Below are 72,089 nucleotides of genomic sequence, written 5' to 3' on the forward strand. Positions count from 1 at the left end.
CCAATCAAATCAATCAATCAAATCAATCAACTAATCAATCAAATCAATCAACCAATTACTAATCAAGTCAATCAATCAATTACCAATCCAAGCAATGAACCAATCAATCAAATCAATCAACTAATCAATCAAATCAATCAATGAATTACTAATCAAATCAATCAATCAACTAATACAATCAATCAACTAATCAATCAAGTCAATCAATCAATTAATCCAATCAATAAACTAATCAATCAAGTCAATCAATCAATTACTAATCAAGTCAATCAATCAATTACTAATCCAATCAATGAACCAATCAATCAAATCAATCAACTAATCAATCAAATCAATCAATGAATTACTAATCAAATCAATCAATCAATCATTAATCAAATCAATCAATCAATTAATCCAATCAATAAACTAATCAATCAAGTCAATCAATCAATCACTAATCAAATCAATCAATCAATTAATCCAATCAATAAACTAATCAATCAAATCAATCAACCAATTACTAATCAAGTCAATCAATCAATTACTAATCCAATCAATGAACCAATCAATCAAATCAATCAACCAATTACTAATCAAGTCAATCAATCAATTACTAATCCAATCAATGAACCAATCAATCAAATCAATCAACTAATCAATCAAATCAATCAATGAATTACTAATCAAATCAATCAATCAATCATTAATCAAATCAATCAATCAATCAATCAAATCAGTCAACTAATCAATCAAATCAATCAATGAATTACTAATCAAATCAATCAATCAATCATTAATCAAATCAATCAATCAATCAATCAATCAATCAATCAAATCAATCAATCAATTAATTACTAATTATTCTGTGAATTTTGTTTTACCAAATTATTGATTAGTGGCAATCTTACCACATCCGATGAGGAAGAATAAAGGAAAGTAGTCAACTCCAGAGCAATTCAAGAATAAAATACCTGTACCAGCAGCACTACCCAATTGCTTAATAAGCAATTAATTACCTTAATTTTACAGAATAATGTCAATGCTGGAATTCCAACACAACTCTAATCAAAACAAGTTATTGACAAAAACTCTAATGTGCAATTATCAATTACATCAATTCATCAGTCTGTTGCCAAGTTCCTGCGAAATGGTCACAACATGAAAAATTCTATGTAGACACAATGTATCAATTATATCCTGTAAGGGAAAGTAGATTTGTGAATAATAACAGCACTGGCCTTGATTTGGACTGGGTTGCCGTCACTGGTGTCAGTTGATGTCAGCCCCTCCTCTTTCTCTCTCTCTCTCTCTGTCTCCTCCTTCTCGTCTCTCATATGACAGAAAGACAAAAGCACAAAGAAGAGTTTAGTGTATATATATTTTTTTCCACATTCACGCTAAGAAATAAGCAAACAGCTTAACTCAGGAATATTATAAATAGCTCAATAACATTTTATTTTATTCATTTATTTTATTATTATTATTATTAATCCGTCAATATATCTGTCATTCACCAACTCAACCGATTATCAACAAAACAGTTTTACAGTCAAGCAACAGTTAATTCAAGAGAACATTTCATTTGTGTGCAAGATACCCCCTCCCTTTTTTTTTCTGCTCTCCCAGTAGTCCAGTGGAGGTGGGGGAGAGGCACATCTGTCGTGCGTAATTCTAAACTCAGAAAATCCTACGCGTGCGCAGTTCAGTCACCAATGTGATTTCAGAGTGGAAGGAGCGGACAGACCCGCCATTGCTCCGTTCTCCGCTCCCACAGACAACAAGACCTAAGACTTTAACAGAGCTCACAAACTGAACACATAAAACATACAACATCCTACTTCGAAGTTTGTTATCACTTATCTGCAGATTTATAGTAATGATGTTATCAAATACAAAACATCTCTATACACTCTTAAAAAGTCCTCCCTGTAGGCTCATGATTAGTTAGTAAACGTTCTCTTTTTATAGAGACTCATAAGATTTTTAAACTTATTGTCCTTCCAGGGGGCTCATAGTTTATATAGTTTAAGAATTACAAACGTTCTCGCAAACAGAGACTCATAAGATATTTAACCTTAACTTCGTTGTAGGGGCTTTAACTTTTTACTCTAGGGGCTTAACTTTTGAAAACAAAAAATACCTAACACATTTATTTACAAGAGACTAAAAACCCCTGGTCCTTAGTCTTAGTCGACACACATCTGGAACTCATCAAGCACGCAGCCACACTCACTCTGTTTCACACACACACACGCTGACAGAGAAATGTGCTTTTCCTCCTCTCAGACACACACACACCGGATCCGTACACTCAAAGCATGCCTATCGCCGTTCCTAAATTACTTTATATTCCATCCTAAATTTGTGCTACCTTGAGTTGCAGACATTAAATGAGAGGTTACTTTGGACATATAATCCGTCAACCATATTCCAAGAGGTAACATACAATTTAACATATCTCATACAAACTCACAGTTCCCAGAACCGACCCGAGAGTCAATGTAAAAACTCTCCTAGGATTTATGGCCATCATATTGATGCCTTGGTATCCAAGGGCTTGCTTAAATTAACGGCGCCCTAAAAGTATACTGTTAACTCATATCAAGCGTTATCCTCTAAGCCTTTCATTGGACACTCCTTGCACTTTTATTCAAGGCAAAATATCGGTGTCCCGTCGGTGTACCCTACAGACACACCCCACTGTTTGCGTTGTTCTCAACGCAAACTAATTCAGAAAATTTAGAACGGAATTCCTATCACACAGCAAAAAGGAGCAAAACGCACACACAAGTTCTTAGACGGTACATCCCCCCAGCGCACACACACACAGCCACACGAACCGACCAGCGCCCAAAGTTTGTGAGAAAGCTCACCTTATTTGCATGCCTCTTGAGCGGGAGTCACTTCGTAGCCCATGAATGGAACGCTGAGAGAAGATGTAAGACGCCCCAATCCTCGTCGCCATTATGTAGTGTCTAAAAGACACACCTTTGCTGGTCCATGCTTGTGATGATAAGGAATCCGCCGACACTGTACTTTGATTATAAAGGTTTATTATAACAAAGAGTTTACAGTGTCCAATTTACAGATACCTGCAGATATCTAGAGAACAGCCCGACCCAATCTGATTAGCTATTTCTCCCTCTCTATTCAAGACATGGCATTTATATCATACATGGCCAGAGCATGGCGTGATTCTAACATCCAATCCCTGGCCATTACATATCCTCTTTTCCAGGAATTTAGTAATGCTTTCCAGATGTTTCAGCAAAAAGAGCCACGTTTCCTCTAACACACTTTTGTAAACGTCAGCACAATCCTAGAGCCCAAGACACTACAGCTGCACCTGCGATAACATCTGCAAAATATGTGTATGCGTCTATGCTACCAATACAATTTGATTTGATTAGATGTATGATTAGGAGCACTACTTTCCATGGTTTCATTACACAACCATGCTGTTTTGAGACTTTCTACTTTTACAGTGTAGTGTCACACAGCAGCTGTCCCTAATCTTTGCTAAGACTCCACCATGGGGAAGAGACAAATAAAGCACTTACCATATCCTCAAAAGGTCAAATTCTAAAATATAAACATAAACCATAATAAGAATTTACGAATAAAATGTTTAGAAGTGGAGAAATTGTTGTTTTCTCTCATGCAAGTCATATGGGGTGAAAACTATTCAAGATTTAAAGAAGTATTATTAATTTAAAGTCAATTCAATTCTAGTAGAAAATGCTAGTGGATCATTCTAGTGAATAGGATCCTAAACCATTTTAGATAAACAGGAGTTTGGTATGTGAGTTTTGTGTGGGTGAGACATAAACACAGAAAGATATTGGGCTTATACCGTATGCTGGCGGCTCCCTTGTGTTGAAAAATATGTAGATCACAAATTTGCATACCTCATTCCTGGAAAATGTCAAAACAATGTTGTAGAAAAAAGCACTGTAAAGTTACACTCCCAGGCCTACCCACCCATGCAAAATAGCCCTTTTTCCAGTCTTACACTTTCACTTTTAGAAATCCAAAGACCCCTATAGGCCTACATGGATCCGAAAATTGTAAAAATGATGAGTAGACCTTTAGTATAATTGAGAACTATTCTGTTTGCTGCAGTGGAACGTATTCATAGCAGTGGTATTTCACCACATAGGCCTGTGTGTGAGACTGGACTCCTGTTCGCAGAGAAGACTGTGTGGGGCTGCTTCTCAGTGGGGTCAAACCACTAGTAACATGTGACAGAAAAAGGCAGACCACACGATGTGACAGACTGATGGGAAAGGAAATGAGTCTGTGATCACAAGCAGAGACACAGTCACATATCTACAGTGGGTTCCGGAATTATTGGATGCCTTGATAAAGATTAGCAAAAAAGACTGTATGAAAGAAATAATACACACCATTGTTGTGCGTGGCAAAACTATATTTTCATGCCATCTGACCATAGCACTGCCTGGAGTTTGCGAAAAGGCATTGGCACTTGGATTGGAACCGGTACTATGGTCATATGATATGAAAATAGAGCTCTTTGGCCACACACACCAGCGGTGGGTTTGGCCTTTGAAAGAACAATGCATATGTAGAAAATACCTCATCCCTACTGTAAAATATGGTTGTGGATCTTTGATGTTATGGGGCTATTTTGCTTCCACTGGTCCTGTGGCCTTACTAAGGTCAACGGCATCATGAACTTTACAGTACCAGGATATTTTTGCCAAAAAACCTGGTTGCCTCTGCCAGGAGGCTGAAACTTGGCCACCAGTGAATCTTCCAGCAAGACAATAACCCCAAGCACACATCAAAATCCACAAAGAAATGGTTAATTGACCACAAAATCAACATTTTGCAATGGTCATCTCAGTCTCTGGACTTGAACCCCATTGAAAACATGTGGTTTGAATTGAAGAGGGCCGTCCATAAGCGCAGACGAAGGATATCAAGGAACTGGAAAGATTATGTATATGGAGGAATGGTCTAAGATCCCTCCCAATGTGTTCTCCAATCTCATAAAACATTTTAGAAAAAGGCTCAGTGTCGTTATCCTTGCAAGGGGAGAGTGCTGGAGTGTTGAAAACAGGGGACGAAACTATCGTGACCCCCATCTTTTTTAGATTTTTTTGTACTACTTGTTAAACAAAATCTATTTTTCTTAACAATTGTATTAGTATAAAATGCTACATTTTGTATTTATTTCTGGAGCATACAATATAGCTCAGTATTTGTATTATTTATTTTATACAGTATTTCTTGCTTTTCTTTATCAAGGGATCCAATGATTCCGGACCCCACTGTGTATAAACAATGTATTCAGTTCACTATAGGAGGACAAATACATGATGTACATTGAGCTAATAACCTGAGTAGCCTACTGCCTAATGGAGCCCACCTGCCACATACAGTAAGCCTCTGTCTATTCAGAGGATATGCAATGACACATTTGCTCTATCTTAATCATGGCCTAAAATTTTTTTTTTTTTTGCAGTTAGGAAAAAATGAAGTGTCTCATTGATATACATTACTTCTGTCTAGATAATTACATTTGAATAATTTAGCAGACACTTATCTACAGGATACATCTACTTATTATCAGAATCGCTGTGTGTGTGCATGTGTGGTCGTGTATGTGTGTGTGTGTGTGTGTGTGTGTGTGTGTGTGTGTATGAGCTTTAGTGTGTGAGTGTGTGTGGGGGAGGTGTGTGTGTGTGTACATGAGTATCAGTGTGTATGTGTGGGTAGAGTCTATGAGTGTGTATATAGTCAGTGCAGGACGAGTCAGTGCAGATGGGTGTAGGTAGTCAGCTCTAGATTAGTAGTTCAACAGGTTTTTTGCTTAGAGGTAAAAGCTCTCTTGGAGCCTGTTGGTTCGCGACCTGATGCTCCGATACTGCTTGCCAGACAATAGCGGACAGAACAGTCCATAGCTGGGGTGGCTGTAGTTTTTGACGATTTTCCGGGCCTTCCTCAGAGATGCTTGAACACAGGATTCAGGTCAAATAAAGTGGCACTTCTCTGCTTGGTCAGACAGTTGCATTATTACTAACCTATCTGATACACTTCTCTAAATGTTGAAAAAGCAGAAGTAACACACACTCTAACAATGATTACCTGAATAGCTTGACTTCTCTGATGCCAAAAACAATGCAAGCACAGACACAGTTAGTACACAAAGTAACAAATGATTCCTGAGTGTTTGCAGAACCTGTCCTGGGGGTGATCATCTGTGTATCTCTGTCAGTTAGTCACACCCTCACCTTGTATTTACTTGACTTTATTTGTCTTCATAGATTCATCGGAAAGAGTGCAAGTTGACATTCAGCTTTAGCTCTGTGCCAGTTGTTTAATGTGTATTATGGGAGAAATAACTGTTGTGCTGATGTTATCATTTCAGGCTTCCTGTGTTGGTTATTCTCACAGTCTTTTGTTGAATAAGGGCCACAATGACATCCACTGATATGAACCAATTCAATAGCTATGCCTCAGGTTATTAGTAAAAGAATCCCTCTTTTTAGATGCCTTTTGTCCAAAATCCCAATGTATAGCTTAAAACAAATGGAACCTATCTTTTAATACAATTCATTGGTGTGTTTGGTATGCTACAGCTGGGCCAAAGCCTCTTTTCAGTATTGACTGTTCTGTTGTTTAAATATCCGTTTTAGGTGCCTCCCATGCCTGTATTTGTTATAGCTGTTAATTGTTTAGATTGCCAGTGGATAGCAGCTGTGTACATATAATAAATAGAGCAGGTGTTTGAGATAAAGCCACCTACTCCTTCGAAGCAGTGGTTGTTAGGCTACATTAGAAACAAAAGATCCATAGGTTTATTTTTCCTTTCACCATGTAGATTCTGTTGAAACATTTCTGAGGGCTAGATCTTGATTTGCATTTCGACTCAGAAAGTGATCTCCGGTGACATATTACTCTTCTTATTGCTTATCTCAAAATGCAGACGTGATTAAATGTAGTTTAGGTCTTGCTTTGACAACAACTCTACCATCCCATATTCATTACCCCCAGCACCATGATACCAGTGGCTACATATGTGAAAATGGCAAGTTTCAAACTCTGAGACACATTCCAAAGAAGATCCTACAATACATACACACATAATACAAGTGTTTACTGAGTGATAACTTGTTTAAAGGTAATATTTACCATGATTAATCTCAAACAGAGAGGGTGGATCTAGAGAGCATAAGACTGTCAAACTTCACAAACGGAACAGAAAACTTAAAGACACAATCTATAATTAGTTTTCCAGCCAAACACAGCTCCATCAGTTGGTTTTCATCAGATTGAGCTATGGATATAATGATTCCATGAGTTAAACATACAGTATTATGAGGCTAAACATTGTTGGTTTACAAAGATATTGTGAGGCATTCATAAGTTATATTATGATTAATTGTATCAAAAATTGAAATGAGAATGAGAACAGCTCTAAATATTTTGTTGATTCGTGAAAGTATTCAGACCCCTTCCCTTTTTTTTCAGATTTTGCCTTATTCTAAAAATGGATGAAATTATTTTTTCCCCTCATCTATCTACACACAATACCCCATAATGACAAAGCAAAAACAGGTTTTTAGAAATGTTTGCAAAAAACGGAAATATCATATTTACATAAGTATTCAGACCCTTTGATATGAGACTCGAAATTGAGCTCAGATGCATCCTGTTTCCATTGATCATCCTTGAGATGTTACTACAACTTGATTGTAGTCCACTTGTGGTAAATTCAATTGATTAGACATGATTTGGAAAGGCACACAACTGTCTATATAAGGTCCCACAATTGACAGTGCATGTCAGAGCAAAAACCAAGCCATGAGGTCGAAGGAATTGTCCGTAGAGCTCCGAGACAGGATTATGTCGAGGCACAGATCTGGGAAAGGGTACCGAAACATTTCTGCAGCATTGAAGGTCCCCAAGTGGCCTCCATCATTCTTAAATGGAAGAAGTTTGGAACCCCCAAGACTCTTCCTAGAGCTGGCCGCCCGACCAAACCTAGCAATCGGGGGAGACGGGCCTTTGTCAGGGAGGTGGCCAAGAACACGATGACCACTCTGACAGAGCTCCAGAGTTCCTCTGTGGAGATTGGAGAACCTTCCAGAAGGATAACCATCTCTGCAGCACTCCACCAAACAGCCCTTTACGTTACAGTGGCCAGACGGAAGCCACTCCTCAGTAAAAGGCACATGACAGCCTGCTTGAAGTTTGCCAAAAGGCACCTAAAGGACTCTCAGACCATGAGAAATAAGATTATCTGGTCTGATGAAAGCAAGATTGAACTCTTTGGACTGAATGCCAAGCTTCACGTCTGGAGGAAACCTGGCACCATCCCTACGGTGCTGGCAGCATCATGCTGTGGGGATGTTTTTCAGCGGCAGGGACTGGGAGACTATTCAGGATCAAGGGAAAGATGAACGGATCAACGTACGGAGAGATCCTTGATGAAAACCTGCGAAGGTTCACCTTCCAACAGGATAACGACCCTAAGCACACAGCCAAGACAACGCAGGAGTGGCTTCGGGACAAGTCTCTGAATGTCCTTGAGTGACCCAGCCATAGTCCGGACATCTCAAGAGAGACCTGAAAATAGCTGTGCAGCGATGCTCCCCATCCAACCTGACAGAGCTTGAGAGGACATGCAAAGAATGGGAGAAACTCCCCAAATACAGATGTGCCAAGCTTGTAGCATCATAGCCAAGAAGACTTGAGGCTGTAATTGCTGCCAAAGGTGCTTCAACAAAGCACTGAGTAAAAGGTCTGAATACTTATGCAAATATAATATTTTATTATGTATTTATTTTTCTGAAAACCTGTTTTAATCAGTTTTAGAATAAGGCTGTCATGTAACAAAATGTGGAAAAAGTAAAGGGGTCTTAATACTGTTATGTGGGCAGCTTGTCTCTCCCTTTTCTGTTTCCCTTCCTCCTTGTTTTGTCCCCTCTGTGTCTGTTGTATCTGTATGTGTGTTTGTCCCCTTTATGTGGGTGTGTCTGGAGTGGATCAGGGGGCGTGCTCAGGATCTGCCTCTCCTGTGCAGCTGCGGGTTGTTTCCAGTGATTCCTGCCTACGCAGCTGCATCCTATTCTCTAATCAACCTGCACTACTAATTCCGGGGCATGGCTCTCCACCGGCGCCAGATCGTTGTTCTTACCAGAGCGTTTCGGACATACCTCCCAACCTGCCTGCCTTCCTGCCTGTCGGCCTGCCTGCCTGCCTGCCTGCCTGCCTGCCTCAGCCTCTCCTTCCTCCGGAGCCGACTAGCCCACTCTGTTCCTTTACTTCAGTTGTTTTTGGACTAAGACAATTTTAACTTTTATTAAATATTTTTGTTTCTTCCACTCCCTTTGTCGTGTTTGTTTCTCTGAGTGCTGGGTTGAACCATAGCCTAACAGAACGATCTGGCCATGGACCCAACAGAGAGACAGCACGGGGCAAACGAAGACAGCTTCCAACAAGCTATCCAGGCTCAAGGAACGTTGCTAGGACAGCATGACCAACTGATTCGGACTCTTTTGGAAAATAATCATCAACTGCTGAACCAGGTGACTCAGTTAACTACACAAGTCTCTAAATTGCCTGTTATCAGTTCTCCATCTCTCTCTGACCCCCAGTTTGATGCACCCCAAGTTGGTTCCTCGGACATGATGCAGGCTTCGTTCCATCGGGAACCCCCTGTCACGTCGCCTGAACCGTTCAATGGAGAATTGGACAAGTGCCGGGATTTTTGCTTCAGTGTGACTTGATTTTTCGGCAGAGACCACTGTCATTTTCTACTGATTCCTCTAAGGTACATTATGTTCTGGGGCTGTTAAGAGGGAGAGCTCTGGTTTGGGCTGAGGCTGTGTGCTCAAATCAAACTTTGACTGGATTGACTTTCGCTGATTTTTCTGCTAAATTGAAGACTGTTTTTGACCATCCTGACCATGTGGGTAATTCCTCCAAGATACTTTTTAATTTGAGGCAGGGTTCTAACAGTGTGGCTGAGTACTCTATTGAGTTCTGGACTTTGGCAGCGGACTCCAAGTGGAACAATGTGGCACTTCAAGGAGCATTTCTAAACGGTTTGAATGAAGCCATTAAGGATGAACTGGCTGCTCGTGACGAGCCACATGATTTACATTCTCTCGTTTCCCTGTCCATTAAGCTAGACAACCGGTTGCGGGAGAGGCGTCGGGAGAGAGGCGGTCGGCCGCATCTAGGAGGACGAGTTCCCCAGCCTTCAACCACTCGAGTCTCGCCTCCCCGGAGCCGGCAGTTTCTTATTCCTGATTCCATCCCGAGCACAGAGGAGGAACCTATGCAAGTGGGTCGAGCTCGACTACCTCCAGCAGAACGGCAACGGCGCCTCCAGGCGGGTGAGTGCCTGTACTGTGGAGACGCCACACACATTCTGGCTACATGCCCTAAGCGGCCAAAAGACAAGGCTCGCTCGTAACGGTGGGTCTACTTGCGAGCCCAGAGTTAGATCCTGAACCCATCATTCCCCGATTACAAGTACCTGTAACCTTACGTGTCCAGAGTCATTCCCTGCCACTCTCAGCTCTCATAGACTCAGGTGCAGAAGACAACTTTATTAGCCACCAGTTCGTTACACAAGCTCGTATCCCCATGGAGCCACTACCTACCCCCATTCGGGTCACAGCCCTTGATGGGCGCCTCCTCGCGGAGATAACTCATCAAACCACCCCCGTTTCCCTAGTGATTTCTGGCAATCATTGTGAAAGCATTCAGCTAAGAGTTATGTCTGGCTCAGCTACCTCCCTAATCCTTGGCTTCCCCTGGTTGGCTCTTCACAACCCACAAATTGATTGGACACGTCACACCATTCTCAGTTGGAGCACTAACTGCCATTCAGAGTGCCTTAGGTCAGCGGTTCCCCCCACTAAGTGTAACCCAACTCATCCCTCAGCTCCTCTTGATCTGTCATCTGTCCCCAAAGAATACCATGACTTAGCGGAGGTTTTCAGTAAGGACAAGGCTCTGTCTCTACCACCACATAGGCCTTATGATTGCCCTATTGAACTGCTTCCTGGTGCTCCCTTGCCCTCTAGTCGCTTATACAATCTGTCCCGACCGGAAAGAGAGGCAATGGAGCAGTACATTGGTGATTCTCTGGTCTCGGGCATAATCCGTCCCTCGTCGTCTCCTTTGGGTGCAGGTTTCTTTTTCGTGGAAAAGAAGGACAAGTCGTTACGCCCCTGTATCGATTTCAGGGGTTTAAACAACATAACTGTTAAAGACAAGTATCCCCTTCCACTCATCAACTCTGCTTTTGAACCTCTGCATGGCGCCACAGTTTTCTCCAAGCTCGACCTCAGGAACGCTTATCACCTTGTCCGGATCCGTAAGGGAGATGAGTGGAAAACCGCTTTCAACACTCCACTGGGACATTTTGAGTATTTGGTCATGCCCTTTGGGCTCTCAAACGCCCCTGCTGTTTTCCAAGCCATGGTGAACGATGTTCTTAGGGATTTTTTGAACCGTTTTGTCTTTGTATACCTGGATGATATTCTTGTTTTTTCCAAGTCACCCGAGGAGCATGAGTCACACGTCCGTCAAGTCCTTCAACGGCTCTTGGAAAACAAGCTGTATGTCAAAGCAGAGAAGTGTGAGTTCCACAAACAGTCTACATCGTTCCTTGGTTTCATCATTGAGAGCGGGCAGGTGAAGGCGGACCCCGAGAAGATCCGGGCAGTGACGGAATGGCCCATACCCACCACCCGTAAGCAACTTCAACGATTTTTGGGCTTTGCTAACTTCTACCGTAGGTTCATTAAGGGTTTTAGTAAAGTGGTGGCACCCCTTACTAGACTCACATCCCCAAAAGTCCCTTTTCTGTGGTCCCCTGAGGCGGAGCAGGCGGTAGGGGTTTTGAAGGAACTGTTTTCCACCTCCCCTGTGTTGATACACCCCAATACCTCTCTGCAGTTTGTTGTGGAGGTGGACGCGTCGGACTCAGGTGTGGGAGCCGTCCTCTCCCAGCGCTCCCCCACTGACCAAAAGCTTCACCCCTGTGCTTTTTTCTCCAAAAAATTGTCACCCACAGAACGGAATTACGACGTTGGAAACCGAGAACTGCTGGCGGTCAAGCTAGCACTGGAAGAATGGCGGCACTGGCTGGATGGAGCTGAACTGCCATTTGTGGTCTGGACAGACCACAAGAACTTGGCTTACATCCAAGCCACTAAGAGACTCAACTCACGCCAAGCCAGATGGGCCCTGTTTTTAGTAGGTTTAACTTTATTCTTACATACAGACCGGGGTCAAGAAATGTTAAACCAGATGCTTTGTCCCGCCAGTTTGCTGACCCTTCGGAGACCAGCGAGCCTGAGGCAGTCCTGCCTTCCTCATGCGTCGTGGCGGCTGTTCAGTGGGAGATCGAGTCTCTTGTGAAGACTGCACTTGCCACGGACCCGGGACCGGGTGATGGACCTCCCAACCTACTCTTTGTTCCCGAGACGGTCCGGTCTCAGGTGTTGCAGTGGATTCACACCTCCCGTTTTGCTGGTCACCCTGGGATGAGACGCACGTTGACGCTGCTTAGGAGACATTTTTGGTGGCCTTCAATGGAAACTGACGTTCGGGCTTTTGTGGCAGCCTGTTCAACCTGTGCTCGGGGCAAAGCCTCCCATCAGTCCCCTTCGGGGCTGCTGCTACCCCTCCCAGTTCCCAGCCGTCCCTGGTCCCACATAGCCATGGATTTTGTCACCGGCCTACCCAAGTCTGAAGGTAATGATACTATACTTACCATTGTGGACAGATTCTCTAAATCTGTTCACTATATAGCATTACCAAAATTACCGTCTGCCAGTGAGACAGCGGACCTCCTAGTCCAACATGTATTCCGTCCCCATGGAATACCTGTGGACATCGTATCTGATAGAGGCCCACAGTTTACTTCCCGTGTTTGGAAGGTTTTCTGTTCTGCTTTGGGTGCTTCCGTTAGTCTGTCCTCAGGGTTTCATCCCCAGACCAACGGTCAAACAGAAAGAGCCAATCAAGACCTCGAAGCAACCCTTCGTTGTGTGGCTGCTCAACATCCATCATCCTGGGCCAAACATCTGCCTTGGATAGAGTACGCCCACAACTCCCTCACCACCTCTGCCACTGGTCTTTCACCCTTCGAAGTTACCATGGGTTATCAACCCCCTCTGTTTCCTGCTCAGGAGAAGGAATTGGCTGTTCCTTCGGTTCAGGAGAACCTCCGCCGCTGCCAGAGAGTGTGGCGCGACGCTCGGGAAGCGTTGCTTCGGACCACCGACAGGAACAAGATGACAGCGGATAGGAGCAGGACTCCCGCACCTGTGTTTCATCCTGGTCAAGAGGTTTGGCTGTCGTCTAAGAACGTACCTCTTCGTACCAAATCACGCAAGCTGTCTCCTCGGTACCTGGGTCCGTTTGTGGTGGAGTCCATCATTAACCCCGCTGCGGTTCGTTTGAAGTTGCCTTCAGCCATGAAGATACACCCTACTTTCCACGTCTCCCAACTGAAACCTGTGTCCTCCAGCCTTTTGTGTCCGCCGGCTGTTCCACCTCCACCTGTTCGTCTCATTGACGACCATCCGGCCTACACCGTCAGTAGGCTACTGGACTCTCGGAGGCGGGGTAGGGGTCTCCAATACCTAGTCGATTGGGAAGGTTATGGACCAGAGGAGAGGTCTTGGGTCCCTAAGCGTTTTGTGTTGGATCCTCAGTTGATCACGGACTTCCATCACGACAACCCTGACAGGCCTGGTGGGTCGCCAGGTGGCGACCATTGAGGGGGGGTACTGTTATGTGGGCAGCTTGTCTCTCCCTTTTCTGTTTCCCTTCCTCCTTGTTTTGTCCCCTCTGTGTCTGTTGTATCTGTATGTGTGTTTGTCCCCTTTATGTGGGTGTGTCTGGAGTGGATCAGGGGGCGTGCTCAGGATCTGCCTCTCCTGTGCAGCTGCGGGTTGTTTCCAGTGATTCCTGCCTACGCAGCTGCATCCTATTCTCTAATCAACCTGCACTACTAATTCCGGGGCATGGCTCTCCACCGGCGCCAGATCGTTGTTCTTACCAGAGCGTTTCGGACATACCTCCCAACCTGCCTGCCTTCCTGCCTGTCGGCCTGCCTGCCTGCCTGCCTGCCTGCCTGCCTCAGCCTCTCCTTCCTCCGGAGCCGACTAGCCCACTCTGTTCCTTTACTTCAGTTGTTTTTGGACTAAGACAATTTTAACTTTTATTAAATATTTTTGTTTCTTCCACTCCCTTTGTCGTGTTTGTTTCTCTGAGTGCTGGGTTGAACCATAGCCTAACAAATACTTTCCGAATGCACTGTATTACATGTAATTCTTTCAAATTGAACTGATTTAAAGGAATACTAAACTCAAAACTACTATATGGCAGTATGCTTACTGTGAATCCCACATTTTAACACTTTCGATTAATCTAGTTTGAACAAGTTTTTGGTTTTGTCACCTTGGCACGTGGTTGATGATATCAGTCAGAGATGGTTTCTTCTCTGCACCCCCATTTTGTGTTCTCTGCAGCCCCCCAACATCCTATCTGATTTCTGCTTAGAAACCGAGACCCTCACTATACATCTCTATAAACTTCTATCTTAAACTGGGCTGATGAGCGAATGCTCTTGCAGTGAATGTTTCAATGAAGATGCTATTGTTGAGCTTGTTGTTGTCTATTTCACAGCAAGTGTAAGATCGTTTGAAGCCTTAACATCTCTAACATCTCTCTGCCCTCTTATTGCATGCCAACCACCCCTCACTCACACTTTCCAATTCTGGTTAAGCCCTGCCAATCATTACCACATGGTACCAGGCAACACATAAAGCACTTTGGAATGGTATGGCTAATGCTTTTTTATTGATCCAATATTGTGTGCTCTCTGCTAAACCAAGACAGCAAGATAATAAATTCCATATAAGACACTATTTGTAAAATGTCAACCATATTGTGCATACAGTATTCCTGTAGTGACGCAGTCTTCTTTGACTTTGCAGACATGTTTATTATTTTCTCTTTTGACAGAGAACAGAGGGATGTTTTATCATGTGAGGTTAGCTACAGTTAAACCTAGTGTGATAAAGACACAGCAAAACCAAGATGAAGGTAAAAAAATACACTGTGACCTATTTACTCTTAAAGTCTGAGAAAGTCACATCCAGACCTGAAATAGAAAGGAGTGGGGGTAAAGAGGATTGAGAGCATGGTTTGTGGCGTGAAATGTTTCGCATAAGAGAAGCTGTACAGAGCTGGAGTAAGGTACCACATCTTTCCAGACAGACAGAGAAGTGATAACCACATACTATGGTAAGAAATAAGCTCATTTCCACAAAGCATGAAATCACGCATGCACACATGCATATGCATACGCACATCACACACTATACTATGGGGATGATGAAGGGGTTGATGGAATCCATGTGTGTTGACATGTTCATTTTCATACATGTATATTTGTAGTCTTAATTGAGCAACCACAAGAGTCTACCACACTCTCTCTCCATTTGTGGGTGTTGTTATGAGACTAACGTCAGGGGCTTATTCAAAGAACCTTGGAGATAGAACTGTGATGTACAGAAGATCAGAAGTCGTCTGTGTAGGCCTATATTCTGTAAAACACATTCCTATCAGCTATGCTTCTGATCACATGTAAATAAAATGACCACACCACGGTCATAGAAAGAGACCTGCAACTCTGATGATAGGTGCTGAATGCTGGATAACTTTCAAATATACAGCACCAGTCAAAGGTTTGGACACACCTACTCATTCCAGGGGTTTTCTTTATTTTTACTATTTTCTACATTGTAAAATAATAGTAAAGACATCAAAACTATGAAATAACACATATGGAATCATGTAGTAACCAAAAAAGTCTTAAACAAATAAAAATATATTTAATATTCGAGATTATTCAAAGTAGCCACCCTTTGCCTTGATGACAGCTTTGCACACTCTTGGCATTCTCTCAACCAGCTTCATGAGGTAGTCACCTGGAATGCATTTCAATTAACTGGTGTGCCTTGTTAAAAGTTAATATGTGGAATTTATTTCCTTCTTAATGTGTTTGAGCCAATCAGTTGTGTTGTGACAAGGTAGGGTTGGTATACAGAAGATAACCCTATCTGGTAAAAGACCAAGTACATATTATGGCAAGAACAGCTCAAATAAGCAAAGAGAAACGACAGTCCATCATGACTTTAAGACATGAAGGTCAGTCAATCAGGAAAATTTCAAGAACTTTGAAGTGCAGTTGCAAAAACCATCAAGCGCTATGAAGAACTCGCTCTCATGACTGCCATAGGAAGACCCAGAGTTACCTCTGCTGCAGAGGATAAGTTCATTAGAGTTACCAGCCTCAGAAATTGCAGCCCAAATAAATGCTTCACAGAGTTCAAGTAACAGACACATGTCAACATCAACTGTTCAGAGGAGACTGCGTGAATCAGGCCTTTATGGTCGAATTGCTGCAAAGAAACCACTACTAAAGGACACCAATAAGAAGAACAGACTTGCTTGGGTCAAGAAACAAGAGCAATGGACATTAAACCGGTGGAAATCTGTCCTTTGGTCTGATGAGTCCAAATTGGAGATTTTTGGTTCCAACCGCCGTGTCTTTGTGAGACGCAGAGTCGGTGAACGGATGATCTCCGCATGTGTGGTTCCTACCGTGAAGCATGGAGGAGGTGTGATGGTGTGTGGGTGCTTTGCTGTTGACAATGTTGGTGATTTATTTAGAATTGAAGGTACAGTTGTAGTGCCCTCCACTAATATTGGCACCTTTGGTAAATATGTGCAAAACTGGCTGTTAAAAAATTATTTGCTGTTAATCCTATTGGTCTTATATTCAACATTTTCACAAAAATCAAACCTTTAATTTAAGTAAAATGATTGAAAAAAATTAATGTGAAATGAATGAAATAATGTTTTTTCTCCTAAACATATTTGCCACAATTATTGGCACCCCTACAAATTCTTATGAGTAAAATCTAACTGAAGTAAATTCCCATTCATATTTTAAGTTTTTAAGTTCACCTGAGTGATTAGGAACACTTAAGTGGTAAGCCATGACTTCCTGTTTCACTGGGGTATAAATAGGATGTGACACACAGGCCAAGTTCCCATAGTCATTCAAAATCAACACAAAAATGGTTCACTGACCACAGAATCAAGGTTTTGCCATGGCCATCCCAGTCCCCTGACCTAAACCCCAACCTGTGGGATGAGATGAAGAGAGTCCACAAGCGTGGACCTCAGAATCTGAAGGATCTGGAGAGATTCTGTATGGAGGAGTGGTCTCAGATCCCTTGCCATGTGTTTACAAACCTCATTACGCATTATAGGAGAAGACTCAGAGCTGTTATCTTGGCAAAGGGAAGTTGCACAAATATTTGTTTTATGATAATAATTTATAATTTAATTATTTTCTTTTTACTTTAATTAAAGGTTAGATTTGTGTGAATATTTTGAATGAAAGACCAAGAGGATAAACAACAAAGACATTTTTTTCACAGCCAGTTTTGCTCATATTTACCAAGGGTGCCAATATTAGGGCACTGTAACCAGAATTGGCAACCACAGCATTCTGCATTGATACGCCATCCCATCTGGTTTGCGCTTAGTGGGACTATCATTTGTTTTTCAACAGGACAATGACTCAACACACCTCCAAGCTGTGTAAGGGATATTTGACCAAGAAGGAGACTGACGGAGTGCTGCATCAGATGACCTGGCCTCCACAATCACCCAACCTCAACCCAATTGAGATGGTTTAGGATGAGTTGGACCGCAGAGTGAAGGAAAAGCAGCCAACAAGTGCTCAGCATATGTGGGAACTCCTTCAAGACTGCTGGAAAAGCATTCCAGGTGAAGCTGGTTGAGAGAATGCCAATAGTGTGCAAAGCTGTCATCAAGGCAAAGGGTGGCTACTTATATATACATATATATATATATATATATATATATATATATATATATATATATATATATATATACTTAATATATTTTTATTTGTTTAACACTTTTTTGGTCACTACATGATTCCATATGTGTTATTTCATAGTGTTGATGTCTTCACTATTATTCTATAATGTAGAAAATAGTAAAAATAACAAAAAACCTTTGAATGAGTTGGTGTGTCCAAACTTTTGACTGGTAATGTATATCAAAACACTTAGGTGAACTGTTGGAATCATAGAAGTAGGATGATTTATATTAAGAACAGTGGTGTAAAGTACTTAGGTAAAAATACTACTACTTAAGTAGTTTTTTTTTTGTATCTGTACTTTACTTTACTATTTATATTTTTGACAACTTTTACTTCACTACATTCCCAAAGAAAATCATGTACTTTTTACTCCATACATTTTCCCTGACACCCAAAAGTACTCGTTACATTTTGAATGCTTAGCAACACAGGAAAATGGTCCAATTCACACACAAGAGAACATCCCAGGTCATCCCTACTGCCTCTGATCTGGTGGACTCAGTAAACATAAAATGCTTCATCTGTAAATTATGTCTGACTATCCGTAAATTAGAAAAACAAAAAGATTGTGCCATCTGGTTTGCTTAATATAAGGAATTTTAAATGATTTATACTTTGACTTTTGATACTTAAGCATATTTTAGCAATTTCATTTCCTTTTGATACCTAAGTATATTTAAAACCAAATACTTTTAGAGTTTTACTAAAGTAGTATTTTAGTGGGTGACTTTCACTTTTAATGATTCATTCTCTATTAAGGTATCTTTACTTTTAGTCAAGTACGACAGTTGTGTACCTTTTCCACCACTGATTAAGAAGCAAAGTGGAAAGCAGCATCATTCTTGTTTGACCTAACAGAACAGCATGCAAACTTATAGTGAATCTTACAGCGAGTAGGAATTGTGTTACTTGAGTGACGGGGCCAGGCTTGTTGTGTGTGGAAAGCAGCCGCAAGTGGAGAGAAAAATGGAGTAAATCAACAAAACAAAGCGAATGCTATACGCGTTTCAAAATATTGCATACGATATGGATCTCTTGTGATATGGATATTGCAAGAGATCTGAATTCAATTAATTGTGCAGCCCTATCTGTAATCCCTTTTTGGAGCCGGTGGAACCTGTGTGTGCTTGGACTGCCGAGGGCCTCCTAGTTTGGTACCCTCTGAGCCAGCTTGGGGTGTAATCGTATGTCCCCATAGTATGTTATACAGAGTTATCCAAGATGGCGTAGTAGTGCAGTTCTGTTTTTGTCGTGTGTCTGTAAATAGCCTGTAAATACCCTGTTTTTTTGTATTTTTCGTACATATTTCCCTATCAGACTTTTCATCCTTCTACAAAATATACTTTCCTGCAACCCGCCTCACTCAATGTGGAACGGATTCTATTATTGACTTACCTTTTATCTAGAATCTCCAGTTGAAACTAGCTAGCCAGCTAACTAGCTACTTGCTATTAGCCACAGTTAGCGGTATTTCACCCAGAACATTGGATTTTTTTTTCTGCGGGATTAATTTAATCACTGGACATTAATCACCGGATATTCGGCCAGTCTGCACAGCGCGTTATCGACCCAGAACATATCAGTTTTTCTGCCGGAATCACTGAATCACTGGACCTTTAACTCCGGATTCATCGCTACCAGCTAGCTGCAACAAAATGGACGCTGTGGTCTGGCTAATCATCCTGAGCTAGGCCCATCTCCCGGCTATCTACCTCTCTGTCAACCGGACGGGACCACCTAGTGTTGACACGGAGCCCCGCCGATCCTACACGACTGGTCTGCCGATGAAATCGTCTGATGTGGTTACGACGTTGACCACGAAGATTCCATCTGCTAGCCCCGGCCCGCTAGCACACGCTAGCCGTGGCCTCTTACTCGCTAGTGCTTTAGCAGCCTCCGAACTATCCTATTGCTGTTCACCGGACCTTATGATAACTCAGCTATACAGCTGATGTCTGCTGGACTGTTCCTTTTTACGGTACTACATCCTGTTTATGTTTAGCCTCAGCCCAAACATGGTTAGCTTATTGTTGTTTCGGTTATTTCTAATTGTACTATTTCACTGTAGATCCCCCAGCCCAGCTAAACCTGCCTTAGATAGCTCCTTTGTCCCACCCCCCATACACGCGGAGACCGACTCAATTGATGCCTCCAGTGATGCTATCTCTTTCATTGTTACCCAACGCTTAGGTTTACCTCCACTTTACTCATATCCTTCCATATCCTTGTCTGTACATAATGCCCTGAATCTTTTCTACAACACCCGGAAATCTGCCCCCTTTATTCTATGTACCCAACGCACTAGAAGACCAGTTCTTAAAGCCTTTAGCCGTATCCTTATTCTAGTCCTCCTCTGTTCCTCTGGTGATGTAGAGGCTAACCCAGGCCCTGCAGCCCTCAGTATCACTCCTACTCCCCAGGCGCTATCATTTGCTGACTTCTGTAATCGCAAAAGTCTTGGTTTCTTGCACGTAAATATCAGAAGTCTACTTCCTAAGTTTGAGTTATTCACTGCGTTAGCACACTCCGCCAACCCTGATGTTCGAGCAGTGTCTGAATCCTGGCTCAGGAAGGCCACCAAAAATTCTGAAATTTCCATCCCCAACTATAACATTTTCCGTCTAGATAGAACTGCCAAAGGGGGTGGAGTTGAAATCTACTGTAGAGATAGCCTGCAGAGCTCTATCATACTATCCAGGTCTGTGCCCAAACAGTTTGAGCTTCTACTTCTAAAAATCACCTTTCCAGAAATAAGTCTCTCACTGTTGCCGCTTGCTACAGACCCCCCTCAGCCCCCAGCTGTGCCCTGGACACCATATGTGAATTGATTGCCCCCCATTTATCCTCAGAGTTCGTACTGCTTGGTGACCTAAATTGGGATATGCTTAATACCCCGGCCATCCTACAATCCAAACTAGATGCCCTCAACCTCACGCAAATTATCAACGAACCTACCAGGTACAACCCTAAATCCGTAAACATGGGTACCCTCATAGATATCATCCTGACTAACATACCCTCTAAATACACCTCAGCTGTCTTCAACCAGGATCTTAGCGATCACTGCCTTATTGCCTGCGTCCGTAGACGGGTCCGCGGTCAAACGACCACCCCTCATCACTGTCAAACGCTCCCTAAAACACTTTAGCGAGCAGGCCTTCCTAATTGACCTGGCCCAGGTATCCTGGATGGATATAGATCTCATTCCGTCAGTAGAGGATGCCTGGTTGTTCCTTAAAAGTAATTTCCTCTCAATCTTAAATAAACATGCCCCATTCAAAAATACAGAACTAAGAACCGATATAGCCCCTGGTTCTCCTCAGACTTGACTGCCCTTGACCAGCACAAAAACATCCTGTGGCGTACTGCATTAGCATCAAATAGCCCCCGCGATATGCAACTTTTCAGGGAAGTTAGGAACCAATATACATAAGCAGTCAGGAAAGCAAAGGCTAACTTTTTCAAACAGAAATTTGCATCCTGTAGCACTAACTCCAAAAAGTTTTGGGACACTGTAAAGTCCATGGAGAATAAGAGCACTTCCTCCCAGTTGCCCACTGCACTGAGGCTAGGAAACACTATCACCACCGATAAATCTACAATAATCGAGAATTTCAACAAGCATTTTGCTACAGCTGGCCATGCTTTCCATCTGGCTACCACTACCCCGGCCACCAACTCTGCACCCTCCGCTGCAACTTGCCCATGCCCCCCCCCCGCTTCTCCTTCACACAAATTCAGACAGCTGATGTTTTGAAAGCGCTGCAAAATCTGGACCCCTACAAATCAGCTGGGCTAGACATCTGGACCCTTTCTTTCTAAAACTAGCCGCCGAAATTGTCGCAACCCCTATTACTAGTCTGTTCAACCTCTCTTTCATAACGTCTGAGATCCCCAGAGATTGGAAAGCTGCCGCGGTCATCCCCCTCTTCAAAGGGGGGTGACACTCTAGATCCAAACTGCTACAGACCTATATCCATCCTGCCCTGCCTTTCGAAAGTATTTGAAAGCCAAGTTAACAAACAGATCACCGACCATTTCGAATACCACCGTACCTTCTCCGCTATGCAATCCGGTTTCCGAGCTGGTCATGGGTGCACTTCAGCCACGCTCAAGGTCCTAAACGATATTATAACCGCGATTTATAATAGACAGTACTGTGCAGCCGTCTTCATCGACCTGGCCAAGGCTTTCGACTCTGTCAACCACCGCATTCTTATTGGCAGACTAAATAGCCTTGGTTTCTCAAATGACTGCCTCGCCTGGTTCACCAACTACTTCTCAGATAGAGTTCAGTGTGTGAAATCGGAGGGCCTGTTGTCTGGACCTATGGCAGTCTCTATGGGGGTGCCACAGGGTTCAATTCTTGGGCCGACACTTTTCTCCATGTATATCAATGATGTCGCTCTTGCTGCTGGTGACTCTCAGATCCACCTCTACGCAGACGACACCATTTTGTATACATCTGGCCCTTCATTGGACACTGTGTTAACAAACCTCCAAACGAGCTTCAATGCCATACAACACTCCTTCAGTAGCCTCCAACTGCTCTTAAACACTAGTAAAACTAAATGCATGCTTTTCAATCGAACGCTGCTGGCACCCGCCCACCCGACTAGAATCACTACTCTCGACGGGTCTGACCTAGAGTATGTGGACAACTACAAATACCTAGGTGTCTGGTTAGACTGTAAACTCTCCTTCCAGACTCACATAAAGAATCTCCAATCCAAAGTTAAATCTAGAATCGGCTTCCTATTTCGCAACAAAGCCTCCTTCACTCATGCTGCCAAACATGCCCTCGTAAAACTGACTATCCTACCGATCCTTGACTTCGGCGATGTCATTTACAAAATAGCCTCCAACACTCTACTCAGCAAATTGGATGTAGTCTATCACATTGCGATCCGTTTTGTCTCCAAAGCCCCATACACTACCCACCACTGTGACCTGTACGCTCTTGTTGGCTGGTCCTCACTACATGTTCGTCGTCAAACCCACTGGCTCCAGGCCATCTATAAGTCACTGCTAGGCAAATCCCCGCCTTATCTTAGCTCATTGGTCACCATAGCAGTACCCACCCCTAGTCTGCGCTCCAGCAGGTATATCTCACTGGTCATTTCCAAAGCCAACACCTCCTTTGGCCGCCATTCCTTCCAGTTCTCTGCTGCCAATGACTGGAACGAATTGCAAAAATCTCTGAAGCTGGAGACTCTTATCTCCCTCACTAACTTTAAGCATCAGTTGTCAGAGCACCTTACCGATCACTGCACCTGTACACAGCCCATCTGAAATTAGCCCACCCAACTACCTCATCCCTATATTGTTATTTATTTTGCTCTTTTGCACCCCAGTATCTCTATTTGCACATAATCTCTTGCACATCTAGCATTCCAGTGTTAATACTATTGTAATTATTTTGCACTATAGCTTATTTATTGCCTTACCTCCATAACTTGCTACATTTGCACACACTGTATATATATTTTCTGTTGTATTTTTGACTTTGTTTTTTTACCCATATGTAACTCTGTGTTGTTTTTATTGCACTGCTTTGCTTTATCTTGGCCAGGTCGCAGTTGTAAATGAGAACCTGTTCTCAACTGGCTTACCTGGTTAAATAAAGGTGAAAAAAAAAAAAAGGGAACGTACAGTTATGAATATAACTACTGTTCCCTGGAGGAGGGAACGAGGTATAACATATTTTGGCCCTGCACAGTCAGGGGGTTTGAACTCGCTGAAGAGCGGTACTGAATTGAGGAAATTAATTAGAGCCCCGGTATTATAACCAGGAAGGCGGGGCTTCCAAGCGCATGCTCGGCATCCATTGGCCGTGATTTCTTCAGGTGAATATGATTGGTCGTTGACTCCCCTGTAACGATCCCGGCTGTCTGAGTCGGGTCCTGTCTGGTGACTAGTGTTCCTGTTCGTAATCTCCAGTTTCCCGAGGGTTCGGGAACGCTCCGGGGAGCGCTCTTGTTTTCCGCACCTGCATCCCATCAGCAATCTGCACACCTGGCCCTGATCATCACCCTTCTTAGGCTCTGGCCCAACATCCAGTTCCTGCCGGATCGTTAGCCATGAACAGTATGTTTGTCAGCGTATCAGTCTCTGAGCCATTAGTGTTAGTTTTGTTGTTTTGCACCTTTTTGACTTGCTGTGTACTGACCTCCGTTTTGTTCTGTCTGCAGTCTCTCACCCGGAACCTTCACCCAACCTCTGCCTGATGGTCGGCGGCTGCCGAGCCAGTACCGGACCAACCACTGCACCCTCAACAACCCATCCACGCCACCCGCTCTGTTCCCTGGATTATTCAGCCTCACTCGGAATCTATTAATAAACACTCACCTTTGTCTCAACGTACCTTGTCCTGGTCTGCTTCTGGGTTCTGGCTAAGTAAACCGTGACAGAACGATCCGGCCAGTAATGAACCCAGCGGACCTGGACTCTGTTCGCCATGCTATTACCCAGCAGGAGAAGATGTTGGGCCATCATAGCATGGTACTACAGGAGATCGCGTTGTCAGTTCGGAACCTTTCTACCGGTCTGACGGAGGTCCAGAACCAACGCAAGTGTCCGGTGGAGGATCCACTACCGGTTTCACCCATCTCGCCTGCCGCTTCTGAAGCTGTGTCCATCCGTGAGCCCAAGGTTCCGACGCCGGATAAATATGAGGGGGAGCTGGGAAGATGCCGTTCCTTCCTTATGCAGTGTGGACTAGTGTTCGATCTACAGCCCTACTCTTATGCCACAGACAAGGCTAGGATAGCCTTTGTGATTGAGTTGCTGCGTGGTCGAGCGCTGGAGTGGGCTTCAGCCGTTTGGGAACGACAGGATCCCTGCATGGCTTCATACCAGGGGTTCACGGCCGAGATGAGGAAGCTCTTCGACCATTCCGTCCGAGGGAGGGACGCAGCTAGGCGCCTGTTTTCGCTTCGCCAAGGAACTCGCAGCGTGGCCGACTTCGTGATCGAGTTCAAGACGTTGGCTGTGGAGAGTGGGTGGAACGAGGAGTCTCTGCAAGCGGCCTTTTACCAGGGTCTGTCGGAGCAGCTCAAGGATGAGTTGATCTCCTATCCGGAGCCTAGTGACCTGGACAGCTTGGTAGCTTTGTCTATTCGGGTGGATAATCGAGTCCGAGAGCGAAGGAGGGAGAAGCAATGGGGTCCGTCCAATCGATCAGCTTCTCAGTTCCCAGTCGGGTCGGGTGGTGGACCAGAACACGTCGATCATTCTCCACCACAATGGATTAGTGGAGAGGTCCTCTATCCCGATTCTGAACCCATGCAAGTGGGGCGGCACGGGTTAACCAAGGAGGAGCGTCAACATAGACGTAAGACCAACTGCTGCCTCTACTGTGGTAGCTCGGGACATTACATCTCCACTTGTTCCCGGCGGTCGTCAAACTGCCCGGCTCGCTAAAGTTGGGAGGACTTTTAGCGAGCCAGTTTCAACCTCTCAGTACCTCTGTCAGACCCCGTTTCCCGGCTACCCTTGTGAACAGGAATCAGAGCTTAGCGCTTAACGCTTTTATCGATTCAGGTGCCGATGGAAGCTTTCTTGATGCCGAGTTGGTGGAACAGCTGGGGCTTTCCAAGGAGCAATTGCCGGTAGCCATTGAAGCGACCACTCTGAACGGCAGTAGTCTGGCACGTATCACGATGAGGACTGGACCGGTTAAGATGCGGTTGTCGGGGAATCATTCTGAGATGATTTCATTCTTCATTCTGCCGTCTTCCCATGTTCCTCTGGTCCTTGGATACCCCTGGCTGAAGGAACACAATCCCACGTTCGATTGGGTGACGGGCAAGGTAACGAGTTGGAGCCTTGATTGTCATGCTAACTGTCTCAAGACTGCCTGCCCCCATTCGGTTCCCAGTCAGGTGATTGAGGCTAAACCCCTAGATTTGTCCCTGGTTCCCGAGACATATCACGATTTGGGGGAAGTCTTCAGTAAGCAGAAGGCTCTGTCACTCCCTCCCCACCGACCATATGATTGTGCCATCAACCTGGTCCCTGGAGCTGTCTACCCCAAGGGAAGGTTATACAGTATCTCCCGACCTGAACGTGAGGCGTTGGAGACCTACATCAAGGAGTCCCTAGCTGCTGGTCTCGTTCGTCCCTCGTCATCACCCCTGGGGGCAGGATTCTTCTTTGTGGGTAAGAAGGATGGCTCTCTTCGACCGTGTATTGATTATCGGGGGTTGAATGACATCACGGTCAAGAACAAGTATCCCCTGCCCTTGATGAGTTCTGCCTTCGACTCCTTACAGGGTGCTACGGTGTTCACCAAGCTAGACCTACGCAATGCGTATCACCTGGTCCGGATCAGAGAGGGGGACGAGTGGTTGACGGGTTTCAATACACCGATGGGTCACTTCGAGTATCAGGTGATGCCGTTTGGACTGACCAATGCTCCAGCGGTATTCCAGAGTATGGTGAACGACGTCCTGAGAGATATGATCGGTCTCTTTGTGTTTGTTTACCTGGATGACATTCTGATTTTTCTCGAAGGAACCTTCCGACCACGTCCAGCATGTCCGGCAGGTTCTGCAGCGATTGTTGGAGAATCGCCTGTTCGTGAAGGCCGAGAAGTGCGAGTTTCACGCCCACACGACATCCTTTCTCGGGTACATCATCTCCAGGGGAGAGATTAGGATGGACCAGGAGAAGGTTAGAGCGGTTCTGGAATGGGCCCAGCCCGGTACGAGATTGCAGCTCCAGAGATTTTTTGGGGTTTGCGAATTTCTACCGCAGATTCATCCGGGGATTACAGCCGTGTGGCCGCTCCATTAACTGCCTTGACTTCCAGTATCAGGACCTTCAAGTGGAATCCGGAGGCGGATCGTGCGTTTCTGGATTTGAAGAGGCGATTCACCAACGCACCGATTCTCTCTCAACCGGACACGGCCCGTCAGTTCGTCGTTGAGGTGGACGCGTCTGATGTGGGAGTTGGCGCCATCCTGTCGCAGCGATGCTCCACGGACAGTAAACTCCATCCCTGCGCCTACTACTCTCGTCGCCTTTCGCCTGCGGAGAGGAATTACGATGTGGGTAACCGGGAGCTTCTCGCGGTGAAACTTGCCTTGGAGGAGTGGCGCCACTGGTTGGAGGGGGCGGAGCAACCGTTTATTGTCTGGACTGACCACAAGAATCTTGCTTACGTGCAATCGGCTAAACGTCTCAACTCCCGTCAGGCCAGGTGGGCGTTGTTTTTCGGACGATTCAAGTTTTTCCTGACGTTCCGACCTGGATCTAAGAACGGCAAGGCGGACGCCTTGTCCCGGATGTTCTCCAAGACGGAGGAGAGTGGGTCCAAGACCGAGACAATTCTCCCCCGGAACTGCGTCGTGGGAGCAGTTATGTGGAAGATTGAGGAGGAGGTGCTGGCGGCCCTTCGGACTCAGCCCGGTCCCGGTAACGGTCCACCCGGTCGGTTGTTTGTGCCTGAGTCGGTTCGTCCTGCTGTCCTCAAATGGTCCCACGCCAGCAAGATGGCTTGTCACCCTGGCGTGGCTCGGACAATGGCGTTTCTTCGCAGACGTTTTTGGTGGCCTGCCATGGCCGAGGATACTCGGGGTTTTGTTGCTGCCTGTCCAGTGTGTGCGCAGAATAAGAGTACTAATCGGCCCAGCTCTGGACTACTTCACCCCCTTCCTATTCCCCGGCGACCATGGTCGCATCTGGCCCTGGACTTCGTCACGGGGTTGCCCGCTTCTGAGGGGAACACGGTCGTTCTGACTATCGTGGACAGATTCAGCAAGTTCGCCCACTTTGTGCCAATTGCCAAGCTTCCCTCTGCCTCGGAGACGTCCGAGATCCTTGTTAGGGAGGTTTTCAGGGTCCACGGTTTGCCCAGTGATATCGTTTCCGACCGTGGCCCTCAGTTTACCTCTGCTGTCTGGAAGTCCTTCTGTTTGGCCATTGGAGCTACTGTCAGTCTCACATCTGGTTTTCACCCCCAATCCAATGGTCAGGCGGAGAGAGCCAACCAGAAGATGGAATCAACGCTACGCTGTCTGGTCTCTTCCAACCCCACCTCCTGGGTCTCTCAGTTGCCTTGGGTTGAGTATGCCCACAATACTCTTCCTACATCTGCCACTGGGATGTCTCCCTTCCAGTGCCTGTATGGCTACCAACCTCCCCTGTTTCCTTCTCAGGAGAAGGAGCTCTCAGTGCCTTCTGTTCAGGCCCATATTCGTCGTTGCCACCGGACCTGGCATCGGGCCAGAAAGGCACTCCTTAGAGTTTCGGACCGGTATCAGCTCCAGGCGAATCGTCGCCGGATCCCCGCTCCCACCTATACCATCGGAGATAGGGTTTGGTTGGCCACACGGGATCTTCCGTTACGGACTGAGTCTAGGAAGTTGTTACGAAGTTCATTGGTCCGTTTGTGGTGGAGAAGGTGATCAATCCAGTGGCAGTTCGACTCAAACTACCGAGGACGCTCAGAGTCCATCCCACCTTTCATGTCTCCTGCCTCAAGCCTGTCTTCCTCAGTCCTCTGTTGCCTCCTCCGCCTCCTCCTCCTCCTCCTCGGATGATCGGAGGTGGTCCTGCCTACACGGTGCGTCGCATCATGGATTCCAGACGGCGGGGCCGGGGTTTCCAGTATCTCGTGGACTGGGAGGGGTATGGCCCTGAGGAGAGGAGTTGGATTCCGCGGCGACAGGTCCTAGATGCGGACCTCATCAGTGACTTCTACCGCCTCCATCCTGGCGCTCCGGGAGTCCGCCCGGTGGCGTTGGTCGGAGGGGGGTACTGTAACGATCCCGGCTGTCTGAGTCGGGTCCTGTCTGGTGACTAGTGTTCCTGTTCGTAATCTCCAGTTTCCCGAGGGTTCGGGAACGCTCCGGGGAGCGCTCTTGTTTTCCGCACCTGCATCCCATCAGCAATCTGCACACCTGGCCCTGATCATCACCCTTCTTAGGCTCTGGCCCAACATCCAGTTCCTGCCGGATCGTTAGCCATGAACAGTATGTTTGTCAGCGTATCAGTCTCTGAGCCATTAGTGTTAGTTTTGTTGTTTTGCACCTTTTTGACTTGCTGTGTACTGACCTCCGTTTTGTTCTGTCTGCAGTCTCTCACCCGGAACCTTCACCCAACCTCTGCCTGATGGTCGGCGGCTGCCGAGCCAGTACCGGACCAACCACTGCACCCTCAACAACCCATCCACGCCACCCGCTCTGTTCCCTGGATTATTCAGCCTCACTCGGAATCTATTAATAAACACTCACCTTTGTCTCAACGTACCTTGTCCTGGTCTGCTTCTGGGTTCTGGCTAAGTAAACCGTGACATCCCCATAGTATGTTATACCTCATCCCTTCCTTCAGGGAACAGTAGTTATATTCATAACTGTACGTTTTTAGACTTTCAAGTTAGGGATTTATGATGTGTAAATTCTGGGCCAATACCTATATCTGATTTTTCTCTTTGCAATATTGACCAATACCGATATCTCTTTCTTCATTTTATGCACTTTTTAACAATTCTAGCACAGATAGGCTACAAACTCAACCAAGGATCTATATTCATAAGGTGAATAAGAAAATATGTCAAATGACTTGAATATGGGAAAGATGTAACAATTTTTATTTGCATCACAAAATGAGTGAAATGAATCAGGAAGGTATTGGAAATTCAGGAAAACATCAGCGAAGATAATCAGGTAATAATTGTGTGTCGGAAAAAAACGATCTGCATTGTTGTTTTGTCACAGTCTCATCTAACGTTTCCTGTGCGGCTTGTGAGCATCGTAGAGGGAAATTGATGACACGTACGTGTTCCTGAGAGTCAGGCATGGTGTCATAATAGTTAATTTCCCCAACCGTTCAAAAACTATCGGCAAATTCAGTGAAAGAAAACAGAAACTGATCTGTTTGTCACAACCGCTACAATAGCGCACATCAGATATTACTCACGAGCAGTTGAGGGCCTCAAGCGGAGGAGGAAGACAAGATAACAGAAATAATGTATAATTAAAAAAATTATGCCAAGTTCACGAGGCCCCCTGATGATGAGGCCCCAGGTAATTGCCTTAGTTGCCTAATGGTAAGTCCGCCACTGTTTGTGTGAGTGTGTGTGTGTGTGTGTGTGTCCGGGTGGGGGGGATCGTCACTTGACCTACTAATTTGTATCTCTTTTGAATATTGGCCAACTGACAGAGCTCGCATTTCCTCTTTAACTTGGGAAACGTCCCCATGATGTGTCATGTTTTATTTCACCTTTATTTACCCAGGTTAGTCTCATTGTGATAAAATCTATTTTTCAAGAGAGACCTGGTCCAACCAAGAAAGCAGCAGGGGGGAACAATGTTTGAGACAAATATCAGACATGCTGTAACAACTTACAGACTTAGACACACCATAGAAAAAATAAATTGACGTAGACACACATACATTTCAAGTACAGAAACATACAATCGTAATAGATAAAAAAATCTATCATATGTACCACCGCATCAAGTCCGAATGACAATCACATTACTTAGTAACATGTGAGTCTACCAAACATTTAAACTCCTCCAAGGAAACAAGATCCTGGAGTTTCAAGCTGGTCTGGACAGAATTACAAGACCACAGAGCTTAGTTGATAAAACACTTTTTGCATGATCAGTTCTGATTTTAGTAACAGTTAAAAGTAGTGAGACATTAACTGGTATTTATTTTCTGACCTTGTCAAAGAAGAACAGCGATAAAGTGGCAGTTTTCCCAAAATGTCTTTATAGATCATAGTATAACTATGTTTAATCCTAAGTAGAGTCAACGACGACCAGCCAACAGCACTATAGAGATCACATGATGTGTCAGATGCTTTTGGTTGGTAATAAACCTAAGAGCTGCATGATACACAAAATCAATTGCCTTCAGGGTTGTGCTTGAGGTCTGTATATAAATTACATCACAATAGTCCAAGACAGACAGGAATGTAAACCTATTCTAAACTTGATCTTCTTTACCAGGTTCTCAACATGATTAGTGAAGCTCAGCTTCTCATCTATCCAAACTCCCAGATACTTGTATGTCTTCACTTGCTCTATGGAATTTCCTTCCAAGGTAGTAATGACATGGTTTTCAGAGTGTTTAGTATTGGAAAATACCATGTATTTTGTTTTAGAGGAATTCAGAAGAAGCTTCAAATCATACAGATTCTGTTGAAAGATGTTAAAAGCTGTTTGAGCTTTTTCAAAAGCCAATGTCAGACTGCTGCCACTTGAATAAAGAACAGTGTCATCCGCATAAAAATTTACATTACATCAAATCAAATCGAATGTATTGGTCACATACACATATTTAGCAGATGTTATTTCGGGTGTAGCAAAATGCTTGTGTTCCTAGCTCCAACAGTGCAGTAATATCTAACCATTAAGAAATATATAAATATTAAGACAAGCAATGTCTGAGTGGTATTGACTCAGACAGTATATACATATGAAACGGGTAAAACAGTATGTAAACGTTATTAAAGTGACTAGTGTTCCATTTAAAGTGACCATCTGCTTTCTCAATAAGTCTCCCAATGTTGTTGGGTCCACTAACAAAATGAAGAACCCTAGTATAGATCAAATTCAAAGTATGGCAAGTATTTAAGATGTATTTAATGTCACATAGAGAAGCTAGATAGTAGAGCTAGAGACAAGTGGTTGCGGAAACAGGCAGTGGCTTCATGTAAAATGTCATAATGTGGTCAGAGCAGTAAATGAGATGGGGAAGATGGTTGAGAATGCTGTGAATGTCTCAATGATACTGTTATAGCGTGAGAAGAAAAAAGCTGTGGGTTTTGAGGGTGTCGCAGTTGTCATAGTGTCATAATTGAGTGTCTGAACGTTGTGAACTGTTCTTGTTCTGGATAAAAACACTCCCATAGAACAAGAAAAGAGACTGCTTTAGTGCCATTAGTACATCTGAATTAACTGACAACTGCTAAATGGTTTAACTAGCTAACAGTGCCTTGCAAAAGTATTCATCCCCCTTGGCGTTTTTCCTATTTTGTTGCATTACAACCAGTAATTAAATGGATTTTTATTTGGATTTCATGTAATGGACATACACAAAATTGTCCAAATGAAATGGAAAAAAATAAAGATTTTCAAAAAATTCTAAAAAATAAATAACGGGAAAGTGGTGCGTGCATATGTATTCACCCACTTTGCTATGAAGCCCCTAAATAAGATCTTGTGCAACCAATTACATTCAGAAGTCACATAATTAGTTAAATAAAGTCTACCTGTGTGCAATCTAAGTGTCACATGATCTGTCACATGATCTCAGTATATATACACCTGTTCTGAAAGGCCCCAGAGTCTGCAACACCACTATGCAAGGGGCACCACCAAGCAAGCGGCACCATGAAGACCAAGGAGCTCTCCAAACAGGTCAGTGACAAAGTTGTGGAGAAGTACAGATCAGGGTTGGGTTATAAAAAAATATCAAACTTTGAACATCCCACGGAGCTCCACTAAATCCATTATTAAACCTGCCAAGAGAGGGCCGCCCATAAACTCACAGATCAGGCAAGGAGGGCATTAATCAGAGAGGCAACAAAGATACCCTTGCACAGTGTTCACCGTTTGGCGCCTTACATGTAAATCTTAAAAAGGTATTCAATTGGTATTTTTTTTCACTGATCTACACAACCTACAACACATTTTCAAACTAAAAGAACAATTGGAGAAATGTCCCAATACTTTTGGCCCCCTAAAATGGGGGAACTATGTTCAAGAAGTGCTGTAATTCCTAAACGGTTCACCCAATATGGATGAACATACCCTCAAATTAAAGCTGATAATCTGCAGACACTAAACACATTACGCCCTGTTCAAATCGATCATTAATGTGTCACCTGGTCAAATTGTTAACAAAGCATGATGTTGAATAATTCACAAACCTACAATATCCTTTAAATAAATGCATGTCGCTACACCCGTAATCACATCTGCTAAATATGTGTATGTGACCTCTCCTGCCTCGAAATGGAATGCTCATCCACCATCACTCAACATTTAAAATTCTCTGCAGAAGAAAGAATGCGCACACAGGATAAATTAATCTATAACAGTCTTTTGAGAGACAAATTAACAGGTTAAGTGAGAGTGTTACCTTTGATGCGGTTTCATCATACTGAAAAACACTGCAAAGGTTCCTGGGTCCACCACCAAGGCTGCTGCTGGGATAACAGGATAATATCTTCCTCCATGCCCCTCCTCTTTTTTGTGTTGTGTGTGAAAAGCAAATACAGCTATAGATGGAGTTTTAGTTGTGGAGCCCGTTGGATGATTGGATGGACTGTAGGCTACAATGCTGTTTTCTCGACAAAAAAGACTGAAGGTGACGCTACTGTATCTCTTCGGTATGTACCCCTTGATTTTTGTGACTGTGGTTGTAAAAACGACAGCTGTCGTTAAACTCATTTGTGACACCTTTAGTCATTTTTCCACATGATAGAGAAACGTCATATGTGTATATGTAAGCTATACATGTAGGCTTATGAGTCTTATTAGTTATGTTCCCAAATGTAATTGCTATATCTGCAGGCTAGCTGATGCTTTATACAATTTGATGGGACTTCCACTGTTGTTCCAGGCATAGCCTTCACACTCAAGTTACACAGCTGATATAAAAAGGAGGCATCGACCCATTTGCTAAGGTTGTAGGGAGTATTTCTGTACAAAATCAATTACACAAGCAAAGCCGCAGGAAGTAGTTTGATGGTGGGGGCTGGGTGCTGTTTTTTGTTAGTTTATTTTCTTTTATATTTTTCAGGGGGTGCTACAGCAACCCTACTTCCCACGGCTATGTTCACAAGCGTTGATGGATACACCTAACAAATTGTGAAGACAAACTCTCTGTTGTATCTCAGAGAGAAAGCGAAGTTGATCAACATGAGTAGGTGGCAGGTGCCTTTGTTATCTATTTCTCTGAGACTACTGATCTGACTGCAACCAATTTGCCTCTTATTTGAATGTTTGGCTTGAATGTGAGCTCCCACAATTCCCCACTGTGCTCAGGATGGAGAAGAGAGAGCAGTTTCTCTTGGTAACAAGTTTACATTAGATGTTTGTCCAACTTGATCAAGATCAGCGCTTTAGGCAACTTCCCTTTTCTGAAACTGTAATTTGAACAACGTTTCGTATTATGTTTTAAAACATTATTGTCATGATAAGAACTAGAGTTGGATTCACATTCCACCGCGGACAAGGGTAGGGGAGAAAAGATCTCCATTATACAGTGGGGGAAAAAAGTATTTAGTCAGCCACCAATTGTGCAAGTTCTCCCACTTAAAAAGATGAGAGAGGCCTGTAATTTGCAGCATAGGTACACGTCAACTGTGACAGATAAATTGAGAATTTTTTTTCCAGAAAATCACATTGTAGGATTTTGAATGAATTTATTTGCAAATTATGGTGGAAAATAAGTATTTGGTCACCTACAAACAAGCAAGATTTCTGGCTCTCACAGACCTGTAACTTCTTTTTAAGAGGCTCCTCTGTCCTCCACTCGTTACCTGTATTAATGGCACCTGTTTGAACTTGTTATCAGTATAAAAGACACCTGTCCACAACCTCAAACAGTCACACTCCAAACTCCACCATGGCCAAGACCAAAGAGCTGTCAAAGGACACCAGAAACAAAATTGTAGACCTGCACCAGGCTGGGAAGACTGAATCTGCAATAGGTAAGCAGCTTGGTTTGAAGAAATCAACTGTGGGAGCAATTATTAGGAAATGGAAGACATACAAGACCACTGATAATCTCCCTTGATCTGGGGCTCCACGCAAGATCTCACCCCGTGGGGTCAAAATGATCACAAGAACGGTGAGCAAAAATCCCAGAACCACACGGGGGGACCTAGTGAATGACATGCAGAGAGCTGGGACCAAAGTAACAAAGCCTACCATCAGTAACACAGTACGCCGCCAGGGACTCAAATCCTGCAGTGCAAGACGTGTCCCCCTGCTTAAGCCAGTACATGTCCAGGCCCGTCTGAAGTTTGCTAGAGTGCATTTGGATGATCCAGAAGAGGATTGCGAGAATGTCAGATGAAACCAAAATAGAACTTTTTGGTAAAAACTCAACTCGTCGTGTTTGGAGGACAAAGAATGCTGAGTTGCATCCAAAGAACACCATACCTACTGTGAAGCATGGGGGTGGAAACATCATGCTTTGGGGCTGTTTTTCTGCAAAGGGACCAGGATGACTGATCCGTGTAAAGGAAAGAATGAATGGGGCCATGTATCGTGAGACTTTGAGTGAAAACCTCCCATCAGCAAGGGCATTGAAGATGAAACGTGGCTGGGTCTTTCAGCATGACAATGATCCCAAACACACCGCCCGGGCAACAAAGGAGTGGCTTCGTAAGAAGCATTTCAAGGTCCTGGAGTGGCCTAGCCAGTCTCCAGATCTCAACCCCATAGAAAATCTTTGGAGGGAGTTGAAAGTCCGTGTTGCCCAGCGACAGCCCCAAAACATCACTGCTCTAGAGGAGATCTGCATGGAGGAATGGGCCAAAATACCAGCAACAGTGTGTGAAAACCTTGTGAAGACTTACAGAAAACGTTTGACCTGTGTCATTGCCAACAAAGGGTATATAACAAAGTATTGAGAAACTTTTGTTATTGACCAAATACTTATTTTCCACCATAATTTGCAAATAAATTCATAAAAAATCCTACAATGTGATTTTCTGGAGAAAAAAAATCTCATTTTGTCTGTCATAGTTGACGTGTACCTATGATGAAAATTACAGGCCTCATCTTTTTAAGTGGGAGAACTTGCACAATTGGTGGTTGACTAAATACTTTTTTTCTCCACTGTAATAAAGCACTGCATGAATCTATAATCTTATTTGAATTCTGCTAAAAAAAATACCCTTTTATAAACACATTTCAAGCAATTCTACATTTGACATGTCTGGTGACAAGCGGAATCTTTTAATATCACATCAGAGCAAGACAATGAACGAGCGCATGCTGCAGCACCAGATAGCTTTTTATTTCTATTCAGGCTATTAAAAAAGAGGATAGTTTTAGTTTGGAACAGTGCTAACAGAGTAAAAATGTTGCGCAACAAAAGCAGTTACATCTGAAGTATCTAATCGTTGAATTCAAGAAAAAGCCATTTGTTTTTTAACACTGCAGCCGCATATCATCAGGTAGGCCTATATGCACTTTTTTTTTACATTCGGGAAACTATCTTCTAATTTGTTATTTTATTCCATGATATTGTTACAAAATAGATTTGTGTTGACTGTGATTGGGGCATGGGAATATAAGAGCATCTGCTATGCTAAATTAACAAACGAGGCATGCATAGATCACAACATGATCCTCAAACCAAAGACTGGCCAAACTCGTGTTTCTAAAAGTTAATTCAAAGGCACTGTATAGCTTTATAAGGATTTTTGTTTCATTATTATTTAATTCTATGTAATTCTTTTGGGAAATTTCTATTTATACAGCCTAAATGCAAAATGTATAGGCATGTTAAGGATCGGACACTTTTTTTCAATTTTCGCCTAAAATGACCTACCCAAATCTAACTGCCTGTAGCTCATGAACTGAAGCAAGGATATGCATATTCTTGATACCATTTGAAAGGAAACACTTTGAAGTTTGTGGAAATGGTAAATTAATGTAAGAGAATATAGCACATTAGATCTAGTAAAAGATAATACAAACAAAAAAAACATGTGTTTTCTATTTGTTTATTCATCCTTTTTGAAATGCAAGAGAAAGGCCATACATTGAGATAGGACTCTAGGTGTAATTTAGATGTTGTCCACAAGATGGCAGCAGTGTGTGTGCAAAGTTTCAGACTGCTCCAGTGAAGAATTACATCACTACACAAAATTTGGTATGAAGTCTGCCAGGAGTTTGCCCAAATGTGCCGAATTGGTCAATTTATACATTTTCAAGTACATAACTATAGAGAACATTAAAAAAAATGCTATGGTATTAAAAAAATTAAGTTTACACACTGCCAGGAATGTCATACATGATGCTTCCCTACAGAAAATGCACCAACTTTCAAACATCTAGGTGGGAAAATGCGATATTTTCAATATGCAGATTCTAGGGTATTCGCATGAAAATCTATCCCAATTGGATGAAAACCTAGCTTATGACATAGGTTGAGCTACAAACTTCTATAGCCGAGGAGACAAATGTACTTTGCTTGGGAAGTAATGTGTGATTCTATCACTGTCAATTGAAGTAAAACATTTCAACAGGCTATTAAACAACATACTATCTCTAAATCAGTCAGGAGTAAGCCAGGTAGCCTTGGAAGGAAATAAAAATGAATTATTTAGGCTATATTATTATTATTATTATTATTATTATTATTTCAAGGCTATAGCCTGCCATTTAAGAAATAAATTGTGAAGTATTTGTGACATGCTACAGCCAGGCATGAGCGCTAAGCATTTCAACTACACATCGACAACAGCACTTTAAAACCTCTACGGGATCGGTGTCCCTAAACTGGGACAGTTGTTGCTCAATATGCGATAATGTGACTAGAATGACGTTGTAAACAACAACCAACTTTCCGGGACATAGACATGTCTTATATGGGCAGAAAGCTTAAATTATTTTTAACCTAACTGCAGTGTCCAAATTACAGTAGCTATTAAAGCTAAAAAGATACATACTGGTTTGATACATTCACCTCTGAAGGTAAATAATGTACTTACATTCAGTAATCTTCCTCTAATTTGTCATCCTGGGGGTCCCAAAGATAAAATGAAGCATAGTTTTGTTAAAATCCATTTTTATATTCAAATGTAGGAACTGGGTTCTACAGTTTGACCCCACTGCTGTCTCTGGCTCTACCTCGTGGTGTATTTCCACCAAATTTGCTTTTTGCGGATAAAATCAATGTGTGATGACGTGTTGCACACAAAGTTTTAATGTACCAAATAAAAATCGAAAGTTCAATATGTTTCCATCGCATTTTCAACTCTACCAATAGTTTTGTCACGAGCAAACGTGTACTATGGTCTTGGCATGTGCGCTCTAGCCAGCAGATCCCAGATACAGTGTTTAGGCTGTGCGGATATAGTCTACATCAGGGGTAGGCAACCCTGGTCCTGGAGTGCCACAGGCACTTCATGTTTTTGATTTAACTGACCTGGAAAACCAGGTGTGGTGAATTTAGGCAATCACTGAACTGCTGAATTACCTCAGTTGGTCAGGTGTGGTGCCTAGTTGGACCAAAATCCAGAAATACCTGCGACACTCCAGGAACAGGGTTGCCTACCCCTGGTCTATATGATGAGATTATTATGGATTTTTTTATTTGTAAAATGGCAGTCAAGTATTGATCATAATGTCACCAGAATCAGATCCTCGATATTTATTGGAAAGGAGCATCAAGATCACTTTCAACACCCTGTGAAGGTGTTAAGTTATTTCATCTGTAGCCTAATAAACTGCATGTTTTCTCGAGTCATAGTGGGAGGACCACACACTATCATCGTTCGACGCCAAGTTTACTTCAATATGATGGTTTTTATATCAATATTTGCACATAAAGGTGTTTCCACCACTTTTTCTCGCATAATTTATTTTACCGACACAAAAAGATCCCACCATGTCGAACGAACAAATGATCGTCGGCATTTATAAAACTGTGATAAAAAAATTCTGTAATGACTTTATTCACATAACTGCGTATAGAAACGTGGTTAAAGAGACAAACCAAAGATATCCCATATGCATCGGTGTCACGTCTTTACTCGCCATTTTACAGCTTGTTTCTAGCTTACAGCATTGCGGACTAAAGCGTTGTTATAGATCGCTTTAAATAATCAGGTCCATTATTTTTTTTCTAAATCTTAAGCTAACAAGGGGTAGGCCTAAGCCACAATACCCTCACACATACACCCTCAATTCGAGTCCTGGTTTTAACTTAACACCCTTCACTCACTGACACAGATATTTACATTTTAGTCATTTAGCAGATACTCTTATCCAGAGCGACTTACAATTAGTGCATTCATCTTAAGATAGATAAGTGAGACAACACATGACAATTGTACCAAGTACATTTTCCCTCAACAAAGTATTTATCAGCAAAGTCAGAGCTAGTGGGAAAAGATAAGTGTTATTTTTTGGGGAGGGAGGTTGGTGTCGGAGGCACCGTGAGAGTTATTTAAGATGCTCTCTAAAAGAGATAGGGTTCCAAACGTTTTCGAAAGATGGGCAGGGACTCCGCTGTGCTGACTTTAGGGGGAAGCTTGTTCCACCATTGGGGTGCCAGGACAGAGAAGAGCTTTGACTGGGCTGAGCGGGAGCTGCCCTACCATTGGTGTGGGAGGGCCAAGAGACCAGAGGTGGCGGAACTGAGTGCTCGGTTTGGGATGTAGGGTTTGAGCATATCCTGAAGATAAGGAGGTGCAGTTCCCCTTGCTGCTCCATAGGCAACCACCAGGGTCTTGAAGATTATTCGACTGGAAGCCAGTGGAGTGTGTGGAGGAGCGGGGTGACATGGGAGAACTGAGGAAGGTTGAACACCAGGTGGGCTGCGGCATTCTGGATAAGATGTGGGGGTTGGATGGCACAAGCGAGGAGCCCAGCCAACAGAGAGTTGCAGTAGTCTAGACGGGAGATGACAAGTGCCTGGATTAGGACTTGCGCCACTTCCTGTGTGAGGAAAGGTTGTACTCTATGGATGTTGTATAGCATGAACCTGCAGGAGCAAGTCCTTGCTCTCCTCTTTTCTCTTTGTGTAAAGAGAAAAGAGGAGAGCCGTGCCCTGGGGGACACCAGTAGTGAGAGCAGACACCGATCCTCTCCACACCACCTGGTAGGAGCGACCTGTCAGGTAGGATGCAATCCAGTAGTGTGGCAAGCCTGAGACGCCCAACCCTGAGAGGGTGGAGAGGAGGATCTGATGGTTCACGCTGGTGAAGGCAGCGGATAGATCTTGGAGGATGAGAACAGAGAGAGAGTCAGCTTTGGCAGAGAAGAGAGCAGTGGTGTAAAGTACTTAAGTAAAAATACTTGAAAGTACTACTTAAGTCGTTTTTTGGGGGTATCTGTACTTTACTTTACTATTTAGGACGACTTTTACTTCACTACATTCCTAAAGAAAATAATGTACTTTTTACTCCATACATTTTCCCTGACACGCAAAAGTACTCGTTACATTTTGACAAGAATATTGTCCAATTCACACACTTATCAAGAGAACATCCCTGGTCATCCCTACTGCCTACAAATACGTGTGCCACTGGCTATCCGTCTGGTTTCCTTAATATAAAGAATTTGAAATGGTTAATGCTTTTACTTTTACTTTGGATACTTAAGTACATTTTAGTAATTCCATTTACTTTTGATACTTAGCTATTTTTATAACCAAATACTTTTACTCAAGTAGCATTTTACTGGGTGACTTTCACTTTTACTTGAGTCATTTTCTATTAAGGTGTCTTTACTTTTACTCAAGTATGACAATTGAGTACTGTTTCCACCACTGGTGGAAGAGAATGTAGGTACCATTACCAGGTCCTCCTTAGGGATGTCGAAGTGCTTAAGGCGACGGAGGAGGAACAGATGTCGGCTGTTCCTTGTGGTAGGTCACAAGATATACTGACACTGTCCTAAAGCACATCCTGACACCTCACCACCTGATGTCTATTAAAGAGGAAGTTGCCTATCCATCTGGCGTGTGATGGACGAAGCCCGAGGTCTTACATCCTGGTGATGGCGAGACATGGTTGAAAGCTTTGCTGAATTCGGCGGTCACCAGGGATCAGATAGAACCATGCTTCTCCTGGGACTTGAAGAGCTCGCAGCTGGGTCATGCAGCAAGACAATTATCAAAAACACACAATTCGACATGAAAATTGTTAAAAATCAACAATTTTTTTATTTTGAAATGGCTGAGTCAAAGTCCAGACCCAATCCCAATTTAAATGTTGTGTTCAAGAATGGATTTTTTCCCTTCATTCAGATTACAACCATTCATTATTGGTTTCAGGTGTGTTAGGCCAAGGCCAGAGTGACAACCAACAGTAGGGCAGAACCCCAGGGCCAGGACTGAGCATCCCGGCAGATAGGGATTGCCTAAATGGGTATCTCCCCTGATCTGGGAATGTTTTCTACAGACTCTTTTTATCATATGGTATTCCATATAAGGAATACAGACCTTATGAAAGTTGCACAGTATACCCTTAATCTTGTAATAAATCAAATCTAGTGATACATAACTTGACATTTCTGCCATCCATTGTAACATTGTGGGAGGATAACCAACCTTCCAATTAATGGCCATGCATTTCTTAGCCGCTATAAATGCTAGGTTGCACAGTTTCATCTGATAAATCTCCAATATCAACATTTCCAAGCAAACAAAAACAGGGACAATCTGTAGACATGCTGAGATAAAACAACATACTCTTTGCCAGAATTCAGCCACCCATCACAAGACCATAATCTATGCAAATATGCCCCCTTTTGTGTTTTACACCTCCAGCAGAATAATGACATTTCTGAGTGCATGATATTCAGTTTACCTATGGATGGTCTTAAACTGCAGTAATTTATGTCTGCGACTAGATGAACATGACTGGGCATTCTAACATATCTGTATCCATTCATCATCATCAATAGTGTCTCCCAGGTCTTCCTCACATTTTTGTTTCAAATGTTTTGTGTCATCGGGAAAAAGCCACTATGAACCCTTGATTCAGTTTGGATATCAACTTTAGAGGTTCATCAGACTGCCTTGAAATAGTTTCAATCTTTGAAGCTTCTGACTTGTCCAGTGTTTGCTGCACAGAGAGAATAAAGTGTTGTATTTGGAAAAGTTCACCTCAGCACCGTCACATACTGTTCTTCCCTGGCTACCTGACCCTGATGAGACCCCTGTCACCATCTGATCCTGCTCAGATGAGGCATGACAAATAATTACCTTGGTGTACATTTATACATTATATTATCCAAGAAAATTCAATGGTTCAATAATTGAAAGGACCATTATTCCCAGATCAGACTGTAGCCTACCCATCAACTCAAGATGGAACTTTGTATCCATTCACTGATTATGATAACAGACTGCAAAATTCACCTGAGCTCAGTAGACTGGTCTACCCTGGCTGTCTGACCCTGCTGGGACACCTGTCACCATCTGATCCTGCTAAGAGACATGATGAGCATAGTGTTGTGTACTGACTGTGCACCATGACAGTGAAGCCTGTAAAGCTGTTTATACCGCGTCAGTGTGAAAAGTAGAGAATTAGCTAGGGAAAATGACAGATCAATGACGTTACATGACTAATAAAACTCACATTACGTCAAAATATATCGGTCTTCAATCGTTTGGCCGCTGGTTTCATTGTTTGATTCAGGTCTAATGTGATTGAGATAAAACTAATAGCTAAAGTTAGAAACATGTGTGCCACAATTATTGGCACCCCTAGAAATTCTTATGAGTAAAATTTAACTGAAGTATATTCCCTTTCATATTTTAAGTTCACTTGAGTGATTAGGATCATTTTAAGTGGTAAGCCATGACTTCCTGTTTCACTGAGGTATAAATATGATGTGACACACAGGCCAAGTTCCCATATTCATCCATCACTATGGGAAAGACCCGAGAACACAGTCTTTAGAGAAAATAGCTAAACGGTTGAAAATGCCCATTTCCACTATCATGGCAATAATTAAGAAGTTTTAAAGCAACTGGAGATGTTAACAATCGGCCTGGAAAAGGACATGTGTCTATATTGACCCCACGCACAGGGAGGGAGGATGGTTAGAGAGGCCCAAAAATCTCCAAGGATTACATCTGGAGAATTGCAAACGTTAGTTGGTTCTTGGGGTCAGAAAGTCTCAAACTACGATCAGACATAACCACAAGTTGCTTGGGAGGGTTGCCATAAAAAAGCCTTTGCTGCCATCAATGTCACGGTTCAGACAGACGACAAGAGGACCACAATTGCGTCACACCAGAAAGTTTATTTAAACTTAAGGGGAAAGGGATGTAGGGAGTGAGTGAAGGCTCCAGGGGTTATCCCGTCCGATGTGCTGGGTCTGTGCCTCCCCCCAGTGGCAGCGATGCGTCCGATGACGCCGGTGGTTGGTGGTCCAGAAGTCCTGGGGGGGGGGAGGAAACACAGACACAACGGGGCGGAATGAAACCAGGCAGCAGTACAGTTCAAGGGAAATCCAAAATACGTAGTAGCAAGGCAGAAGGCTGGTCAGAGTTACCGGGATTGAAGAGTAGTCAGGAGTCGTAATGGCAGAAGCAGGTCTGGATCTCCTGAGGCAGAAGAGTATCCAAAAACCAGGCAGGTCCGGGGTCACAAAACCAGGGTGAGCCAGAAGCGCGAGCAAACAGGTTCCGGGTGTGAGCTTTGCAGACGATCTGACACCGGAGAGCTGAAAGACAGGGCCTTAAATACTGGGAGAGGTTAGTGGGTAATGCAGCGCAGCTGGCAGAGTAATTAGAGCCGAGCAGAGCAGGGACAGGTGGAGCTAGTTAGGCTGAGTAGAGAGAGGGAGGTGAGCAGAGTGGAAGATAGTGGAAACCAATTAAGGTGGTAACCCGGTGGAGTGAGAGGGCTCATGACAGAACCCCCCCCCCAAGGGACGGCCCCAGAAGTCCCAAGAGCAACACCACGCCGGGCGGGAGGAGGGGAGCCGGAGGAGGGCTAGAACTCCTCCGAACGGTCCGAGTGAACGTCCTCCTCCTCGGAGGAAGCCGGAGGGCCGTGGTCGGGAGATGGGACAGGTCCCGAGACAGGGTCAGGCACAGGACAGGAAGCCGAGCGGGCCGGACGGTTAGGGACCCCTCTGGGGCGGCCCCTACGGATTGCAGGTTGATCAGGATGCCGTTGGTGGAAAGCGGTGATGAGAGTCCTATCCACAATCCGACTAGCTGGCACCCAGGTCCTTTCCTCAGGTCCATAGCCCTCCCAGTCAATGAGGTACTGGAGACCCCTACCCCTCCGTCTGGACCGAAGCAGGCGGCGGACGGTGTAAACCAGACCACCTTCGACGAGCCGTGGAGGAGGAGGACAAGGCGCAGCAGGGACCAGCGGACTCCTGGGCACAGGCAGGGGCTGCAGCAATCCGGCTGGGGGCTGGCAGGACGACTTGTGTTGGTTGCAGATGGGGCAGGCTTGGACGAATTCCCGTACATCCTTCCTCAGAGAGGGCCACCAGAACCTCTGGGCGAGCAGGTTGTAAGTGCGGGTGGAGCCAGGGTGACAAGCTAGGCGGGAGTCATGTCCCCACTGAACGACCTGGGACCTCAGGTCTTCGGGGGACAAAAAGGCGGTCAGCTGGGCAAGTGCTGGGACCTGGCTGGTTACGGAGAGCCTCCAGCACCTGTTCCTCAACAGCCCAGGTCAGAGCTGCAACGATGCAGGGACTTGGCAGAATCGACACAGGGTCCTTGGAGGGGTCAGGAGCGGAGTTAGTAGGTACTGGCCGAGGGGGTAGTGCGGCGGCAAGCAGGCAGGTTCGGTGGCAGTCCTCTCCCCACTCCCTGATCACCCCGGTCACCCAGTCGAGCTGAGGGTTGTGCCGGGCGGAGCCATGGGTAACCCAGGATGAGGGGTTGGCCTGGAGAGGGGAGCAGGTGAAACTGGATAGTTTCTTGATGGTTTCCGGACAGACCCATCGAGACCGGGGCCGTGACATGAGTGACCGATCCGAGTAAGTGTCCGTCCAGTGCCCGGGCAGGAATAGGAGGTGTCAAACGGAGGTTCTCCAGTCCCAGTTGGCGTGCCAGCTTGATGTCCATTATGTTGGCTTCGGCGCCAGAATCCACCAGAGCAGCCAGGGTGTGAGTTGAGTCAGGGAGGCGGAGGTGAACTTGCAGCAGGGGTTTGCGGTCGGAGGACTGGATGGTCATTGAACTCAACCGGACTCCCCCTATGCCCGGTGAGCTTCGGCCCTTTAAAGGGCAGGTTACCACACGATGTCCATCACCTCCACAATAGAGGCAGAGGTTTGAGGTGAGCGTCGCTGGCGCTCTGCAGGAGTGAGAGAGGCTCGCCCAATCTCCATAGGCTCAGACTGATCAAGCTGACCTGGGTGAGTGGCAGTAGATGACAGGAACCCAGTCGGATCTCTCCGAATGCCGGTAGTAGGTGGACCTTGGCGCCCCCTCTCACGACGACGGGTCTGTATCCTACTGTCGATCCTGACAGTCAGTGCGATGGCTTCATCAAGAGTGGAAGGCAGTTCCTGGGAGACCAACTCGTCCTTGATATAGTCAGCCAAACTATGGAAGAACGCGTCCACCAACGATGGTGTGTTCCAAGAACTTCGTCTAGCCAGGGTTCGGAAGTCGATGGAATGGTCTGCGACTGTACGTCTGCCTTGTCGAATACTGAACAGTTCACGAGACGCCTCTGCGGTTGGTGAATCCAGGTCAAACACCTTCAGCATCTCCTCAGCAAACAGGTCGAAGGTTGCACATGCGGGGGTTTGACGTTCGAACTCTGCTGTTCCCCAGAGTCGAGCTCGGCCCGTCAGGTGAGTGATGGCATACCCAACCTTAGCCCCCTCCGTGGCGAAGGTCCTTGGCTGCAAGGAGAACTGAAGTCGGCAGCTAGTCAGGAATGGCCGGACCTGGGTTGAATCGCCGTTGAACCGCTCGGGGTTTCCAATCTTGGGTTCCGGAGCAGCGGCTGCAATGACCGGGGCAGGTAACTCGGGGGCAGGGCTGGTGGGCAGACTGGCTGGGGTCAGGTTGGTGAGGAGTTGAATGATCATGGCGAGTTGTTGTTGCTGCTGCTGGGACTGCTGCTGGTGCTGCTGGAACTGCTGATGCTGTTGGTAGCCGGCCTGAAGCAGAGAGGTGATGTCGCCGCTCATGCGGCCTAGCTCTCTCTCAGTGTGTTCCAGGCGTAGCATGGCGGTGGGTTGCTCAGGTTCTTCGGTTTCCATGTCGGGGGAAGTGTGCGCTGGGTCCATGATGGTCAGATCGTACTGTCACGGTTCAGACAGACGACAAGAGGACCACAATTGCGTCACACCAGAAAGTTTATTTAAACTTAAGGGGAAAGGGATGTAGGGAGTGAGTGAAGGCTCCAGGGGTTATCCCGTCCGATGTGCTGGGTCTGTGCCTCCCCCAGTGGCAGCGATGCGTCCGATGACGCCGGTGGTTGGTGGTCCAGAAGTCCTGGGGGAGGAAACACAGACACAACGGGGCGGAATGAAACCAGGCAGCAGTACAGTTCAAGGGAAATCCAAAATACGTAGTAGCAAGGCAGAAGGCTGGTCAGAGTTACCGGGATTGAAGAGTAGTCAGGAGTCGTAATGGCAGAAGCAGGTCTGGATCTCCTGAGGCAGAAGAGTATCCAAAAACCAGGCAGGTCCGGGGTCACAAAACCAGGGTGAGCCAGAAGCGCGAGCAAACAGGTTCCGGGTGTGAGCTTTGCAGACGATCTGACACCGGAGAGCTGAAAGACAGGGCCTTAAATACTGGGAGAGGTTAGTGGGTAATGCAGCGCAGCTGGCAGAGTAATTAGAGCCGAGCAGAGCAGGGACAGGTGGAGCTAGTTAGGCTGAGTAGAGAGAGGGAGGTGAGCAGAGTGGAAGATAGTGGAAACCAATTAAGGTGGTAACCCGGTGGAGTGAGAGGGCTCATGACAATCAAACAACAAACTCAAGTGCCTACAGTTTGCCAAACGTTACTGGATTTGTCAATGGGACCGGGTTCTATGGTCAGATGATACCAAAATATAGCTTTTTGGAAACAGACACCAGAGGTGGGTTTGGCGTAGACAGAAAGATAGCCATGCAGAAAAGTACCTCATCCTCACTGTGAAGTATTGTAGTGGATCTTTGATGTTGTGGGGCTGTTTTTCTTCCAAAGGCCCTGGACAACTTGTTAGGATACATTTGATCATGGACTCCATCTACCAGCAGATATTAAATCAAAACCTGACTGCCTCTGCTAGGAACTTAAACTGGGCCGTGGTTGGATCTTCCAGCAGGACAATGATCCAAAGCACACCTCAAAATCAACACAAAAGTGGTTCACTGACCACAGAATCAAGGTTTTGCCTTGATGGCCATCCCAGTTCCCTGACCTAAACCCCATAGAAAACCTGTGGGATGAGCTGAAGAGGAGAGTCCACAAGCATGGACCTTGGAATCTGAAGGATCTGGAGAGATTCTGTATGAAGGAGTGGTCTCAGATCCCTTGCCATGTGTTTACAAACCTCATTACGCATTATAGGAGAAGACTCAGAGCTGTTATCTTGGCAAAGGGAGGTTTCACAAAGTATTGAATCAAGGGATGCCAATAATTGTGGCACACATATATTTAAGAGAAATGTGTTTCATTATAATTTATTTTTCCTTTCAGTTATTTTACTTTAAATAAATGTTCAATTTTTTTTTGTGTGAATATTTTGAATGACAGACCAGGAGGATAAACAATGAAGAACATTTTTTCACAGCCAGTTTTGCTAATATTTACCAAGGGTGCCAATATTAGTGGAGGGCACTCTCTGTATTGTATCTGTCCCTAACTATATAAACAATTAAAAATCATGCCACTGGCTTTAGCCAGTACAAAATATATTACAGGCAGTTCTGAAGTTATAGGTTGGCGCAACAAGTCATGCAAGCGAAGAGCTTTTGTCCTGGTCAATTTTGACTATGATTAATGTGTTTGCCTATTTTGTTATAGGCCTACTGTAGGTTCTGACCGTTATAACGCGTGAACACGTATTTTTGTGGTTATGTTTATTATTAAACATAGGCTATAGGACTAACAAAACATGTTTCCGACACTTGCAAAAAAAATTCTGCAAGATGTTTTTCTTTTTACAAAATATGTGTTTCAGCAATTTATTAAACAGTGTAGAAAGCTGCAGTCTAATCTTTGTTTTTTATGTCAGTGTTTGCTTATCCTGGATGAGCAGGAAAACAAATTGACATAGAGAAACACAGAGCACCACGTCAATGTCGACATTTAGGGCTGGTTTCCCATACACAAATTAAGAATGAACATTTTAATTGAAAGTTTTTTAGTCAAAGACCAGTCTTACAATTGTTAAATCTCTAATCAACTGACAGCTTAGATCTTAGCTAGCTACAAAATCTATTCTAAATGTGCATCAGTCAGGCTTCAGACCAAGGCATAGCACCATCTCAGCAGCATCACTGGTTTTAAATTAAACAGTGGTGGAACAAGTACCCAATTGTCATACTTGAGTAAATGTGAAGATGCCTTAATAGAAAATGACTCAAGTAGAAGTGAAAGTCACCCAGTAAAATACTACTTGAGTAAAAGTATTTGGTTTGAAATATACTCAATTATCAAAAGTAAAATGTAATTGCTAAAATATACTTAAGTATCAAAAGTAAAAGTATAAATCATTTAACTCCTTATTAAGCAAACCAGAAGACATCATTTTCTTGTTTATTTTAATTTACGGATAGCTAGGGGCACGCTCCAACACTCAGACATCATTTACAAACGAAGCATGTGTTTAGTGAGTCATCAGATCAGAGGCAGTAGGGATGACCAGGGATGTTCTCTTGATAAGTGTGTGAATCTTATAATTTTCCTGTCCTGCTAAGCATTCAAAATGTAAAGAGTACTTTTGGGTGTCAGGGAAAATGTATGGAGTAAAAAGTACAATATTTATTTAGGAATGTAGTGAAGTAAAAGTTGTCCAAAATATAAATAGTACAGTATAGTACAGATATGCAAAAAAACGACTTAAGTAGTACTTTCAATTATTTTATTAAGTGGTAAATTGTTTGGATTAGTGTCAATCTCGTCAACAAAAATAGTGACTAAAAGATTCACCAAACACCTCTTTTTCACGGGGAATTACCAAGACCATAGCCTAACTGGCTAAATATAACAAGAACAAACTATAGGCTGAAATATTTTTCATTTCAATTTACTAAAACCAGTTTTTGGAGAGATTGAGAGCTTTTCCGTGTCTACGCAGCGCCGTTCTGTTCAGCAGAACGCCACAGCCTACAACAGCTGGTGAGTTGCAGGTGAGCAAGAGTTGTGGGTGGGCAGAAAGACAGACAGACTCCACTCCCATTTTAGGCTACACATCGCGCAGGTGACTCGTGCAGTTGACTCTCTCTTTGCCTGGTTAAGAAACACATGCTGCTTTACTCAATTAAAAACAATAGCAGCATTGGTTTAAATAGTGATGCAACAGTCTAGCTATGTTTTCTATCCCTTGAGTGTAGATGTGGGCTGTCTTTGAATTTCTAGTCTCGCTCAACCCTCTCACTTTCCCCACTGCATTTCATAGCCAGGTTCGGTATAGCCAATGTAGCCAAGTCTCCCTCTTTTCCTCAGAGAAGACGGCTTGGTTCTAGCCCTTACAGTTAAAAAGATATGACCCATAATACCGGCGCTACGTTTCTTTTCTTTTCTATTGTGCATTGGCAGGCCTCATTTTAAAAGCGGGCCTAAAACTAGCCTACTTGCGGGCCAGACTGTTAACCATTAAGTTTAGGCTACACCTTGTTTAGTCATGGTACCTCATTAGCTAGCTATAGCTAACATCCTGGGTCGAGTTCAGCAGGATGAAATGTTTTGCAATGTACAGATAGAAATATGCTATGTAGAACAAACATGCCTCTGGCATATGGAATAAAGTCTGCTCTATTCATGGGATTTCTATCTGCAACAATCAAGAACATTTTGTAACTTAATGTGGCCCTGGTAACATTACCAGTAACATTACCTGCAACTCAATATTAGGAAGGTGTTCTTAATGTTTGTACACTCAGTGTATATTCTTATATTTGTTTGTCATATTTCTGCTGTTGGAAAGAGTATAAGTATGCAGGAAGGCGATGTACGTTTGTGCACATGAAAGTCAGTGATTTATGTTCACTATAGGTTAAGTATCATTTTGACAATAACTAGACTAAATCATTATTCAAATGACAAAAATGTGACTTTATGATATTTTATTCAAAATGACTAAGACTACACTAAATAAAAAAAGAATGGAAAATGACACTAGTTTGGATAGGAAGAAACGCTGTGCTGCTCTATTCATTGACTTATCTAAAGCGTTCGACACTGTCAACCACTCTTTGCTAATTCAAAGGTTGTCTGAAATTAGCCTGGATCAGGCGTCATGTAGACTACTAAAGATAACGTTAGTAGTTTTGTTAGCTATAGACTGGGTCATTCTAGATAGGTTTAGAGAGGGAATAAACATATTTTATTAAGTGCTTTTCATTAACACATTGGCCTACCTTGTTTTCCATGAAAAGTTATGTTTGCTCTCTCGTGAGGCAGGACCAGGCAGGCAGGTGAGGAAGGTTGTCACTAGTTGTCTCTGTAGGCTGTACCTAGGAGACCACTGTGACTGACACGTGAATCCACCTATAGCAGCGAGCATGGAGGTTAACGTGTGAAATCCCAGGGACAGGGTTGTATTCACGTGACAAAACAGAGGAAAGTTGGCTGAAATTGGGGGATGTAGTATGTGAACTTGTCCAATAAGAAACACCTGCTTTCTTTTCCGTTGCAAAACTTTTAAATGTTTTTCTATGATGTGAACTAATGAATATATATGGTAAACGTGTTCGATGTGGCGGCACCGCCACACCAGATTGTAAAAATACTGGGGCAAATGCTGTCTCACCACACATTTTGACCACACATTCTGACATTGTTAAGTTGAGTTTCCTTGGCATTACGAAAGGTGTCCCACAGGGGTTGGTTTTAGGTCCTGTAATTTTAACTGCCTAATATAAATAATATTGGTCTATCTGCAAAAAAAATTAACATACACCTGTATGCAGATGGCACTGTTGTATATGCTATTGCCCCCACTGTTGACCAGGCTTTTTCGGAGCTGAAAACTGCCTTTGTTGCTTTGCAGAAAGCCTTTTCAACTGAAATTGTCACTTTATACATTTAAAAGCAAGTACATTATGTTCTCCAATTCACCTAAAAAAATTTATCTGATTTATGAATGTTGGATAGTGCCCACATTGATCGTGCTCACTTATAAATATCTGGGCATCTGGATTGACGAAAAGTTTTCTTTTTTAAATAGCATATGGATGAGTTATCTAAGAAGTTGAGAATAAAAATGGGCTTCTTCTTTAGAAATATCATGCCTCTCCTTGAACAGCAGAAAGCAGATCATTCAGTCAACTTTCCTGCCAGTACTAGACTACGGTGACACCATTCATATGAATGCAACTGCCACTACACTGAAACCATTAGATACAATTTAGAACAGCACACTTTGCTTTATTACGGGTGATGGGTTAATTACAAATCATTGCATTCTTCATCAGAAAGTAGGCTGGCCCTCTCCTAAGACTTGCAGATCAATACACTGCTCTCTTTTTGTTTATAAAGCCCTCTTGTGCAAACTTCCGTCATACTTTACCTCATTATTAAATTACAGACATACGAGTTACCAGACCCAATCACAGGGATGGCTAACTCTAGATGTCCCGTTGATCACTATGGAATTAGGTACATTTCCATTCAGTTTTTTTGTGCCCCATGTATGGAATGATCTGCAGAGCTCGCTGCACCTTGATACTCTGGTGCCTCAGGTTGTACATTTTATATAATTTGTGTACCTGCAGGGCTGTCTTGCAAAATAGGTTTTGGTCTCATTGGGATTTCCCTGTTAAAATAAGCTACAAAAAAAGAAAGTATTTTTTATTTTTTATGATGGCATTTCAGTGAATGGGCCATTAACAGCAGAAGAAGAATTAGCTGAGACAGTCTCCATGTTTACTTAATTTCAGTGTGTACAAATGGTGATATCTAGAACCTAAAAGGGTTCTTCAGCTGTGCCCATAGGAGAACCCTTTGAATAACTGTTTTTGGTTTCAGGTAGAACCCTTTTGGGTTCCATGTACAACCCTTACCCCAGGGGGCTCTACATGGAACCCAAAAGGGTTCGACCTGGAACCAAAAAAGGGTTTTACCTAGAACCAAAAATGGTTCTCCTATGGGGATAACAGAAGAACCCTTTTGGAAAAAATGTTCAAAGAGTGTATACAAACAAATTCATAGAGCTACCAGTCCTGGAATTTCTTTCATAACCGTCACCATCACATCAGACCTTAACAGTGTTTCTCGATCGCTAAGATTCTTTCAATTAAACTTTTAATGAAACTGATCTCCATTGTAACCTAATGACCACAACAGTATTATTTTTTGCTATCACACAAAATGCAAATGCTAAACACGTTTTTGCAAAACCGTAAACACAACTCTTTACAAATGACGCAAAACTAAGTTGAGTAAATCATGTCAAACAAAATGAAAACACTTGGTGACAGCTGATACAAATCACGCCCATGAATGTGAACCTCTTCTGCACGCGTTCAAAACTTATTTGCACAATTGTTCGATCAGCATCCAGGAGATGTTTCCTCGCTGCATTGCAAGGGAAAACATCCAGTGTGACGTGGATGAAAACATGTGGCCTGATCGACAAGAACGACTGGACTGAATGTGGTGTATAATGTATTGGTGTTGGCTTTTTTTACATTGCTTTGTTCTTGCAGTGATTTGTTATCTTGGTATATTTTATTCTCTGATTTGAAATAACTTTTCATTAGATAACACGTTTTATGTTTTGATGGAGGTAGTTGATTTTGTTTCATGTATTTAATGTTTTGAGTCTTAATGCATTTTGCAAATTAAATGTGTAATTTTGGCCAACGTGTTTCAGTTGGTTCTGCATGTTAATTGTTTAGAAAAAGTGAATTCTGTTTGGACACGTTTTCTCAAGAAATCGAGAAACTGTAATTTTCTTCATTGCTATGTTATTAGAGAAGAACTATGATATTTAAGTCAATACGTTGATACTGAGTCTCTCTTTCTCTCCACAGTACTCTGTGCAGCCCAGCATTCAGCCCAGCCTGAGAATCGGCAGGTGAAAGGCATTGTGGGAAAGTTGATCTATTTTCCAGAGACTGTGTTGAATTCTGGCAATTTACTTTATGGAGACCTTGGCAACATTGCACAGGTGTACTCTGGTAAAGAAAGTAATACCAACCTTGTGAAGAAATTTAAAAACCGCCTTCACTGGAACAGTGTTACTGGATTCTTCACTTTGTCAGACCTACAAATAGAGGATTCTGGGGTTTATACTGTGGAGAATACAAATGAAGATGAAGGGAAGATGACACATACATTTCAGCTGACTGTGTACTGTAAGTGTGTGTGTGTGTGTGTGTGTTAAATTACAAAATCATTAAAGTGGCAATCAGCAGTAGAAACAATACAAAAGCGGTCGCTTTATTGGTTTGGTAAAAAGCTGAGGGATGAGGCTGGAGAAATGTAACCACTTTCAAATTCATAGACAGAGCTATGGATGCAAGGACTGACCAGCCATTATATAACAATTTATAGTTTTAACCATGTTTTGAGACTATATAGTGTTTGTTTTCAATTTCTTTGTTTACAAACACCAGAATAAAACAAGTTTTGGGTTCTCTGACGGGGACTAAGCTCATGAGGCATTTACAAGTAATATTCTTCAAGAATCAATGGGTATATATCATTAATTTATAAGTCCAAAAATGGATGAAGCAACTGCTCTTGGCCACTTTAAAGATACCGTGGGTATAGAAAGTCACCACCCCTTTTCAAAATATTAACCATTTGTTGCCTCACAGCCTGAAATGAAAACACATAAAATGTGACTTTTTCCGGCTTTATTTGCACACAGTAACCCACAATTGAAAGTTAAAATTAATTACAAGTAAAACAGTAAAATACCTTATTTGGATAAGTGAACCCCCCTTAGAACTGCCATTGCAAACTTGTTGAGGTATAACCAACCACCTTCCAGATCACATCAAGCTAAATGGCTTCCATCTGTGATCAATTGTAGTGACTTTGATTAGTTCAGAATAAAAGCAGTTGTTAATTTTTCACTGATTAGTAGTGCAATTCAAAGCAAATAATCCACTATGGGCGGAATGGTACTTTCAAAATATATACGAGATAAAGTTGTGGAAAGGCACAAGTCAGGGGATGGCTATAAAAATATTTGAAAGGCTTTGTCTATCCCTCTGAGCACAGTTAAGACCATTATTAAGAAGTGGAAGGTGTATGGCACCACCCAGACCCTGCATTGATCAGGCCGTCCCTCCAAACTGGATGACCGGGCAAGGAGACTGATCAGAGAGGCTACCAAGAAGCCAGTGGCGACTTTGAAGGAGCTTCAGGCCTTTATGGCAAAGACTGATCAATGTGTGCATGTGACCACAATATCACAAGTGCTCCACAAATCTGGCCTCTATGGGATAGTGGCAAGAAAAAAAATACGTCTCGTTTGAGCTTTGCCAAAAATCACATTGTAGATTCCGAAGCCAAGTGGCAAAAGGCGCTGTGGTCAGATTGAACAGAACTTTTTGGCCTGAATGCAAAATGATATGTCTGGCGAAAACCCAATACATCTTTCCACCCAAAGAACACCATGCCTACAGTAAAGCACGGTGGTGGCAGCATCCTGTTGTGGGGGTGTTTCTCTTCAGCAGGGACTGGAGCACTTGTCAGGATAGAAAGGAAAATGGACAGTGCAAAATACCGACATTCTTGAGGAGAACCTGCAGCCCTCTGCCAGGAAGTTGAAAATGGGAAGATGGTTCATGTTTCAACATGACAATGACCCAAAGCACACCGCCAAAGTAACAGTATAGTGGCTGAAGGACAAGAAGGTGAATGTCCTTGAGTGGCCTAGTCAGAGCCCCGACCTAAATCCCATCGATGTGGAATGAATTGAAGAGTGCAGTCCATGAGCAGTCACCATGCAATTTGTGAGGGGGGTGTTCACTTCACAAATAGGGTATTTTACTGTTTTAATTAATTTTCAGAGTTTTTATTTTATTTATTTTTATTTTTTTTACTTGGATATTGTGGGTTACTGTGTGTAAATAAAGCTGGAAAGAGTCTGATTTTATGCGTTTTCATTTCAGACTGTAAGGCAACAAAAATAACATTTTGAAAGGGGGTGTTGACTTTCTATACCCACTGTAAGTTATATTTCACCAATTCCCATTTTTTCATTATTTGTCTTCCAGATGTTCTATCCAAACCTCAGGTGACGGTCCATGACAACATCCCCTGTAGCGTGGTGTGTTCTGTGGAGAACGGGAGAGAGGTGACCCTGTCCTGGTACAGAGGAGGAGAGATACTCAACCAGAGCAGCAGCCCTGACCTCAACATCACCCTCTCTCTACCTATCAAGGTGGATGAACAGAACAGAGACTCTTACAGATGTGAGGCTGCCAACCCAGTCAGCAATGAGACCGCTGCTGTTCCAAATTCCTGTAAAGAGAGTGATCACGCCAAGGTGACAGGTACAAAAAAAAACATGTGCAGTAGCAATGTTAAATTGCTGATATCCAGACAATACCAAATTCAATATGAAACAATAAGTACGGTAGAGCTCATTTTATGAAACGCAATGTTTTAATTTAAATTTTTTTTACTTTAGATGGTGATGAGCGGTCTCGATATTGTCTTATTATTGCTGTAATCTGCGTTTTGGTTGCCTCAGGACTTGCAATCTATCTTAAGAAGAGGAGAACCGGACACTCACATGCAGGTATTCATCTTTTAGCGGGGTGAGGTAATTCTCCTTGTCAAAGTCAAACCTTTTTTAATTATCAAGGATTGTGTTTTGGAAAGGTAGGAAATGTTTGCTTGAACAACGGATGCAGGTCAAATGAAGTGGCATATCTTCCACACTTCCTCTGCTTGGTCAGACAGTTTCATTATCTCAGACCACTTCTCTAAATGTTGAAAAAGCAGAAGGAACATACACACACAAGCACACTCTGACAATCATTACTTTATAGCTTCTCTGGTGCCAAAAATACCTCTAGCACAGACTCCGGTACCCATAGTAACATGAGTCCGTAGTGTTTGCAGAGCCTGTCTTGGGGTTGAGCATTTGTGCATATGTCAGTTACTCCCACCCACACTGTATATTTCATTTCCTTTATTTGCCTTTATAGATTCACCTGGAAGAAAGCAAGATGACATTCAGTATGCAGAGATAACTCACATTAAACCAGCAGATAAGCAGGTCAGTAATAATGCTACAGGCTGATAAACATAGGAGATGTAATACAGCAGCTTTTGCAGCCCTCATGGCTACAACTATAGGATTTAGTTCTGTGCCAGTGGGTTAATGTGGTATTGAGTTGCACAGACAACCTGAGTTTAATAATCGGCTTGATATCATTGCAACCATTTTTGCCCATATGACATGGTTGGGCTGCACAGCACATATTGTACAGTACTAGTCAAGTTTGTCCAAACTTTTGACTGGTACTGTACACTGAACAAAAATATAAATGTAAATGTAACATGTAAAGTGTGTGCTGAGGAGTATTTCTGTCTGTAATAAAGCCCTTTTGTGGGGAAAAACTCATTCTGATTGTCTGGGCCTGGCTCCCTCATGGGTGGGCCTGGCTCCCAAGTGGGTGGACCTATGCCCTCCCAGGCCCACCCATTGCTGCGATCTTGCCCAGTGATGTGAAATCCATCGATTTAGAGCCTAATGAATTTATTTCAATTTACTGATGTCCTTTTATGAACTGTAATTCAGTAAAATCTTTCAAATTGTTGCATGTATATTTTTGTTCAGTATAGTAATGCCTTTGATCTTCCTGTGTCTTTTACAGTATTTGCCAAGTCTGTGGACTTTTTAAGCTTGGCTTCGTGGTTCCTCCCACTAGCTTTAGGAAAGATCCTAGATGTGTTGTGTTGACTGTTGAGTTAACTACTGCAGAACAATGAGAGTAGACAAGAGCGAGTCAGACGTGTCTTGTTTCCTTCCTCTGGTGCAAAGTATCTAATAACGAAACATATGATCAATTGTTCTTTTATATTTTTTGCTTTCCTACACCTCCCCCCCCCCTCCTCTTTCTTATCCTTCTCAATACTTCCCTCCCCACCTTCCTCTCTCTCCCTGTCTAGGAGCGAACAGGTATACAAGGACTGGAGTCGCTTAGAGACAAACCTAACCTGACATTAGTTTATGATACAATCCAGTTACATCGCATGGCTGCCATTGAGGATGTTAACACTGTGTAAGAAGGAGCAAAACAGGACGGTTCTGAGAGGGTGACATGATAATTCACATCCAAGAGAAGGCGTTACATCCTAAAGAGGACGTTAAGACAAAATTATAGTAAATATTCATCTAGACTAAATAGAGACACAGTTGTTATTGGAGACTTTGTTGGTCATTCTCAGTCTTTTGTTGAATTGGGGCCTCGATGAGAATCACTGATACAAACAAATTCAATAGCTATGCCTAGGGTTATTAGTAGGATGATCCCTCTTTTCAATTGCCCATTGTCCCAATTTATAGGTTAAAACAAATGGAATCTATCTTTTAATCCAATCCACTAGTGTGTTTGCTATGCTACTGCTGGGCCAAAGCTTCTTTTCAAAACTGTCTGTTGTGTTGTTTTAAATGTAGGTGCCTCCCCTGTATCTTTTTATAGCTGGTCATTGTTTAGCTTGCCAGTGGATAGCAGCTGTGTAAATAAAAAGCAGATGTTTGGTGAGATAAAGCCACCTACTCCTTAGAAGCAATGGCTGTTAGACTACGTTAGAAACAAAAAGTCCATAGGTTTATTTTTTTCCTTTCACCATGTAGATATTGATACTATTGAAACATTTCTGAGGGGTAGATCTTGATTTGCCTTTTGGCTCAAAGTGATCTTGGGTGACATTTTACTCATTGCTTTTCGCAAAATGCAGAAATTATTAAGTGTAGTTCAATTCTTGCTTTGACGACAACTGTGTTAATGCATTTTGAATGTACGAAATTAACAGTTTAGTTCATTATGATTGACCATTTATTGCTTGTCCTTGTCTACACAGTTTGTAGCTCATCATCTCTTAATAATACAATCACTCCCTCCTGCACGCTCCTGCAGACACTCCTTCTATTAGAGCATTTTGTGCTCCACCTACGTTAGCCCACATATATAACTGTGAAGAAATACCAAATCTACTGATACCATCGTAAGTTGTTGCACTGTAGGCTATTTCATTTTTATACATTTATATTTCAGAGTAGTTACTGAGACTGAATATTAAGAGAATATAATTCACATTTCACTATTCTAAAATAAGCTAATTACTTTTGTTGTTGTACTGAGCTTCAATATATTAAGTCAGACTTGCACATACATTCCATACATTTCCTAATGTTAAATGGTCGTCAATCCCCCATACATGCTTGAAAAATATACTTACCTTATCACAATCCAAAATATGATTTAAGTTTACTCCATTGTTTATATTTTTGTTGTCGTTTGAGTTTTTGTAAACAATGTATTGCTACAACATACCTGTGAAAACTGTCAGTCCTTGCAGCCATAGCTGCATTCAAGAGTTTGAGATTGGCACCATTTCTCCAGAGACACACAACCTCCAGATTCTGGTTTTAAAGTTTGACCTAGATAGTTTGTGTGTATGTATTGATACGTAGGCTACGTGTGCTTTTTTTTATTTATTTATGTAGTTCTGTCCTTGAGCTGTTCTTGTCTATTAATGTTCTGTATTATGTCATGTTTTGTGTGGACCCCAGGAAGAGTAGCTGCTGCTTTTGCAAAAGCTAATGGGGATCCTAATAAAATACCAAATGTAGCCTACTTCTAGGGTCAAACTAAGAGGGACCACTGTAATTGTTTGGTGGTTTTCAAGTGTGTTTCTCTATTTGAGTTTAAGTTTATTTGGGACGTTTTGTCCATTTACTTTTAATGCCAGGCAGCTATACATTTCTAATTTCAAAAGAATGATGACTAATCCTATTAAAGTTCAAGCATTGCTTTCAAGGAAACAATGTTTTTCTTCTAATATATTTTCCACATCTAGTGGTTGAATGTTTCTATATTTCAGTAGACTGTATACTGTACATACTACACTATTTTGTACTCTGAGCCAGTGTACCGGAAAGTGTAACTTAAATCAGTAAGTGTAACTTAAATCATTTGTCAGCTAAATGTTCTGAAACCTTTTTATGCTTTTACGTTTGGACTGAGGCCATGCATTATTGTGAACATTTTATATAAAAACATGTCTTGTAAATTATGCCATGCCAATGATATTTGTAATCACATTTGTTCAGAAAATGTGAGTGCCTCATTCTGTGTATTTATGTTATGTCTTTTTCCACAAAGAGATTGCGCACTGTTGTGATTCTAGTGTTTTCTTACAGGAAATTAGTAACATTCCCGTATAAAACACAGATTAGCCATACACTCTTTCAATCTGCAATAGCATTATGGTCAGTGTGAAGAACTCCTTTTGGCTGCCCCTAAAACAAAGATGTTTCTGCGGCCCACACTGACAACCCCTCCTTCTGGTGCAGAGGTGTCTGGGTGTTGAACTTTTTCACCAGAAACCAGCCCATATGTATAATTAATGAAGTGTATAAAATATATGTAGTGAACAAAGTGAAAACCAAATTAAGTAGAGCCTATACGTTGTGAAGAATGTATTAATATCATCAAGGAACTCGGGGAACAGACAAGACAACAAGATTCAGATTGGGAGACATTCTATCGGCCTTATATAGGAGAGTTGGCAGAACTACTAAAATGTAAAAATGTAATCTTAATATTGATTAATTGAATGAATATTCTGTGCAAATAATTGTCTTACATGTATGTAAAAAAAAAACTACAATAAAGTGGTCTGACATAAAATCTCCATCTATGCATTTTTACATTCAAAACAAACATGCTCAAATTTACGTCTCCTCTTCTCTCCATCTGTATTCTCCACAGTATAACCCCAGAATATTTTGTCTGAAAGTCTGCCATAGCTAAGTATCCTGTAACATTGTCCCATTGTAGGCGGTTTTCAAATCTCTTATCAAGGTTCATAATGCTTTGTTTAGCAGGGTACACCTGTGCAATATTGCCCTTCATAAAATAAACTGCCCACTTCCAACACCTGCTCTGGAAGCAAAGAAAGACTTTCCCACAATCTCTTTCACCTGCTGAGTTTCAGAATGGGCTGAATGCTGGGCTTCAGAGTAGATCTCTCTTCACAGAGTAGATAACTTATATCTCAGTATCAACACACATGTCACAAGGTACAGTGTATATTATACACGTAAGCTACAACATTTAGTCTGTTTTTTTCCAGTATCAACCCCCCAGTTTCACTCGTCTTGAAACTGCAGCATTTTCACCCATCTCACTTGTCTGCCCATTATCTTTTTAATAAAGCACATTACCTCTTCCTCAACCACCATGTTCCTCAACCACCATGTTCCTCAAACACTCATCTTTCACTCTACCATCTGGCCTCTACATGACAGATAGACACTGACCACGTAATCACAGGAAGCCACAAACATGTTCTGTTTAGAGTGGAGCAGTCTAACTAACCTTTAACATGCAGTGTAAATGCATGCCTACTTTGGATGAAATGCATGAATGAAAGCTGATCGGTATTACATTATAGTATATTGGTTGGGCACAACCTGTATAGATAGATACAGTGCATTCGGAAAGTATTCAGACCACTTGACTTCTTCCACATTTTGTTACGTTACAGCCTTATTCTACAATTGATTAAGTAGATAGTTACATCATCATAGAAGGAATTGCCCTCAAACTTAGTTGAAATGGGAAACACAAAAAAGTCTATACTGTTCCTGTTATAGTGTGAGAAAGGGGAAGTAATGGGTGAGAAGGAAAGTCATCTTTCAGGGGAAAAGACCCTTTAACTCAGTTCAATTCTAACCAGAGATTAATCAGTTAACAGTCACAGATACTGTAAATGTGGAGTTTATAATCATTGTTCCACACGTCTGTGAATCAAAACAACCAATCAAGTGTTGGCATGCTCTGTAGTTATTGTGCCAGACTGGACTCAATGGACAGATGTTTGGTATTTTATGTAAATCTTTGCACCTCCAATAAGTAGTATTGATTATAAAGATAGAAGGTTACTTAAGACTTCACTATTATTCTACAATGTAAAAAATAGTAAAAATAAAGAAAAACCCTTGAATGAGTAGGTGTGTCCAAACTTTTGACTGGTAGTGTATATCGCGACCTTCTAGCAATCCAACGGTTGTGTGATCGAGTTGCATCAGTGTCAACTGTAGCATCCCCTAACCATTATTCTAACCTTAAACCAATTCACCTAACCTTTCACGTAAATTATTATAAACTTTTGTTGTTAGTTTTCCTAACCGCTAATGTAAATTCTCCACATAATTCTCCTTTGTTGATACAACACAACAAGCAACCTGGTCTCAGAGAATGACGTATAATACTATACAGTGCATTTGGGATTTATTCAGACCCCTTCCACTTTTCCACATTTAGTTACCTTACAGCCTTATTTTAAAATGTATTAAATTGCATGTTTTCCTCATCAATCTACACACAATAGCCCATAATGACTAAGTGAAAACACGTTTGACATTTTTGCACATTTATTATAAATAATAAACAAAAATACCTTATTAGTATTCAGACCCTTTGCTATGAGACTCAAAATTGAGCTCAGGTGCATCCTGTTTTCATTGATCATCCTTCGGATGTTTCTACAACTTGATTGGAGTCCACCTGTGGTAAATTAAATTGATTGGACATGATTTGGAAAAGCACACACCAGTCTACATAAGGTCCCACAGTTGACAGCGCATGTCAGAGCAAAAACCAAGCCATGAGGTCGAAGCAATTGTCCGTAGAGCTCCGAGACAGGATTGTGTCGAGGCACAGATCTGGGGAAGGGTACCAAAAGATTTCTGCAGCATTGCAGGTCCCCAAGAACACAGGGCCCTCTCTCATTAAATGGAAGAAGTTTGGAACCACCAAAGCTCGTCCTAGAGCTGGCCGCCCAGCCAAACTGAGCAATTGGGGGAGAAGGGCCTTGGTTAGGGAGGTGACCAAGAACCAGAGGTCACTCTGACAGAGCTCCAGAGTTCCTCTGTGGAGATGGGAGAACCTCAGTAAAAGGCACATGACAGCCCGCTTGGAGTTTGCCAAAAGGCACCTAAAGACTCTCAGACCATGAGAAACAAGATTGAACTCTTTGGCCTGAATGCCAAGTGTCACATCTGGAGGAAACCTGGCACCATCCCTACCGTGTAGCGTGGTGGTGGCAGCGTCATGATGTGGGGATGTTTTTCAGCGGCAGGGACTGGGAGACTAGTCAGCATCGAGGAAAAGATGAACGAAGCAAAGTACAGAGAGATCCTTGATGAAAACCTGCTCCAGAGCACTCTGGACCTCAGACTGGGACGAAGGTTCACCTTCCAACAGGACAACGAGCACACAGCCAAGACAATGCAGGAGTGTCTTCAGTACGAGCCTCAATGTCCTTGAGCAGCCCAGCCAGAGCATGGATTTGATCAAACTGTGCAGCGACTCCCCCATCCAACTTGACAGAGCTTGGGAGGTTCTGCAGAGAAGAATGGGAGAAACTCCCCAAATACATGTGTGCCAAGCTTGTAGCATCATACCCAAGAAGACTCGAGGCTGTAATCGCTGCCAAAGGTCCTCCAACAAAGTACTGAGTAAAGGGTCTGAATACTTATGTAATTGTGATATTTCCGTAATAAAAAAAAAAAAAATTTGCAAAAATGTCTAAACCAGTTTTTGCTTCGTTATTATGGGGTATTGTGTGTAGATTAATTTTAGAATAAGGCTGTAACATAACAAAATGTTGGAAAAAGTCAAGGGGTCTGAATACTTTCAGAATGCACTGTACATCCTCCAAGATGTATGATAATTTACATTGTCCAATTCGTAAGAACTATGATACCGTCCTCTAATTCGTGTGATATTGTACAAACACTATTCCATTCATAATGTAATTCAACATAAAGTAATTTATCATACTAAATGGTGGGGAACATATTTATATAGTAATCTTACGAATTTCCCTGAAGCCATGTTGCAGATATTTTGCAGACCACAACCTGTAATAGCTTCCTTCTCCCATGAAAGAGCTCTATTTAATACCCTATTTACCTCTCTCTTTATATATCTCCCTGTCTTGCTCTCTCTTCAACAGAAGTAAAGACAGAAATGGTTTGCAGTGATGCAAATTAAACACACTGTTTCAATACATCACACCAAAAACCTGTCGTTAAAATAGTCGGAAACATCAATGTTGCAATTAAATTAATGAAATTAAAGTCTGTATCTACTCAACCTCTGCACCATCTTTCTTATATCAGCATAAATAGATCATTATTTAATTAATACATGATTTACTAAATTATTTATTTATTAATTAATTATGTTGTGGGGGGGGGGGGATATGGAAAACCCTTTCCCCAGAAGTTGAATAGGACGCACTACCAACTGCAAGCCTAATTCCCCTATCCTGACAAGGACTACACCAATCAATAAAGCATCCATATCGTAGGCCTATGCAATGTCCTTTCATTTTAATTATATTATTATGGCATGCAGGACTACATTTAAGGTTTACGTGTAGCGGTAAAATAGGCTACTGGTATGTTCAGCACAAATAGTTGCTCTAACATAATTTCCATCATGTTAGGCTGTTATTTTACACAATTTACATAAAATCAGTCAGATGTATATTTCATAGTAGTTATAGCACTCAATAAACCAAATGCACATAATTTAAGTAAATAAAAGTAAACACAGGCCTACATACCAACAAGACATACCAGCCTCAACTTAAGTTTAGCCCTCCATAGCAGGTCCTAATGGTTAGGATCTTACAGGTGCACGTGAGATCTCAACAGACCTGGTCTCACCACCAACCTAACCTCTCTCTCCCTCTGGAGGTAGAGAGAGAACATTACAACTCCATTTACAGCTGTGTAGCTGCCGACCCTGTCAGTAACCAGACCATCACCGTCAACATCACTACTCCCTGTGAAGATGGAGACCCGGGAGATGAGGAAGGTAAGATAAATCATTATCCTTTATTGCCATCAGCTCTGAGCTCAATAGACTATTGTATAAATCTATCTTGAGAGGAAGGCTTAGTAGACTTGTAATATTGTGATTAACCTGAGTTTAGATTGGTCAAGAGCACCTCTATTGGAGAACATTTTGAATTTCACTGTGAATTTATACAATTATATACTTGCACTTGTGGACCCCAGGAACAATATCTGCTGATTTTTCAACAGCTAATGGGGATCCGAATAAAATAAAATATAATAAAAAGTGTTTGCGGTTTGCATAACCTTGTATGCTTCTGTGTTCTATTATGTGAGGTACACTATACTGTATATGTATTATTTTTTTTCACCCACACAACACCACACAACAAAGATGAGAGGCATGGATGAAGACAATATACTCTCATCCCAGCAGCCTTTGTTGTGTACCCAGGAATCTTTGCAGTGTTCTTCAAAGGACAAAAGGCCATTTTAAAACTGTCCCGCGACTCCTGCGGTGTCTACAGACATCCCACAAATCAGGATTTGTCAACTAGGATTGACCTTGGTCCACATATTTTCTGAGCAAATAGTCAGTGGGCCAGAACATAATTAGTATATAATATTAGCACAATTAATTGGCCTACACTACAATTTCAACAAACATTTTAACACATCTGATTTGTACATAATACATTCAGTGACAATAACATAATCATTTTGATCGGAATAAGCTCATAAAATCTTCGTCTTTATTCAATTATTATTTTTGTCAATTTCTCTGCGCGTTGATTGGTGGGGAAAAACAGGTCTAGGTAGTCTACTGTAGGCTACACTACTTTTTTAATGTCAACATGTGTACAGAACAATTAGCTTGATAGCAAGAGAAAAGTATATAAAGAAAGGTGGATAATAAAAATCGAAGTTTCTGGGATGAATGTACAGAGAGATATGCGTTCATCTTTCCATCTTTTCCCAATGCCAAGCCAGTGTGTCTTATTTGCAATGAAAATATCGCTGTCAATCTGACGTCATTATGAATATAAGCATAGAACTTTCAAAGTGGCCTTCCCGCCCCAGACAGAGGCCCGATTGAAGCGTTAACTGCAAGCTACATACACAGCTTTTTTGGCAGACATATTCTGTCACTTAAACGTGTTAAATCTGCAGTTACAAGGCAGAGGAAAAACTGTCGTGTACATGGTGGAAAATGTGAGGCCTTTACTAGGAAGCTTGAATTGTTCGATTTGGACTTGTCATCTGGAAGGCTACTGCACTTCAGCACACTGAAGAAACGACAGACAGAGGGACCAAGCCGAAACATTGTCACAGAGGTGATGGAAGATTTCACCAAGCAGCTGAGGGACAACTTCTCTACCAGATTTGAAGACTACAGCATGCCCAATTATATCATTGCGTTTGTATGTGATCCTCTCACGGTCAGCCCAGGGGGAGAATTCTCCTCCTTTGCTAAGAAAATGATACCCTCGCTGGATGAGGCCGCAATTAATTTCAAACTGAGCTGATTGAATGCCAGACATCGATTGAAATCAGGGATGCGCTCAGGAGTGCCAAGTCCTTTTGTGCGTTTTGGGTGGCATGCTCAGAGGAATACAGCACAATAAAGAAACTTGCATTTTATGTGCTAACAATGTTTGGATCGATTTACACCTGCGAGTCCTCATTTTCCTCTATGAACGCAATATAGACTCACGACAGGAACCGGCTTTCACATAAGTCAATCGAGGACAGCCTGCGCATTAAAATTACATCCATCTCATACATCATCCACAAGATCGTGTCCAAGAGGAAATGCAACGTTTCCTATTGAGTAAGTAACTTAGTGGCCTATATGACTGTATTTAGTAAATGCTAACATTATTATGAGTGCTTATCCAGGGATATTTAGGTCTCCAATTTGACAGTATTTTCTGTGTGTTCTGTTGTCACAGGAGCAGGCTATCCCGATACAGACATTCAGATACAGGCATCGCCTTTATTTCTTTAAATGATTGTTTTATGTAGGATACTATATTTTTGGCCAGTTGCAATTGTAAATTGGCCTAATAAAAAATGCCACTTATATTAGGCCATATATATTTTTATTGTGAAAGATGCTGTTAAGCCTCATAGCCTACCTACTTAAATTATTTTATATAGGCCTAGGCTCCGAAGAAATAGACCCCAATTAAGCCCTCTTGTTGTTTGTAAGTCAAATTAAAATGAAGACTATTGTTGAAATGAATTGCTAGAGCCTAATATAAGTGGGATTTTATTAGGCCTACTTACAAAAGCAACTGGCCAAAAATGTAGCATCCTACATAAAACAGTCATTTAAAGAAAAAAAGGCGATGCCTGTATCTGAATGTCTGTATCGGGATAGCCTGCTCCTGTATCGACAGAACACACAGAAAATACTGTCAGATTGAGACCTAAATATCCCTGGATAAGCACTCACAATAATGTAAGTATTTACTAAATACAGTCATATAGGCCACTAAGTTACTTACTCAATGGGAAAGTTGCATTTCCCTTCGGACACAATCTTGTGGATGTCGGGTTTGATGGATAGATGTGATTTTGATGTGCAGGCAGTCCTCCATTGACTTATTTGAAAGCCGGTTCCTGTCATGAGTCTATATTGCGTTCATATAGGAAAATGAGGACTCGCAGGTGTAAGTCAATCCAAACATTGTTAGCACATAAAATGCACGTTTCTTTATTGTGCTGTATTCCTCTGAGCATGCCATCCGAAACCCACACAAGAACTCGCCACTCCTGAGCGCATCCCTGATTTTCCTCGATGTCTGGAATTCAATCAGCTCAGTTTGAATTGCGGCCTCATCCAGCGAGGGTATCGTTTTCTTAGCAAGGGAATAGAATTCTCCACCTGGGCGGACTGTGAGAGGATCACGCACAAACGCAATGATATCCACACGAAAACGCTGCAGCTAGCGACTGGAACGAGCTGCAAAAAACACTCAAACTGGACAGTTTTATCTCCATCTCTTCATTCAAAGACTCAATCATGGACACTATTACTGACAGTTGTGGCTGCTTCGCGTGATGTATTGTTGTCTCAACCTTCTTGCCCTTAGTGCTGTTGTCTGTGCCCAATAATGTGTGTACCATGCCTTGTGCTGCTACCATGTTATTTTCATGTTGGGTTGCTAACTTGCTGTGTTGTCATGTGTTGCTGCCATGCAATGTTGTTGTCTTAGGTCTCTCTTTATGTGATGTGTGTTTGGTCCTATATCTATATATATATATCTGCCCCGCCCTCTGCAGGAGGCCTTTTGGTAGGCCATCATTGTAAATAAGAATTTGTTCTTAACTGACTTGCGTTGTTAAATAAAGTAAAAAATAGTATAGAACAGTTTGACCTACAAACTAATGGGACCGCACTGTGGAAAGGTCAGATTTCGTTTTGCTCTACAGCCCCCACAAGTGTCACGGGACTTGTCTGAAGGTAACCGGTACCAGTTCTAAAAAACGAATGGAACGTAGTTTTGTGCCTACCCCCCAAAAATGTGTTAAATAATTTATGTGTAAAAAAACAACAACCTTATTTTATATCTCCTAGATTTAGGACAGACACTTAAAAGCCTTGTTTCTTCTGATACATTTTTTTACTGTCCTTTTTGCCATTTATGAATCTGTTATTCAATGCGTTTCTTTGGGCTTTAGTAGTAAAGGCCAAAATCAATATTTTATCAAATCCTTTTTTCAATATTTTTTTTTATACCTAAAGGGGTCCTACATTTCAAAATCTAATAGCTAAGTGATCCATAGTATGACCATCTTAAAACAATTCCATATGTCAGCTTAGCAACCCCTACCCCAACATTTTAGACTTTAAATAATTAATGAGGAATTTAACATAAATTATAGGAACTGGAATTACTGAGTGAAGTTTGGAATAGGCTGAGTTTCTGCCTCGAGTGCAGTGGTTAGTCACTGGATCAGATTGATGTTGTAGTAGCACTGAAAACCCACCTGATGACGCTCTTTAACAAATACAATTGACAGTTGACAAATACTATTGACAGCATACATTCGATTGTTTAAGTGATGTTGATAGGGCCTTAGGATATTATGGGTGAGTTGTCCTCTAAACTAAAGGTAGGTAAAAATATATATTGTAAATTATAAAGTATGCAGGTATCTGTGTAGTATTCACTGAGTGAAACTGGGTGCTTTAGTAGAAGTTATACGTTTATTTTACTTCCAACCCTCAAAGTAAGACCAGACAAGGCCAGATCAGGCAAAGCTCATGTTTTCGGTTGAGTAAATATAATATTGATGATCTGCTACTGCGTGATCTGCTGCTGTGTGTGTGTTTGTATGTGTATGCGTGCGTGCTGAGTTGATGATAAATCCGTTTTGAAGCGCCATGGCATGTAAGCGTCACATAAAAGCAGTGTGTATTATTTCAAGACTGTGCCAATGTCAGAGTGCTTTTTCTCCACTAGAGGGCAGTCACCACTAAGCATGCAGTAATCACACATTCACTCTCACAGGTGGTGAATGTGTGTCTGTAGTTACGCTCTGCTAACTGAGTGATGATACAACAGACCACTAATGGTCTACAGATGAATAAGTCATATCTACACCTTCCTGAATCTCTGCCGCAAGCTGAAACAAAACAATACGTTTGGAATCTAATAATAATAATAATATGCCATTTAGCAGACGCTTTTATCCAAAGCGACTTAGTCATGTGTGCATACATTTTCACGTATGGGTGGTCCCGGGGATCGAACCCACTACCCTGGCGTTACAAGTGCCATGCTCTACCAATTGAGCTACAGAGGTCCACATTCACAGGTTTACATTAGAATACCTTTGTTATCTCAAACTTTCATTTGGCATTTTAAACTTCACAACATCACTAGTCTTTCAGACCATTATCTAAATAAAAACAAATGTTGTCAGTGAATGATGCAGGTTAAAGATGTAGGGGAGAGTAGGGTAAGTTGAGCCGTTTTTTACATTCAGTATCTCTACATCAAGGGAAATAAAGTATTCTTTCTAACAAAGAAACAGTGCCAGTCAAAAGTTTGGACACCTACTCATTCGAGGGTTTTTCTTTATTTTTCACTATTTTCTACATTGTAGAATAATAGTGAAGACATCAAAACTATGAAATAACACATGGAATTATGTAGTAACCAAAAAAAGTGAAAAAACTAATGAAAATATATTTTATTTTAGATTCTTCAAAGTAGCCACCCTTTGCCTTGATGAAAGCTTTGCACACTCGTGGCATTCTCTCAACCAGCTTCAAGAGGTAGTCACCTGGAATGCATTTCAATTAACAAGTGTGCCTTGTTAAAAGTTAATTTGTGGCATTTTTTCTTAATTCTTCTTAATGCGTTTGAGCCAATCAGTTGTGTTGTGACAAGGTAGGGGTGGTATACAGAAGATAGCCATATTTGGTAAAAGATCAAGTCCATATTATGGCAAGAACAGCTCAAATAAGCAAAGAGAAACTACAGTCCATCATTACTTTAAGACATGAAGGTCAGTCAATCCGGAAAATTCCAAGAACTTTGAAAGTTTCTTCAAGTGCAGTCGCAAAAACCATCAAGCGCTATGATGAAACTGGCTCTCATGAGGACAGCCACAGGAAAGGAAGACCCAGAGTTACCTCTGCTGCAGAGGATAAGTTAATTAGAGTTAACTGCACCTCAGATTGCAGCCCAAATAAATGCTTCACAGAGTTCAAGTAACAGACACATCTCAACATCAACTGTTCAGAGGAGACTGCGTGTATCAGGCCTTCATGGTCGAATTGCTGCAAAGAAACCACTGCTAAAGGACACCAATAAGAAGAAGAGACTTGCTTGGGCCAAGAAACACCAGCAATGGACAATAGACCGATGGAAATCTTTCCTTTGGTCTGATGAGTCCAAATGTGATATTTTTGGTTCCAACCATCGTGTCTTTGTGAGATGCAGAGTAGGTGAACGATTGATCTCCGCATGTGTGGTTCCCACCGTGAAGCATGGAGGTGTTATGGTGTGGGGGTGATTTGCTGGTGACACTGTCTGTGATTTATTTAGAATTCATGTCATGAGCCCTCTCACTCCACTGGGTTACCACCTTAAGTTGTTTCCACTCTGCTCACCACTCTCTCTCTACTCAGCCTAACTAGCTCCACCTGTCCCTGCTCTGCTCGGCTCTAATTACTCTGCCAGCTGCGCTGCATTACCCACTAACCTCTCCCAGTATTTATAGCCCTGTCTTTCAGCTCTCCTTTGTCAGATCGTCTGCAAAAGCTCACACCCGGAACCTGTTTGCTCGCGCTTCTGGCTCACCCTGGTTTTGTGACCCCGGACCTGCCTGTTTATGGGATACTCTTCTGCCTCAGGAGATCCAGACCTGCTTCTGCCATTACGACTCCTGACTACTCTTCAATCCCGGTAACTCTGACCAGCCTTCTGCCTTGCTACTACGTATTTTGGATTTCCCTTGAACTGTACTGCTGCCTGGTTTCATTCCGCCCCGTTGTGTCTGTGTTTCCTCCCCCCCAGGACTTCTGGACCACCAACCACCGGCGTCATCGGACGCATCGCTGCCACTGGGGGGAGGCACAGACCCAGCACATCGGACGGGATAACCCCTGGAGCCTTCACTCACTCCCTACATCCCTTTCCCTTTAAGTTTAAATAAACTTTCTGGTGTGACGCAATTGTGGTCCTCTTGTCGTCTGTCTGAATCGTGACAGTACGATCTGACCATCATGGACTCAGCGCACACTTCCCCCGACATGGAAACCGAAGAGCCTGAGCAACCCACCGCCATGCTACGCCTGGAACACACTGAGAGAGAGCTAGGCCGCATGAGCGGCGTCATCTCCTCTCTGCTTCAGGTCGGCCACCAACAGCATCAGCAGTTCCAGCAGCACCAGCAGCAGTCCCAGCAGCAGCAACAACAACTCGCCATGATCATTCAACTCCTCACCAACCTGACCCCAGCCAGTCTGCCCACCAGCCCTGCCCCCGAGTTACCTGCCCCGGTCATTGCAGCCGCTGCTCCGGAACCCAAGATTGGAAACCCCGAGCGGTTCAACGGCGATTCAACCCAGGTCCGGCCATTCCTGACTAGCTGCCGACTTCAGTTCTCCTTGCAGCCAAGGACCTTCGCCACGGAGGGGGCTAAAGTTGGGTATGCCATCACTCACCTGACGGGCCGAGCTCGACTCTGGGGAACAGCGGAGTTCGAACGTCAAACCCCCGCATGTGCAACCTTCGACCTGTTTGCTGAGGAGATGCTGAAGGTGTTTGACCTGGATTCCCCAACCGCAGAGGCGTCTCGTGAACTGTTCAGTATTCGACAAGGCAGACGTACAGTCGCAGACCATTCCATCGACTTCCGAACCCTGGCTAGACGAAGTTCTTGGAACACACCATCGTTGGTGGACGCGTTCTTCCATAGTTTGGCTGACTATATCAAGGACGAGTTGGTCTCCCATGAACTGCCTTCCACTCTTGATGAAGCCATCGCACTGACTGTCAGGATCGACAGTAGGATACAGACCCGTCGTCGTGGGAGGGGGGCGCCAAGGTCCACCTACTACCGGCATTCGGAGAGATCCGACTGGGCTCCTGTCATCTACTGCCACTCACCCAGGTCAGCTTGATCAGTCTGAGCCTATGGAGATTGGGCGAGCCTCTCTCACTCCTGCAGAGCGCCAGCGACGCTTCACCTCAAACCTCTGCCTCTATTGTGGAGGTGATGGACATCGTGTGGTAACCTGCCCTTTAAAGGGCCGAAGCTCACCGGGCATAGGGGGAGTCCGGTTGAGTTCAATGACCATCCAGTCCTCCGACCGCAAACCCCTGCTGCAAGTTCACCTCCGCCTCCCTGACTCAACTCACACCCTGGCTGCTCTGGTGGATTCTGGCGCCGAAGCCAACATAATGGACATCAAGCTGGCACGCCAACTGGGACTGGAGAACCTCCGTTTGACACCTCCTATTCCTGCCCGGGCACTGGACGGACACTTACTCGGATCGGTCACTCATGTCACGGCCCCGGTCTCGATGGGTCTGTCCGGAAACCATCAAGAAACTATCCAGTTTCACCTGCTCCCCTCTCCAGGCCAACCCCTCATCCTGGGTTACCCATGGCTCCGCCCGGCACAACCCTCAGCTCGACTGGGTGACCGGGGTGATCAGGGAGTGGGGAGAGGACTGCCACCGAACCTGCCTGCTTGCCGCCGCACTACCCCCTCGGCCAGTACCTACT

The 72,089-nt window shown here is 43.0% G+C and overlaps 1 protein-coding gene across 1 annotated transcript; it reads left to right on the top strand.

The window, feature by feature from the left end:
* The first annotated feature begins 33,020 nt into the window (after positions 1 to 33,020).
* LOC121557898 (SLAM family member 9-like) lies at positions 33,021 to 57,586 on the top strand. The gene is made up of 6 exons (XM_045206362.1): positions 33,021 to 33,317; positions 52,801 to 53,124; positions 55,000 to 55,278; positions 55,416 to 55,526; positions 55,939 to 56,009; positions 56,906 to 57,586. The coding sequence occupies exons 1-6, from the start codon at positions 33,266 to 33,268 to the stop codon at positions 57,020 to 57,022; spliced, it is 954 nt and encodes a 317-aa protein (XP_045062297.1). The 5' UTR covers positions 33,021 to 33,265; the 3' UTR covers positions 57,023 to 57,586.
* Positions 57,587 to 72,089: the final 14,503 nt, after the last annotated feature.

Source organism: Coregonus clupeaformis, chromosome 22 (assembly GCF_020615455.1).
Source record: "Coregonus clupeaformis isolate EN_2021a chromosome 22, ASM2061545v1, whole genome shotgun sequence".
Classification (NCBI taxonomy): Eukaryota; Metazoa; Chordata; class Actinopteri; order Salmoniformes; family Salmonidae; genus Coregonus; species Coregonus clupeaformis.

Coding starts and splice junctions, on each gene's coding strand:
- LOC121557898 (XM_045206362.1), top strand. CDS start 33,266: ATGCTGTTTTCTCGACAAAAAAGACTGAAGGTGACGCTACTGTATCTC. Junction 53,125..54,999: donor ATTTCAGCTGACTGTGTACT/GTAAGTGTGTGT, acceptor TTTGTCTTCCAG/ATGTTCTATCCAAACCTCAG. Junction 55,527..55,938: donor AACCGGACACTCACATGCAG/GTATTCATCTTT, acceptor TTGCCTTTATAG/ATTCACCTGGAAGAAAGCAA.